The 72,089-nt window shown below is 41.3% G+C and overlaps 2 long non-coding RNA genes and 1 other non-coding gene across 5 annotated transcripts; 1 reads left to right on the top strand and 2 right to left on the bottom strand.

The window, feature by feature from the left end:
- Nucleotides 1-20,327: 20,327 nt before the first annotated feature.
- TRNAT-UGU (transfer RNA threonine (anticodon UGU)) lies at nucleotides 20,328-20,400 on the top strand. Its single transcript has one exon. It is a non-coding gene; the product is annotated as a tRNA-Thr (tRNA).
- Nucleotides 20,401-46,513: 26,113 nt separating this feature from the next.
- On the bottom strand, nucleotides 46,514-53,525 carry LOC130153098 (uncharacterized). The gene is made up of 2 exons (XR_008823220.1): nucleotides 51,238-53,525; nucleotides 46,514-48,092 (listed from the first exon to the last, which is right to left on the bottom strand). It is a non-coding gene; the product is annotated as an uncharacterized LOC130153098 (long non-coding RNA).
- An 18-nt stretch (nucleotides 53,526-53,543) lies between these two features.
- LOC130153097 (uncharacterized) lies at nucleotides 53,544-61,986 on the bottom strand. Of its 3 annotated transcripts, none has more exons than XR_008823219.1 (4): nucleotides 61,783-61,986; nucleotides 57,713-57,777; nucleotides 55,958-57,535; nucleotides 53,544-53,706 (listed from the first exon to the last, which is right to left on the bottom strand). It is a non-coding gene; the product is annotated as an uncharacterized LOC130153097 (long non-coding RNA). The 3 variants fall into 3 exon arrangements; XR_008823218.1 differs by having other exon boundaries at nucleotides 53,544-56,120; nucleotides 56,961-57,535; nucleotides 61,783-61,983; XR_008823217.1 differs by having other exon boundaries at nucleotides 53,544-57,535; nucleotides 61,783-61,941.
- Between the last annotated feature and the right edge of the window lie 10,103 nt (nucleotides 61,987-72,089).

Below are 72,089 nucleotides of genomic sequence, written 5' to 3'. Positions count from 1 at the left end.
ACCAGGTTAAATAAGATCCAGTCACAGCAACTAAATGTCTGTACATTGTTGAAGTCCTGGGATTGGTTTCAAATAATTTTTGGAAACCGAATGATTTGCAAAACAAACAAACAAAAACCAGAAAGGGGGTAAAATATTTTACAGTTGTTTAAGAGAAAATGGGACATTATAATAGGGTTTTTGTTGCAGAACAACTGTGCATGTTCTTTGGAACATTTACTCTTGACATACTCTTATAGCAACTATTCATATAAACAAATACTTTTTTGCCAAGAGACCATTACAGATGATACCTTAGAGAGTGAAGAGCTGACCCCTTAAGTCCCCGAGAACATTGGTTTCACTATGCCCAGGATCTAACTCTCATTTCTTAGTCTCTGACATACTCTGGTAAAATTGTTAATTATTGTATCTGATCACCCTGTGCTAAACTGACATACAATTTTCTAGTTCATAGGCAGTTGTCACAGTAGTACAAAGGACTGACTATTTTTAAGCAAAACAGAGTCAAAAGATTTTAATGGCACTTGGATACTGCAGTAGTCTTTAAAAAGCTTAGTGATGATACAGTTGGAATTAAGGCACAAGTCTCAGGTAATGCTCTATAGCACTTGATACTTGCTGTTATTAGCACATTGGGTTGCCTTCCTTCTTAGTGAGTCTGTAAGTCATTTGTACAAATCACTAAAGTCCTTAGCATAGCATTGGAGCATCTCTGCCTAAATCAATATGTAAATCCCAGTCCTTAAAACCAACAAAATTAAAGTGAGAGATCTCAGTTTAAAAACTATTTAGAAGAGTGTCAGCCACCTGCATTTTGCTGTCACATACCTGGAAAGTAATGAAGAGAATGGCTGCAAGTGATTACAAATCATAGGAATAAACACAGGCAGAATGTCAGGCTGGTTTTTTCCTCATGAGCATGGGCTAGTGTCCATCAGGCAAGGCTGTTGAGTACTGGCTGTACTCATTACTATGCCCTCTTGCCACGCTTAGCCCCTGCTACCAACAGCAGCAGATCCCTGTCCTTGCCAGGCCACGTCCCTTTGTGAAGCAAATTTTGTAGCGGTAGTATTATACATACCACAAAAGGAACATCTGTTCCATGCTATTCCTTCCTCATCCAAGCCACCTCTCTTACTTCCTCCTGTTCCCAATCTTTTTCCCTTGCAATTTAAATACTCCTCCTACATAAAATTTCCACCACTCACATTTGCATGCTTTTGCTGAGCTGCTGCTTCTTAGCACGCAGAAACATTTTTCTTTCTTCTGCATGAGAGGTCAGCAGCAGCTTTTGGGTTCTTGGTAGCAGCTATTGAGCGCTATTGTAGTCAAATGAGCTAAGAGATATCACCTGCTCCTCCTTTTCATCCTTTCTAAAAGGATATAGATCACCTGAGCCATATTGGCCATCACCTTGTGAAATCCTAAAAGATTTTAAAGTGGTACTAGACATGTTTAAACACCTAAATGGCTCCCCAGCTGTAGTCAGCCAGCTTCTATTTCCAAAATTTCATTAACATTTGTTATCAGATCTCATAACTTGGCTGTACCCAGTACTGTTCACAAACATGCAATGGACAGTATCTGTGTGGCAGAAGTGCTCATTGCTCGCATGAAGTCATGAAAGCCTCATGGAAGCTACCAAAGTCAAAGGTACCGTGTCATTTATTATGCCAGCTCATTATATGACCTGCTGTTGTAATGTGTACATCTTCTTATGCCTACAGATTTCTTGTGCATGTCTTAAGACCAAAATCCTTGGAATAAGGATGGTTTTCTCAGCACAAAGCTGTACTTCAAGGTATGAGTAACAGAAAATCTGAAGTATGTCCTCCAAAGAACTCTCCATATATAGTAGTCAATTTTCAGATCACCTGTTTGTCTCTTGTCACTTGCTTAACCGGTCTGTAATATTCTGTCTGGAGGTTATATTACCCATTTTGAACTCGATAGTGTTCACATTGCCTTGAATGGAAGGTGGCCTGGATTTCAAGTGGATATGTAAATTACACAGAACAAGAACCTTTTGAGGGTCTTCCAAATTCTTCTATTTTTTCCAGAGAGGGATATGATGTACCTTGGCAAGAGGAAAGTATCAAATTGCATCAGATTTGGCCAATCTTTTAAAATAAAATGTTAAAGTTGAGATAAAGTATTATATCCTTACTTTAACTAGTCAATGCAGATGTTATGCAGATAGGTTTTTTCATAACTCTTGCATAAATTATCATATCCTAGTAAGAATTTATATTAAAAGAATGAGTCGTACTCAAACAGCTGTTCGTACATTGTCTATTCAGTCCTGTACCTCTCTACATGTCATGTATTTACCAGCAGGAGTTTGGGGACTAAATTGTTGATAAGTTTTAAAGAAAGGCAAGAGGCAAATAAGTTATCCTGAATGAAGGCAAGTAAAACTGTTATCCCAAATCTGGGTTCTTCAACCAGTATGCAAGAGCTGATCCACACAGGAGCAGATATATTTGTTTATTGCATGTCTGCACAGAGGTGGGTGCTAGGTGGTAAATCCACAAAGCTAGGAGCCCTTTTAACACATAGCAAAACTTTTTACACAGTTTGAACAATTGTTTACAATTACATTCAGCCACACCTAATTCTCACTAGTTCTTACAAGCCTCGTCTGCATTTAAAGGTACAGGATCTTTTTTTTCACCGTGCATGTTCTGTGGGGAGAGGGCTTTGTTAGCAGGGGCTTTTTGCTCGAGGGTGGATCTCTTAGTATGCTAATTTAGGATAGTTCACACACAGCTCCAGTCATTTTCTGTTTAGTCTTTAACCATTTGGTTCTACTTGGGTTTATCTTGTCCCCCAGCTTGACATATTTATGGTGTCTGTTCCTTCTCCCAAGGCCATGTTTTGTTAACTGTTTGTAAGTATTTAACTAACATCCTCTGTTTTTCAAATTCTTTCTTGTTTTTCACTATATTTACTTGGCCTTCTATTTTTCTTTTTAAAAGTAAATAATTCTTAAATCAAAACCATACCACTGAACCACAGAGGTTTGTACTCTGCATGCACCACAGGAAGATTGCTTTTGGACATTTCCAGATTCTTCCAGGCTCTCCACTACATCCTTCCCATCTTTTGTGAAGGCAGACCTCTTTCTTCAGCCTCCACCTACAGCATCAGAAAACATGTCCTCCTCCCACCCCCCCAAGCCTATCTGTGTCTACAACTGTCATGGAAACTAAATGTGCTGTTCATCCGTTGTCTTTGATTAGTAGGAATCTTTTGTCTCTAGCTTGTAAGGTCTTTGAGAAATGGCCTGTCACTCATAATACGTGTATGGCATTTAGCACAGGGGGTTGCCCCACTGGAGGCCTGGGGGTGGTATTGCAGTACAAATGTTAGCAGTGCAAGTTTGTGGTAAAATGATAAACTGCACAGTCATGCAGCATCATTTATCACACAGCCTTCACTTCAACAAACAAAGCATGGAATATAATAATTTATAAAGATGTATATTACTTATTCTTCTCCCCTTTTTGTCTTCTTTAGGGGTGAAATTTATACAACACCATGGTAAATTGTGACTAAAGGAGTTGGTATCACTAGAAAACAGGGTTGCACAAAAAGTATTGTTTCAAAATACTGAAATGCTTGAGAAAGCTTTGTTAGAGGATAATCTGTCCTCAGTCTAGGAAGAGTAAGATGATGTTGATAAAGTAAAATTTGAAACTTGAGCATTTGTCTGTGGCATTAGGATTTTTTAATTAATCAGCTTTCCAAGTGCACTACAATTTATATCTGTGTTTGGCATTTAGTCATTGACTATAGTAAACTCTGTTTAGTAATCTTGCGTATTCCTCATGCATCTTCTTGACAGACAGACAGGAGCTGCACATTTGCCTGAAGCCAAAGAGGTCCTCTCACACATGGAAAAACCTATCATTAAAACCAGACCAACAAAAATTATCCCCGAAATGAGTGGTCCTATGATAGCAATGCACAGGAGAGCAGGAAAGGGTGGGAAAGGGAGTGGGACAGCTTGATGGGAAGGAGTCTGCAGGGTGGACCAGGACTTGCAAAGGGATGGGGAAGGCATGTCTGAGACTGCTGGGAAGGCACAGGGATAAATGAGGCAGTTTCCCACAGACCTGAATGTGCAAATGGCCTTTGTCTATCGCTACATCTGTCTCCCACAGGGAAAAGTCTGGCATCTCATCTCCTGGGTCACAGGGAAGGATGGGGCTTGCCAGTACGTGTGTGACTGGGAGCTCCCAGCTCCTCCCCACACCCACCACTTACTCCACTGCTAAATGTAATACACTGCCGTTACCTAGCTGTAATTTGTTAAATCATTATAAAGAACTTTATCACTATAAAGAAAAGCTTCAGCTGTGGAGTTGAAAGGCTTGCTCCAAATATGAATATTCCACATGAAAGAATTTCTCTTGTTTCAAACCATTTGCATTTTCCTTACACATTATTGATCTGATTGAACAGTTCTCAGATCAAAGGCATGCTGGTAAATGAGCAGCCAAGGTGGCAATATGAGAAGTGGACAGCTGTTAAAAGAGCAGCTTAAATAATTGCTCAAGGATTTATTGGGTAACATGATTAATGATTGTGGAAATATGATGACATGATACCGAAGAGTAGTGTGCACTGATTGATGGGGAAGTTGGATAGGGCCAAGCTTCGACACCAGAGTATGGAAACAGTAATAATAGCTTGTAATCATGGTATATGCAGTGCTTAGTTGTTAGGAAATTTCAGCATTAATTTTTGCCTTCTGATAGGAACTCAAACTGCAAACTATGTCGTGTGTAATATTTCTCTTATAACGAGGTAAGGAAAAAACCTCCTGTTAACGATGCATTGTAATAGCAGCACTGACTCAAAGAGACATCCTCATCTTTTTTTAAAAAAACTTTTAAATACCCACAAAACTTACTGGAAGCTCATGCTGCTGTTTTAATTAACACCTGAGAGAACTATACATAACACATTAAAGGAGAAAAATATTGCTTTGTGGAACTGATAGTAGTTTGCATACAGACAGCTTTTTCCTGTGGGGGTTTTTTTTAACCTCAAATTCCAGCAGCCAGCAGTAACATAACAGAGGGGATCGGAAACCAGAGGACCAAACTGCAGGCCAGAGCTACTCCATGGCAAAAATACTGCAGACTCTTGGAGGTGATTCTCTGTTGGAAATTGCATGAGATTCCTATTCACTCTGCACTGGTGAGTGATGCAAACCCTCCTCCTTCTTCAGAAATTTTTGTTTAAGAGCTCATGAAACAGAAGGTAATATTTGCAAAATTAATAAAAAGCTATTATAAAATGTGAAACATTAGCAGTCAGTTTTAGAGATGAAAGTAGGCAGAAAAATCCTCAGTGTGAAACCCCAGTCCAGGAAAATGCAGTGCAAAATCGTTACTGACTTCAGCGTGGGCAGGATTCCATGCTAGTGTTTTGTTTTGATTTTTTTTTTATTTCCTATATTTAATTTACTTCCATATGAATAGAAATAGGATCCTACACTAGATTTGAGACACACAGTTTCTCTGTGCCAGAGACTTGACTGCTGTAAGTGAGGGGACCTCATTAAAATTTTCAGTCAGGTCGCAGTAGATGACAGCTATTAGGCCCAGCACTCTAGATCCTACCATTAGACGGTTGTGGTATGAAAACAATTGTCATAGCTTTAAAAACAGAGTGATGTGGGTAGAGCTATTTAAATGAAAACAATATTGCTCATGTTAGGCAAAGCAGACAGCTCTGGAAAGAAATATCTATATTTGAAACCTTGGAAATGTTGCTAATCTCTTCAGGGATGTGAGACAACACAGAGATTGTGTAGGATTTTAGAAGCTTGGTATTTTAAAGCCATAATCTAGTTTGCAAGCCTTAAAAAGTGAGTATTAGTGAGATTACAGTTTTGGTGAAGAGTTTTCATAACAGTAGGCAAGAGGTGGAGTTTGAGCATCTGTTGGCATTTAGGGACAGATTCATTTGTAGCCTTAGGTGACTTCCCTGGCATTATTGAAGGTGCAGGGTTATGTGATTGGTCAAAACCCCAATGTTTACTTACAGTCATGCTCAAACACCCTGAAATACTGTCTCTTTAGTTAATCCATCACAAATACCATCTACTCCATCACTCTTCACCACTGGGAAGCTCACATCTCAATTTCTAGCACACACAGGCTTCGCCATGAGAGAAAACTGGGATCTCTCTGCAGCCCTTTCACACCAGCCAGACATGCCAACTCTGCCTGGCCCTTCTGAGAGCTGTTTTGAGGCAGTTACAAATAAGGGTTTGCTATAGAATTCACATATCATTTCAATCATTTCAGTATTTTCGAAGTGTAACCTGTAAGTACTACTTGGCAAGGACTCTGTCTACCCAAGTGCCTCTCTATGCTGCAGTCATGGTGTTACTATACATAATATACAGTGAACTAAAATTTATACCCTTGTGCACACCTGAAAAAAAAAATTCTTCTGCTGTGTTTTTGTCTTGTTCCAGAGATTTGTTTTTATAGAGTTTCTCATGAATATCAGACTGCTGGCATTGGCTTTTTTTCCTAATTATATTTATAACCAGCATCAAATCTGGGCTAGCCCCACCTGACTTCTGCAGTGCACCACGACAGTTCTGTGGTATGATGGATTTCTACAGCGGCATTCTTTTAAAACAAAAACAAAAAAAAAAGGAAAAAATATTATTGGTTTAAATGTGATCGGGACAATCTTGTTTATCTACTTTGCTATGGCATTTTTTTTTTAAATACTGACTGTTCTGATCATTTCAGTTCTCATCATTTTTCCAATTGCAGGTTGTGCAAACCTGTACTGTGGAAGTCTGCAAAGCATGATAATACCACTGAAACTGCATATGGGTCAGCTGAGGTTTTCTGCATCAAGCTAGGGTGGAAATGCTTATGATGTTCTTGTTTCAAGAAGGTCTGACTGGCAGGTGCTCTGTTCTTTCTCATCCTCTGCCAAGACCATAGCTCATTTATGGCCAGCCCAGCTTTCACACCACCCTGGCAACCCCACGGGTGTTCCAGGTTCCTGGGGACCCCCCACATACCCCTAACAGGCAGTCCTGCTTCCAGGTCCCCCTCAACACCCAGAGACGTGGGGAGATGGCTCCGTTGTTGCCTGGCCCCTGGACTGCTCCCTCTGGTACCTGACTGCTTGGTGACTGGGCAGTCACTTTTCAGCCTGCCCATCTCTCCCGGCTGTAGTTCTCCCATGAGGAGTCCTTTACGCTTGTAATGGGAAATTCTGTGGTTCCACTGCATTTTATATTCCTCCTAGAGAATTTAATTCTTTCATTTCATTCATCTGAAAGTAGTTATTTAGCTGCAGGACAGGAATTCAGGTAAGAATGAGTGATCAAACCTTTCATCTGTGAATCCAGCTTTAAGCTCAGGTTAAACTGCTCTTGCTGTGTCTGGTTGTTGCAATGAAATTATTAGTAAAAATCTTAACTGGGCTAATTTGAATCAATGTAAATGACTGATTAATACTGTAGGCATTATAAGAACCCAGTAGTTCATGCAAAAAATGAGGTGGGTTTTTTTTCCATGAAGTACACTGGAAAGTTACATAGATTATTAATGAAACGGGGAGCATTTGACACCTGGAGGGCAGTGAGGTTGGTAACGAAGCTCCTTTCACAGAATATGATAGTGATTCGCATCACAGGAATCACTAAATCATTCTCAGAACCTGTACCAAAGGACTGAGGACTGAAGAAGTAAGTGAGTCTGAAGACAAAGGCTCAGATCCAGAGAGGAACAAGAGTCGCCTGCATGATAGGTTCAGTTCTCTGACACAGTTGTGTCCAGTTCTGAACTACCTTGTACAAGAGAGGTGTGGTCTTACCAGAGTGAGTCCAGCCAAGGGCCATGAAGATGATTAAAAGATTAGAGTGCTTTTCCTGTGAGGAGAGGCTGAGTCAGCTGAGACTGTTAAGCCTGGAGAAGGCTGGGGCATGGGGGACCTTACCAATGTGTACAAATACCTGAAGGGAAGGAATGAAAACAAGGGAGCCAGAATCTTCTCAGTAGTGGCCAGTGATAGGACAAAAGACAATGGGCACAAGTTAAACTACATGAAGTTCAGACTGAACAGGGAAGACTTTTTTCACTGTGAGGATGGTCAAACACTGGCACAGGTTGCCCAGAGAGGTTATGAGTCTCCATTTATGGAGATATCAAAAACAGTCCTGGGAAACTGGCTCCAGGTGACCCTGCTTGAGAAAAAGGGGTTGACTAGGTAATCTAAAGAGGTCCATTTAAAATTCAACCATTCTGTGATTCCATGATTCAAAAACCTTATTCAGCTGCTGCTCAAATTTAGCTGGCACATGCCCTGTCTTCCTGTGTATGTCTGCACCTGACAACTTGAGAGTCCCTTTGCTTCCTGGTCTAGTTGCAATGCTGCCAGTGGAGTGCTAGGAACCCAAAGCACCTTGCTCCACCCTGTGCACAGCATTTCAAAGGCACTTAATTTCTGCTTCTGTGTGGGCACAGAAGTGCTTCAGTACCGAGGAGCTTCAGAAGCCAGTACATAAGATCATGAACACAGGGCGTTACACTCAGGTTTCAGAAACAGGGATTCCTTTGTTAGTCTGTCCTGGTTAAACCTGGTAAATGACCTGAAGACCAACTATAGGGATCAGCTATGTGGGTCCAACAGCAGCTGCTGCTGTTTGCTATAAAATGTAGGTAGAGGAAGAGCAAGCAGTGGCATGTTATCTCTGCAGTAGCTTAGTGGTTCTTTCTGTTAGAGAATCCACAAAGATGCAAGTTAAATCATTTCCTCAGCCTGAGATAGTTAAACCCAAACCTTTCACTGCTCCCAAGTACCAGCTACAAAACTAGTCTATTGCAAAGTAGAAGCATTCTTCAATTTTTCTGTTGAAATTACTCAACTGTACTTAAAGTAATTCATACTTACTGCACCAGACTTCAAGGATGACAAGCTGGCCTAAAATCTGAAATTTTTGCCTGGGTGTACAGCCCTTATTTAAGCTCAGTTTGTCTTGTAAAGCATGTACCTCAAAGTAGCCTACAGCCATGTTAGTGGGGTATTCCTGCAGGAGGCAGGAGCTGTGGGTATAAATCCTAACTAGAAAGACAATATTTAAGACCTTGCAGAGCCAGGCATTAAACCACACTGCTCTGATAAGTATTCCCTATTGTGGTAACTGTGCACCCTGCATGCTAGGTGCGAATGTTGCTGCAGATACTGAATTCTGCAGGTGTGTGGACTCCATTTTGGAAGGTTCACACTTAAAAGATAGGGGTTCAACAGCAAATGACAAGTGCTTAAGTATCCTTCTGGACCTTGGCTTTGATGGCTTAATCCCCAGTATGTTTCCCCAGATCAGAGCTGAAGTGCTTCATCAGAGGTGCCCATGTGGGAAGGAGGGAGGAGATGGCATTGCAGTGCAGTATTGCCATGCTTGCTTTTTGAATAGGCTCTGGTCATTTGTGTTGCCACATCCCTGGAAATTCCCTCAGAGAAGACATTTGAAGAACCTCCTTCTTCCTGCACACACAAACATACACAAGCAAAGTTTTTTAGTGATGCTTTCAGATAAACAGCCACAGCAAAGCCTCATTTTCATTTTATCTCCATAGATAGCTCCAGGAAAAAAACCCACACTGTTTCTGTCTGCAGCCTAAACAACTCACTTTGCTGCATAGTGCCATCTCAAAAAGATGAACAATATAAACTAATTTCATACCTATTCAGTTCAATAATAGGTATTGTTCTAACTATACCTCTAGTGATAAGAGACAGAACTGCTTATTTGCCATTGCTAAGCAACTGTTAAAACAGTGCACAGAATTCAGCCAGCTCTAATGGGCTGATAGGAATCAGTGTCTGAAGTTCTTGTTTGCATTCTGAAGTCAACAATAATTGTCCTTCTCTATTAACATTCATTTAAGATGGTTTATGGCTGCACCAGATTCAGTTGGGTTTCTGTCTTAATGGTGTTCTGAATGGTCTGCTCTCCCTTAGAAAGAAATATTTAACCATAATGCATTAAACTGCTTTAATCCACTTGTTTTGTTTTGATTTAGTGATGAAGTGGCATAGAAGGTGACACAGGAAAAAGAAGGTAATATGAAACACTCCATAGTAATAAAAGCTGATGGTATGAATGGTATCAAGTTGCAGGCAGAGTGTTTGAGGTATTTAGGTGGGGTTCCATAAATCACAAGATGGCATTTGTGTCTGAAATGCAAAGACATCTGCAAAACCCCTATACATTTTGAAAAACAAAATCTAGGCAAGCCAGATGTAAAAGCCGAAGTGCATTAAACCATGGGATTTTTTCCAACCTTAATTTATGAGTTCAGATTTTGCTCATTTGTGTACATGATTTAGGAGAAGGGACTTTCTGGCTTCAATCATGCCTTACCAAGAGATAGAACGGGCAAATGAATAAATGCAAAGGAAGAAATGTTGCACAAGATGATCCTGCATTCATAAGCATTTCTTTGTAGCTGCAGAATGATTTCTGTGACCTAAATGGAGAATGCATTGTCATGAGAGGATGATATCTCTTTAGATGCTCTGTTCGTTATCTGTAAATAAAGATGCATAAGTAACTAATGATGCATAAGCAGAGGGACTGAAGGCTTACTGCTGCTGGAGCTGGAATTCTGTGCTTGTACCCAACACCGCTCCATTGCTTTTACAGGTGCGGAAACATATGATTAACGCTTATGCATGTGAACAGTCCTGTCACATTCAGCAGAACCACCACCATTCCCTGTTAAGTAAGTGCTTAAATGCTGTATTGGCACAAGCTGAGAAAATCAACACTTTGTCAGATGGAGCCCATGCAGGCGAAACAACATTGCCTTTCTTAGCCCACTGCGCTTCACACCATGACTTGCAAGAGCCAGGTCTTAATGTTACAACAGCAGAGTAAGTGCTTTGAAATAAGGACTTCAGCCAATGCCTGAGTCAGAAGACTAGCTTGTCACACAATGATATGAAAATGTGGGGGTAAAAAGTTGAGACTGTCCCTTCGCAAAGCTTACAGCAATGTCTGAGTCACCACAGGACATGAGAAAGCTTCAGGCAATGGCATGAAAAGTAGGCTCAGTCTGACCTCTTATGTAACTCCTACGTTAGTATCTTCTCTGCTCCATATACAAACTCAGAAAACATCAAAAAGCTGTTACTGAAAGCAGTGTTCTTATTTATTCATTTGTATAAGCCAAACGTGACTTAAGAAATTTGGTATTTTCCATGCAAGCTTTAGTACAGGACCTAGTACTTTCCTTGCTGGTACTGGTAAGACCATAGATTTCTGGACTCATTAAAAGGATGTTTGCACCCCCTAGTGTGTAAGAATTTGCAGGGAACCCGGTTCTTTAGCCTTACGAATGTGGATGTTTAACATTAAACCATAATAAAATCTCCCTGTCACAATCTTAACAACTTCAAGAGAAAGGATTGTCAACTTGAAGATCATCCATCATGTTCCTGTACCCAACAATATTGGGACTGACCTGAAAATGGGTTCTACTGAGTTGGATTTTTATCCCACTGGAAGATATGAGGGGTTACAGTAAAAAAAGAGACTGTACCAAAACCAGACAATTCAAATCCAGACTTTCCTGAAAGTCAGGGATGTCAGATCCAGCTTCAGCCCATTAATGAGATAAAGTCTGTAGCTGTGTTTCACTGAAGGACAGGGATCTTTGGATCTGGACTTCACTCCAGTTAACTAAAACTGTAAAAATGAGACTCGTGCTTAACTGCCTTCCAAAAACTATCACCAAGATTGTCACACATAAGTACACTTCTGACTTCTGACAGTGGCCTGCATTCCACTATTTGAAGTTAGGTCTTGAAACTCTGAAAAACTTCTCCTTACAGCTGTGGATCACATCCTCATTCTTCAGATGTGACTTCCTCTATGCCAAGTTCTGCTCATTGTGTTAAACGGGGTAGAACCAGTCACTGAGATGAATCAATTAAGCCTATTGGGACCCAAAGTGGCAGTTCAGCTCTGAGCTCTCTGAGCAAAACCCAGGAACCGAACCAAACCAAAGTGCTGGCTCCTGGCTTTGAACATGGGAAGGTGTCATAGTTTAACCCCAGCCAGCAACTAAGTACCACACAGCTGCTTGCTCATTCCCACCCCCACCCCAATGAGACGGGGAGGACAACTTGGGAGAAGGTAAAACTCAAGGGCTGAGATAAGAACAATTAAACAACTGAAAGAAATAATAATAATAACAACAATTGTAATGAGAAGGAGAGAGAAGTAAAAAGGAATAAAACCAAAAGGAAAAAAAACCCCTCCAAACAAGTGATGCATGACACAACTGCTCATGACCTGGTGACTGATGCCCAGCCAGTCCCCAAGCAGTGACTGACAGGCTTCAGCCAGCTCCCCTCAGTTTCTATACTGAGCATGATGTTCTATCACATAGACTACTCCTCTGGCTAGTTCAGATCAGCTGTCCTGGCTCTGCTCCCTCCTACCTTAGGTCCCACCAGGCTTCTTGCTGGCAGGGCCTGAGAAGCTGGAAAGTCCTTGACTTAGTATAAACGTTACTTAGCAACAACTAAAACATCAGTGTGTTATCAACATCATTCTCTTGCTAAATCCAAGACAGCACTGTACCAGCTATTGAGAAGAAAATTAACACTATCCGAGCCAAACCAGGACAGAAGGGAATGACTTATGGGTACATCTTCTAGTGGGTCTTGCACTGAATTTTGAGGGTCAGATTGTGTGACGCAAACCTTCACAGCACGGTCTGGTATGTGCTGTTTGGCTGACTGTCACCAATGCAGTCATGGGCAGGATCTGATTCACCAAATTACATACACATGTTTTCAAGAATTCCCCCGCTCACTCCTTCACTGAAAGCAAGATTTAACCATTTCCCTTGAGGTGTCTGAAACCAAATCACTGTAGCCTTGGCAAGTGGCTGACAACCAAAAAAATGATATTGCCAAGAGAAAGAAGTGGACTGTTTTCATTATCCAAGCAAAATTAAATGAAAAAGCAAACAAACTACACAAATGATGAAAATTAAATTAGATTTTCTTTACTTTCATTATCTAAGTAGTTTCTTATAATAAATGTATTTTAAAATATGACTTTCAGCCAATAGTATTTACTATACTAAAACTAGACTGATTTTATTTACTGTACAATGCTTAATAGCTCCTCCAAGCCACTTTATTCTGTAATTTAAAATGAATTCTTTGAGCTTTTTTTCAAAATAAGAAACTTGGCTTTTTTACAGAATCGGCCTTAATAACTCACACTGAAGATACTGCCAGGAGCTATGATGATGACTTTTGTCAGGTATTCTTTTTTTCCAGAAGAATGGAGTCATCTTGATATTAATGCAGACTTCTTTTTTTCATTTGTGTAAATTAATAATAATAACATATTAAAAGCACCAGCATATCGCTGCTAAGTGTCCCCAAAGAGTAACATTTCAAGGCTCAGTAATACCACTGTGATATAAACTAGGCAAATGGTATAATGAGAACATGTTTTTTAAAAGTATGTTAACAGTAAGAAAATGATAGTGGCATGTGCAGGTGCCAATTCTAAAAGCATCTCTCCACTTATGTTTAGAAAATTGAATCTATGTACTTTAGGAGCTGGACTAGTTATTTGAAAATTCCTTTTTTTTTTTTTTTTTTATTAAAAAGCCAGATCTTTGCATATCAATTAATTTCTGGTTTAAAGCCTTTATTTTTCACTATCATAACTAGGTATCTGAAACTGTGATTTCTGTTAGACAAAATATTGATGTTTACAAACGCTTCATTGTACTTCAGAAAGTGCTGGGACCATGTGTCTCATTTCTAAGAACAGAGAGAAAAAACACTGCCATGAACTTCAGACCACTGAGGTTGGGCTGTCATGATACTGCTTAGCCCTGGCCTCCCAATCTCTCAATGGCTCTTGTACATAGGACTGGGGTTCCTGGTCACAGGGTGCAGAAATATTGACTATCAGGTTGAGGTTCAGATGCAGCTTGACTTGGTGCTGATGAAGGCATCACTCCCACAGCTCATTTGAAGTGAGTTGGCGGAGACTTAATATACAGCAGGTTTTGCTATTGACAGTAAGCAAGCAGGAGCAGCAGACTGCTTGAAATTTCAACAAAAGGCCCAAGTGAACACCTGAATTCTTTTCCCAACCAAAACTCAGATGTTTTAGCAGGCAGATACATGATACATGCTCTTGAAACAGAGCATGTTACTGGGGCTAGAGCTCCTAGGTTTCAACTAGAATAGCCCCAGGTCTCTAAACTAGCCACCTAAGAACAGTGTAGATAGGAAGCAAGAAAAAAAATTATTACACTATAAAAAGAAGTCTTGCGTAAGCAAGCAAAATCTGCTCATCACACCTGTCATTTTTCACAGGAGGGTGTCAATATAAAAGTAGGTAGAGTGATATATTCAGCTGAAATCAAAAGCAGGAGTGAAGATGTGATAATGCCCATGCCTAAATAGTGAAAATAACTGAGGAATTTGGAGATATGATATGGCTTGCGATGAAATATACTGGCTACATTGAAATTCCATATAAACTGATATGGGCCTTTGCTTTCAGGGCTCTCAAAGAGACTGTCGTACTTTTCTGGTCTTCTAATAATGCCCAATAATGTTTCCATAGGAATGGCAGAGTGAGATGGTTCTACTCCTTACAGTATTGCACTGTGCAAAATAGAAGTTATAGATGAGACAGATCCCCACATTGATTTTACAGTCAGGATTGTCTGAAATCATATTAAAGGTTTTGATTGTTTCTTTCTTTTTTAGGGAAAACCAGTCCTGCTCTGTTGTTGATGAGGTGCTGTATTTCATTTAATAACCGATTCTTGTCCCTTTTGAATGTCTAATATGGTATTTTATATGAATATTAGGGTCCTTGTTCACATGGAGATTTTTCTTCCTGCTTCAAGGCTGAAGGATTCCAGCCTTTGCAAAGATGCTAATACTCGGTCAGATTTCCCAGCAGCCTCATGCAGCTATTATTCCAAAAGGCATCACCTTAAAGTCTTGGAGAGAAAGCATTACGGTTAATGCAGTTTGGCAAGTCAGTGTAACATTCACTGCATTACCTTGATGTGGTTTAATGGCATGAGCAGCATGCACTCTGTGTCAGAAAAAATTACCTGTTGACCCTTGCTGTAGCTTGATGCCTGTTCCTAACCAGATAGCTAAGAAATGGTGTGGAAAATCTCATGAACTCCACTCCCCCCCAGCTCTTTCCTATAGGGAACTCGTTTCCTATCAGCTTGCCTACTAAAAAAAACCACTTGCTTTGGTGTTTTCGTTGCTACAGTATTATTTCATACACACGACGGAGCTGCCCAGTGAGCCTTCTTCCTGGCCTACCCTCCTAATGAAAAGATAAACCAATAATGGAAGTGAATATAGAAAGAAACAAGGAAAGGGAAATATAAAAGGATGTGTTTTTTATTGAGATGGGAAACAAAGAGACTGTGGCAGTCCTTTTGCAGGAAGCAGTCTTGGTCCACTCCTGGGAAATTCCTTCTTTGCTCAGGAAACAGACTGGCACAGTGAATACACAGGTGATCTTCATAGCTGTGTACCGTGAGAGAACAAAATATTACCCCTCTGCATGAATAGATTGATTGTGAGTGACAGCTGGAAAATTAATTTCATGTTCTTGAAGGATACTGGATGATGTCAAAATCCTTTGTTGATTCATAGAAGAGGCATGTCCCCTTTCCAGGACCTCACCCCTGACCAAGGGACCAAAACGGTAAGCAATGTTGTAAATGTGTAGGGCAAATCAATTTATTCCTTGGCTTATCTCCTCAGATTTCCAGGAAGTTTCCTAGTCAGTGTCAGCCCCACTGATGGCTCCTGAAGTGCACACAGCTTCAGAGATATGACCATGCAACTTCATCTCTTACGAGCTGGTTCTTCCCTTATGTTGGTGGGAATTTAGGCACCTGGCTGGAGCGGATCTTTGGAGCCTCACATGCTGACCCTGCAAACTCATCCCTTTGGACTTTGTCTCCTTCTTGTTGCCAGGAGACTTGCTGGTCAGACATTTGCATCATGGCTCCAGCAGGAACCTTCTGCTTTGGCACCTCACTTGCCCAGCGCAGGAGGTTTTGCTGTGGGATAGAGGCAGCTGGGTGCAATGTAATGGAGGAATATGCTGTCAGGCACTGCCGCACCCACTCACAGCCTTGTGTTGTGGGTCCTAACCCATGCCATGACCCGGTGAGCTCAGGAGCAGGACCAGTCCGTGGTCCAAGGCACGGACAGGTATGTCTACCACATGGCTAGATGTGACTAGACTGAGGCTCAAAGCTTCTAAGAGCTTGAAAGCTGTAAGCTGGAGCTTCTGACACAATAAAGGCTAGGATGCCACTCATGGGCAGGGATGCTATTTTTTGCAGTATGTTGGACTCATTAGTTGTGAATGTCAGTGCTTGAAAAAGGTGAAAAACGGTGAAAAGGCAGGTCCTCAGTACCTCCCTTTGATGTCTCAGGTAACATGAAAGGCAGCCTATGGCACCATTCTGCTATAATGACATTTAAAAAAATCCAAAAAGAAAGAGAAATCATCAACCATGGAGGAGATCCCTGCAATTTGGCAGTGTTCCTGATCCACAAAGCTACTTTTCTGGTTTCTTCCATTAGCCCAACTGCAATATGAGCAGAACCAGATTACTTATCAGGCCAGAATATTAATGTTCACAGCATTAATGTTCTGGGGCCCTTAAAATGAAGAGCACTAACAGAAAAATCTTTTCAGTCCTTTCACATGAAATCCCACCATTCTGAACTGACAAAAATAAATGCAGTGAACTTTCAGTGATATTGCACCATATAAAAAGGTTATTAAAAATGTATTTGAAGGACTAGCTTTGTCAATACTAATGCACTGAAGAAATGGAGGGTTTCCCAGCTCAGGCACTGATGTACAGACTTAGTGAGGAAGTGATTACTGCAATAATAGATTCTGGTAGCTTAAGTTAGACAAGCATTTTTAGATTTCATATGCAAAGAATCGCCCTCTATTATAAAAAGATGACATATTCAGTAATATTGGGGTGAAATAAGAATATGTGTTTAAAGGAATATTGTCAAGTAGATATTGGTTCATCTCTGAAAATGTCTTTGAAAGATGCGGGGGAGAGATAAAATAGAGCAGTGTAGAGAAAGAGAAGAGTACTGGTAGGAATGTAAATAATTTATTGGTTTATTTGTTGATTCTTATTTCCATAGTAATCAGAGGGGTTTTTAGAGGTGATCTGTACATTCCCTGAAGTGATGTGAACATAGCAACAAAGTGCCAGCACATGAAAACTTTAAAACACAATTAACTGCGCTTTGAGAACTGAGTCCATTCTCTTATCTTGAATTCAGACACCTCTGACCTTACCATTCATTTTCAGACTAAACAACTGCTCGATCAAGATTCAGTATCCCTACTATCAGGGTTTTGTGCAGGTCTTCCAGGACCAAACGAAAACTAGTCAGTGTTGGTTTATTGCTGTAAATAAGCTTAGAATAAAGAGATAGAAAGGAGAGAAAAAGCCAAGCTTTCAAATCCTTACAGTCAGTCATTTAAGATGATGATAAGAGAGGTAAGAATTTATTTTTAATTATCATTGTGGGGTTTTTTGATAATGCTCCCTTTGAAGAATGCAGAAAATACTTCACTCCTCCCATTGATAAGTGCTGTCACTTTCAGTTTTGTCCTCCTCATGTATCACAGCTGATTATTTCTTTTGGTGTTTGAGGGAAGGCAAATATCTTTCACTCCAGCAGTCAGTCCCTGTTGAAGTGAGAAGGTAAGTGCCAACTGCCACAGCTGTGCTGCCAGCCCTCACACAGGTTTTGTACAATCCTGTCTTTGTGAGTTTCAGCTCCTAAAGAATCAGCTGTGTTCTGTATCATGTTTCTTTCAGTGGACAATTGTCTGCTTTTCCCAGGTTAATTTAATCAGTGGAAGTGCCCATTAGTTCTTGAGGACTGTACTTCTTAAGGGTGTAAGGGTTTTAAATACTAATCCCAGTAGAATTATTCTTGTTCAACGAGGGTCCCTTTGTCCTATAGCTGGAATCTGGGGCAGCTCTTGCCCTAGGAGTGACAGGTCCATCCCCTTGAGGACTTAAAAAACCTTGCTGAAATATTTTCTGGTTGTTCTGCCTTAGCAGTGATGTGCAGTAGCAGAAGAACACAACAGAGTTTTAAGAGAACAGTATGGTAACAAATAATAACTTTTCATAAAATTTGGGGGTTTTTTTTGTTGGGCTTTTTGGGAGTTTTTCTGGGGTTTTTTAAGTAATGCTTAAATATGTTCTGGACTGCTTGTGCATTGATGAACCTGCATGACAGTCTGCAGTGGGGATTTCACTGACTTTCCCAAGTTCAAATGGGCATGTGGCAACTCAGGCTGACTGTGAAAAGAGGCATGCATGAGAAAATTGCAAGGTCTTTTACAAGGTAATAAGATTTTTTGTTTCCCAAGGTGTAACAACTAATCATGTCAACATTATCTTGATAGTGAATAACATGCACACCTTTCGTTTTCTGCAACATTGCTTTCTTAAACTTCCATTGCATTAGACACATGCACGTAGACACACACATGCACAAACACATCTATTATAAAGTTTTCTGCTGTGATTCCTCAATGCCATCTAGAAAAGCATCAAAGCTGCCACTGGCAGTTATCACAGCTTTGAAGACTGAAGCAACCTGCTTATTATCAAGTATAGTATCTCAAAGGAAACATGTCCTTAGCAAGAAACAACACAGCGAATAATGTCTAATTAATAGATGTACCTGTAATTTTAAGAAGACTGTCTTTGTCATGATGACGAGAAATACATCTTAGACTTTCTTGTTATTTCCAGAGTTAATACAGAATTAAGAGGACACTCTTAATGGATTTAAACTTATCTTCACTGAATATTTTCACAATAATTTGAATTCATACCCATGTAATGAATATCATTCAGTGAAGAAAATGGACCTCCCCCCTGTTGCTCAGTATCTACTATCTAGCTGCCCCATGGAGCTTTGTTTTCCAAGAGTCAGCAATAATTGTTCAGAGTTTAATTTCAAATTTTACTGCTGTCATTTATTACAAACTATCAGGGGGTTAATGTGAGAAAATCCTTTGATAGGAAAACTCTTTGGGCAGAAATCACATATTTATACATCTAGCACCCAGACTATTGCAGACCCTGATCCCGCTGTGGACTTTGGGATTTATTTCTATTGAATAACATTCTTTATAAGACTTCTCTAAGCCAAGGCAGGTTTATGAGCTATCCCATTGCATCCGTTTCCCACCCACTGATCCAAGTCTGAATTCTATAGAAATAGGTGTTGCTACAGAATCAAGACAGGGCCCTGAATACTGCTTTCTGAAAGGCATACGTCTGGAATTTAAATAATTTTACCTGCAAACAAAACCTCAGGCCAGCCATAAGCAATTGAAGCTCTTCTTAAGGCATCTGCTTTAATGTGTGCCACTAGGGGTGATGATATCCAGCACCAGCACTGGATGCAGTACACTTAAAACGGGTCCTACAGCACTGCTGCCATCCACCTTTTAGCTATTAGCTGAAGCTTCCACCTTCTGGCTCTGAACTCCATAACCCCTGCGATGATGGCCTGCAGGTACCCGGTGAGAGAGTAAGTTAGAGATCTTCTCTAAGGCTAATGTTTAGCGCTGCCCAGGGGAGTCACGCAGCAAGTGGTGCTTAGAGAGCCCCGCGGGGCGCAGCACCTCTGTCCTTCAGCAGCGTTTCTCTAACTTCCCAAGACTACCCAGCCTCTTCCGAGAAAAGCACCCCGCACCGGCTTACACAGCTTTGTCACGGCAAGTTTTCACCTAACCTGTAAGAATCAGACTGCATTTCAAACATTCACCTGCTCCTGATTTCTCCTCTTGTGGTCTTTTTTGCCTTGGCTGGATGTGTGCATTTCCGACCAGCTTTATTTCTTGGTTTTGCAAACGCCCCAGGGACCCCCCCCGCGCGGGCCGGCCTCGCCCCACGCAGCCGCGGCTTGGAAGCGCCGCGAGCGCCCGCCCGCTGCAGGGCAGCCGCCAGCCTCCCGCCGCGCCGGGAGCGGCTGCCGGCGGGCCGCGGGCTCCTCCCGGCGGCGGCCGCTGCGCCGCTCCGCAGGGCGGGCCCTTCCCGCCGGGGCCGGCGCAGCGGCGGCGGGCGGCGGGCGGGCGGGGTAAGGGCGGGGCGGCGGGGGGGCGCGGGGCGCCCGGCAGGGGGAGGCGCGCGACCGCGGGTTAGGGGCAGACGTAAAGCATGTTGAGCGGAGGCTCCATAGCTCAGTGGTTAGAGCACTGGTCTTGTAAACCAGGGGTCGCGAGTTCGATCCTCGCTGGGGCCTTGGGGTTTTTTTTTTTTCCCCTTTATTTTTTTGTTGTTGTTTCTTTTTTCTTTTTCTTTCCCCACGTCGCGCTGCCCCCCGCCGCATACACGAGCCTGGTTTTGGGGTGTTGTGGTGGCGGCGGACCAGAGCGCGCGTGCGGGCTCCGTCGCCTTGTAGTAGGGGGACCACTTCGGAAACAAACACGGTAAAATCTGAGCATTAACCAGATTAACTCATGGCTGTGGTTCGTGCCGGCAGGGGAGTGGGGGGGACAGCAATAAGCTCTTTGGGAAGCAGCGTGGGGATGGTTGAGTAAATATTTGTACAGCTCACAGCACAATCTTCCTGATGGGAGCTTTGGCAAAAGGCTGCTGAGGGGTTTAAAAGGAACAAATTGCCCCTGAGTGGAGAATAAGCTGGACAGGATTATCTGACTCTTCACAGCTTGTCAGGCAAGCCGGAGCTGTTGGTTTTATTCCTGTGCTGGAGGCTGGACAGAGGAGGTGTAATAATTCTTTGCCTTTTTTTTTTTTAGGTTGTAGAAAGAGCTAGAAACATCCACACAAGTCCTATTGAGCACCACACTTTAAAAATACACATTTGGGTGTTTTGTTTTTTTGTTTTGGTTTGGTTTTTTTTGTTTCAGAAATGTTATGAGCAAGGCTTTTAGGTTCTAGCACCACAAACACCACAGCAATCGTTACCAACATCAAGCAGGGAAATTAATACATACGCTTTGGTGAGGGGAAAGGACATCTGCAGCACACATGTTGCAAGGTGCTCAAACCATGGCAGAGCTGTTGAACACAGGCCGGTGCTAGGGGCTGTTGCTCCGCATGCAGGAGGCTGCAGAACGATGCGTGGGCTGTGGCATAGTACTGCAGCCCCTGTTACACCCTCCTGGCTCCTATCACAGCTTCTCACCAGCCTCCGTTCTGTTGAGAGTAGATCAAAGCTGTGGTGGTGTACAGCCATTGCCATGGTGAGAGGAGCAGGGGGCTGACAGGCTGTTTCCCCCTTATGTCATGCTATACCACGACATCCAAAAAACATTTGAATTTGCTGTGCTTTGGGGTTCTTGTACATAGGAATTTGCTTGGAATGACTCCTTCTTTGCAGCGTTGCCTCCCCATCCCATCTGGGAACACAGTGCTTGGTCCTGATCTCAGTTACCAGTTGACTATCATTGTAGCCAGTTCCTCAGCTCAGCAGTCCTCACAGTGTCCTTGCAGCAGGTTCACGGAGGTGGTGATAAAACCCATCCTTTGAGAGGATCTGTTCTCTCAGGAGGGGTCTGGACGAAGGCTGGATACAGTGCTTCTCCGTTGACAGGGCGCTGGGTTTCACCATGGCCAACCAGAGCATTATCAGCCCCCTAGAATGCTACAGGCAGTCTTGAGAAGCCATCAGTCAGGCCTCTGCTTGTAAGGGCTGTGTAGTTTGTTTAGTCTCTTGCAGGATCACCCAGAACGAACCTGCAGGAACTGCCCCTGCAGTTAGGTCTGGCACAGCCCAGCGTCATTGACATCTGCGGTCAGAGGACAGGGCTACGGCGCTTCAGCCGTTGAAGGGAAGCACAAGCGTGCAATGCTTGGCTGCTGTGTTCCCCACATCCACGACATATCACCGGAATAGGGTTCAGCTATTCCCTTTTGTCACAGCCATATATATATATATGAGCTGTCACAGAGGCTTTTCCAAAAGCTGACAGGCTGCTGCGTGTGCTGTTACCGCCGCGTAGCAGCGCGCGTGAGACCCGCGCCGCCTCACCTCAGCTTTCCTGCCGCGCCGCCACCCCCGCACCCCGCCCGCGGCGCGCGCCCTTCCCGCCCGCGGCGCGCGCCCTTCCCGCCCGCGGCGCGCGCCCTTCCCGCCCGCGGCGCGCGCCCTTCCCGCCCGCGGCGCGCGGCGGTTGCGTAAGCGGCGGAGCGCGGGCGATGCTGCCGCAGGCCTCCAGAGGGAGAGCCTGCCTCTCGCCGCCGCGCGCCCGCCCGGCGCTTCCCGCGCGCGGGAGCAGCGCTCGGGGGCTGCGGAGGCCGCCGGGGCACCTGCAAACTGCGCCCAGAGCGCGCGGCGTCGGTGCTAACAAGCAGAAAGGAGGGGGAGCCGCGGCGAGCGAAGGGGCAAGGGGCCGCGCTGCGCCCTCGCTTCCCAGAGGCCTGTATCTGCGACGCCCTCGCCGGCACGTGCGCTGAGGGGCTCGGGGTGCAGCCCGCCTCAATGCCGGGCGGGCGGAGGACGGGGCGCGCTGCTGCGTGCTGCCTGAAGTGCCGAGTTTTCTCCTGATGTGACTGAATTTTTATTTTCCAAAGACATTCATTACAGTTAAATGTGGCCTGTTGTAAAATAGCAGAATTGTAAGAAGAGTCTTACACACTGGTTCGGCTGTCCTGCTGTCCCTGGCGGCCGGGGTGACTGGTGGCTCCAGCAGGTGCCGCAGCAGGGGACAGGGTTGGGGGCAGCGCCGTGTGCGGTCCCCTCGGCGAGCGCGGCCGTACGGCCCCGGGCTCGGGCTAGTTGGCTGGCGGCGCCGCTCCGCGCCTGCCCGTGGGACCCGGCTTAGCGCTGCCGTGCGGCCCGAGCAGCCGGTAGCAGCTCCCCCGCCGCCGGGGCGTGCAGACACATGCCTGAGTGGAACGCAGGAGGTGTGGCCAGGCCGCACCTGAGCGCTTTTTCCCCTGCCTTCTCCATCCCCCGTGGGACACCAATACACCATTGCCTGATCCCAGCCAAGGAGTGACCCCAAAATTTCTTCCATCCTCTACATGCGATGTCATCTGCACTCCATTTCTTGCTATAAAGGAAGCTTCATTAGTCGCTGTAGTTACAGAAGGTGAGAAACATGTCAAAGCTTTGCTCAAAAAGGCTGGGCTAACCTTCATTAGGTCCAGTGGTACAGTCATTGGTGATATCACTAGAAAATGCCTTTACGGTTTGTTTCTCCAAAGTGGTGAGGGGCCTGGATGGTACTAACTGTGTTTTCATTTTGGACTGCTAGCAGAGCCCCTGAGAATTACCCCAGCGTCTGAAAAGACACAAACCTTGCCATCCCTGCAAGGCATTCTGAGCTCATCTCAGAAATATTTCTCCTTATTATGTTTTTTCCAGGAAATTTATATCCATCTCGCTCAGTTCAACAGCAGGAGGCCTTGCACAAGAAGAGGCTGTTATCTTCACGAGTCCACTATTTTTCTTTCCAGATATGTAACAAAAATTGACATATCTAAGCATAAGTTACTGCAGTGTGATATCATTTTTGACAACGGGAATAGGGAATGAAAGTCAATGACTGTGAAACTGGTTTAGCCAGCAGAGAAAAAATGAAACGTAAACCCTTTCAATATTCCACATGCTTTAGTATTGTACAGATGCTGCCAAAACATTATACATTTCTAAAAACCCCAACCAACCTCTCTCCCACCAAACTCCAAGCACTTTCAAAATCTAAGATTAATAAAGAATGTTTCTGTTTGTTTAGTCAGAAAAGAATGAAGAAATTCTGACTTGTGTTTCTGGACTTTCTGCAAGTACTTAAAGTTTGATGATTTTGTATTTGTGCCAGTGAGGTAAAGCCAAAAAGTGAAATCTGAGACTTTTTTTTTTTCCCATCACCTGATGCAAATACAGCCATCAAGACAGTCTTCAATGAAGGGTGAAAATGTTTACTTGTAATAGGCTAAGGTGTTAACAGTAACACCAAACCAAAAAATGTGTTTGTCTTCTAAAGATACTATTTTTAGTCAGACATTGCTCTTTTACTTTATGTTCTTCTGGTTGCTAAAACAAGACAAAATTCCTTGTGCATGACAAGTTTATTACTTATTTTATTATTAATTAATAAACTAATAATTTAATATCAACAAATTAAATAACAATTAATAATTAATTAAATAATAAATAAATAAAAAAACAAAAAAATATTATACTTATTACTTATTACTTGTGCATGACAAGCTTATTATTATGCTCCTAGTCAGGCTTTTCCAGGATGTTCCACACTTTGATGCCTGATCACTTATTTTTACAAGTTTAATGGTGCTGTTACTTTGTGTGGAGTTTCTTTCATAGGGTGCCATTAAAGAGTCCTTTAAAGGTGGGTAGAAGGAACTCTGAACACCACAATCACCAGCTATAATATTGATCCAGTCTAGTATATTCTGACCTCCAAACCAAGCTGTCTCCTTGTGACTTTTCCTCATCCTCTATCAATAAATCTCTCCCTTTTAAAAGAAAATAATTTAAATACAGCTGTTCAAGACCAGACGCAGGCCAAATGCATTCCCAGACAAAGTGAGAACTCAATGCTTTAGGACTTTGAATGATGATGCAGTGCAATCTTCACAGGGGAGTAACAGTAGATAAATCTGTGCTTACTGGTATTCTTGGCAAAAGACTGTGTTTCTGAGCTGGTTAGCTATGGACGGAGGGACAACTAATGAACCCATTTGGCTTCTTGTCTGGATGTTGTTTACTGTGATGTTAGCATATGAATAAGGATGCTTAAAAAGAACAGGGACATCTTTGGTAATGAGAAAGTGCAGATGAATGAAATCCTTCAGTGCTCACCACAAGAGTGACTCTTGGGTTTTAAAGAAAAATAATGTTTCCTATATTTTCAGGGAATCTTTCCTAACACTTGAAAAATAGAAGAAAAGTAAACAAATTTATCATTGCAGCTTCCCAAGATATTTAACTAACAATGCAATAAGTGATACTAATCTTGCTTATATTTTAATATCGACATCTGTCTATAGGTTTTGATGTGCACTTCAGTAGAGAGATGTTGCCTATGATAAAAAAATGGCCTTTTTTCCATGCAGTTTATAATCTAATGACGGGAAGACCAGGTTCTGACAGTATAGAATCTAGGCACAATACAATAGGTTTGAATACAATGAAATGCACAGAGCAGTAAAAGGGAGGGTCCTTTTAAAATCTTGTGTGTGTGTGTGTAATTTATTATGATTTGAGAATGGATGAAAAACAGCAAGAGAGCTTGAGTTCAGAAAGGATGAAGCACTGTTAATTTAGAATCTATGTATCTTACGTATAGGCAAAAAAGCCCTGCTGACATCACTAAACTTGATGGACTTTTCAGATTATTCTGGCTTTCAGGTGACCAAAAATTAGTCTGTAAGTAGAACTAGTCTTAGGGAAAAGGTGAAGCTTAAATCAAATTTAGAAATGTGACCCTGAAGTATTAAGAAAAATTAAAAGTAAGTTCAGCTTTCCTGCCTACTTCTCTAGGACAGGTTCTCTAAATGTATCTAGTTGCATAATTTCATATGAACATGAACATAAATTCATATGTAGACTGTAAATGGAGAACTTTTACTGTAAAATAAGGTTGGTACCAACTGGGTCAACCTCTAGTCAAAGCAGAGAAACTGCTCTGCTGACAACAGTGCAGGCAGAACACTAACTAATGCTGCAGGTATCTGACTGCCCATCCACATACATCTGGTTACCTCACAGACCCTGTGCATAGGCTTCTCACAAGTAAAGCACATTCATTCCTTCTGAAGATAAACAGAGGAGCTGTTCATTTTGCTCACCAAGTTACAGACTATTTTTGGACAAGGATGCTGTTGCTTGCAATCCCTCTGCTGCATCTGTGAGACTTGCTAATGACCATGGTGCCTGTACATGTAAACAGTCTCAAATCAAGATACGTTCCCTCCTGAAAAGAGGCTATGAATGTCTGCTCATTCCCTTCAGAGGACTGGTACTGCTGATCACATCACCACAGCAAGAACTTTAATCCATACCAAAAGCCTTTTGTAATAGAAATTAATGAGAAACAAACCCACAAGGATGAGTATTTATCACTGCATGTAGCAGCTGTATAGAGACAGCAGTCTCTACCAACATGCTAGTATTTTTTTAGATTGGTAAAACACAGCACTGAAAACCCATACAGTTGAACTATGCAATAAAGATACTATAATTTAAACGTGACCACATCCTTCTGTAGAGGCTTCCTCAAGACAGTGATGTAGAGCAGGGGTCCTCAAAGTTTTTAACCAGCGGGCCAGCGCGCGGATGAAGCGGCAGGCAGTCATCTGCGGCTGCTTGGTTCCAACCCCGGGCATGGGGGGAGGGGGGGGGGGGGGCGGGGCAGGGCAGGGCATTTCTGTGAATACCGGGGGCCGGATTGAGGACCCTGGGGGGCCGTATCCAGCCCGCGGGCCATAGTTTGAGGACCCCTGATGTAGAGTCTATATGCTTAATTTACACTGAAAGCACTGAGTGTTTTTTAAAACAAAGTAAATAACATGAGAAAGCTTAACTTTAAGACACTGAAGTGTAATCCATGAGAGACTTTCCTTGTCATTAGAAATTCCTTAGCTATTTATAACTTTTAAAGCATTGAGTAATGTGTGTATCACATTGGGCTCATCGTTTTAGAGTTATCTGTATAAGAACTTGGGATGTGCATGTTTATTTTACTACTTGTAACTTGTTTTGTTGTAGAAGCAAGGTGAAAATAATCCCAGGAACTGGCTACATTAAAGAGTACCTACTCTACTTGCAGAAGTGGGCTTCCATGGAGACTACTAATAGTTGGAAGAGTAAAACCAGATGATCTTCAGTACGTAAGTTTTTTTTTTAAATCTTGGATTTGCAAGAAAGCAATACTATTTGCATCCAGCTATCATTCTGGCTGTTATCTGTATTATAAACTGTTCACTGCTTTTTGATCGTTACTCAGTTAAACGGTAAATATTTTTTGTGAATTAGAAAGAGTTTTGCTTTCTGGTGCAGAGAGCCCTGCGTTTGGTAATGTACCCTTCCCGTCAGCAGGCTACTAAGGAGCAGTATATGAGAAAGCTCTCCCTGCTTCTTTCATGTTTTGAACAAAAGGGGGTTTTCTTCCTAAGATTTTTATATTTTTCCTTATATTAAAGAGTTTCCTGGGCTCTGCAGATCTATTCTCCCATGAGGCTGATGGAAATGCTGGTATATTTGGGTCCTCTTTCAATGAATAATAGCAGCCATTACTCAGTCTAAAACTTTAAAAATTAAAATCACAGTGCATGTGCAGCAGATCTCCACGGCAATCAGATGTGTGTGTTCACTTCACCTTGCAAAGAAGGGCCTTTTGAGTCTACTAGATTTTTTTAACTTGCGAGGCTGGATTTATTGGGCAAAAAAAGCTTGTTCAGGTGTTATAATTAACTGCTTCATAACTGCAGGATCCTTACCAGCAGAATAGCAGGAACAAAAGGGTTCCTGTCCTGACATCAGTGGTTGACAGAGTCCCTTGTGAGATAGTTCTGAAGGACCAAGGGGTCCAGGAAGGCTGGGCATTCTTCAGGAAGGTAGTCTTAAAGGCACAGGAGCAGGCTGTCCCCATACGCCAAAAGACAAGCCGGTGGGGAAGAAGACCACCCTGGCTGAACAGACAGCTTTGGCTGGAACTCAGGGCAAAAAGGAGAGTTTACCACCTTTGGAAGAAGGGGAAGGAAACTCTGAAGGACTATAAGGATGCTGTGAGGTTGTGCAGGGCAAAGATTAGAGAGGTGAAAGCCCAGCTAGAACTCAGGCTGGCCATTGCCATAAAAGATAACAAAAGATATTTTTACCAATACATAGAAACAAAAGGAGGGCCAAGGATAACCCGGATAACCCCCATCCATGACTGGATGCAGCGGGAAACGTTGCCACAAAGAATAAGGAAAAGGCTGAGGTAATTAATGCCTCCTTTGCCTCAGTCTTTAATAGCAAGACCAACTTCCCTCTGGGTACCCAGCCCCCTGAGCTGGAAGGTGTGGATGAGGAGGAGCAGAATGAAGTCCCCACAGTCCAGGAGGAAATGGTTAGTGACCTGCTGCTCCACTTAGATGTGCACAAGTCTGTGGGGCTGGATGGGATCCAGCCAAGGGTGCTGAGGGGGCTGGTGGAGGAGCTCACCAAGCTGTTCTCCATCATCAACAGTCCCAGCAAACTGGAGGTTAGTCAAAGTGATGCTCATCAACAAGAAGGGCAGAAAGGAGGATCTGGGGAACTACAGGCTTGTCAGCCTGACCTTGGTGCCGGGGAAGGTTATGGAGCAGATCAGCCCGAGTGCCATCACGTGGCACATGCAGGACAATCGGGGTTCAGGCCCAGCCAGCATGGGGTTATGAAAGGCAGGTCCTGCTTGACTAACCTGATCTCCTTCTATGACAAGATGATGTGCCTAGTGGATGAGGGAAAGGCTGTGGACGTTGTCTACCTGGACCTTAGTAAAGCCTTTGACACCATCTCCCACAGCATTCCCCTGGAGAAACTGGCTGCTCACGGCTTGGGCAGGTGTGCTCTATGCGGGGTTAAAAGCTGCCTGGTCAGCCGAGCCCAGCAAGTGCTAGTAAATGGAGTTACATCTGGCTGATGGCCAGTCACAAGTGGTGCTCCCCAGGGCTCAGTATTGGGGCCAGTCCTGTTTAATATCTTTATTGATGATCTGGACAAGGAGATTGAGTGCACCCTCATTAAGTTTGCAGGTGACACCAGGTTGGTGGGGAGTGTTGATCTGCTTGAAGATAGGAAGGCTCTGGAGAGGGATCTGGACAGGTGGGTTGATGGGCTGATACTGATTGTATGAGGTTCAACAAGGCTATGTGCCAGGTCACAACAACCCCACGCAATGCCACAGGCTTGGGCAGAGTGGCTGGAGATCTGCCTGGTGGAAAAGGACCTAGGGGTGCTGGTTGATGGCTGGCTGAACATGAGCCAGCAGTGTGCCCAGGTGGCCACAAAGACCAAGAGCATCCTGGCTTGTACCAGAAACAGTGTGGACAGCAGGACTAGGGCAGTGATTGCCCCACTGTACTTATTACTGCTTGGGCCTCACCTTGACTGCTGTGTTCATTTTGGGCCCCTCACTTCAAGAGGGACATAGAGATGCTGAAATGTGTCCAGAGAAGGGCAACAAGGCTGGTGAAGGGTCTAAAGAACAATTCTTACAAGGATCAGCTGAGGGAACTGAGGATGATTAGCCTTGAGAAGAGAGAAGGTTTGGATTGGATATTAGGAAAAAATTCTTCACTGGAAGGGTGGTGAAGCATTGGAACAGGCTTCCCGGGGAGGTGGTAGAATCACCATCCTTGGAGGTATTTAAAAAACACATCAATGTGGTGCTTAGAGACACAGTTTAGTGATGGACTTGGCAGTCCTGGGCTAACAGTTGAACTTGATCTTAAACATCTTTTCCAACCTAAATGATTCTATGATTCTTTGAAAATTGGGAAGCACTGCCATGACTATTCTAACATCACCTGGTTGCCCCTTGAAAACATTTCTGCTGGGTGCTGGCCTGAGCAGTGTGTCTTTGCTGCCTGCTCTGTGTACTCACAGGGGAAACATGTCTGCTTTTCTTCAAAAATCAAGCCATATTTCAAAGGCTGTGTGACAACTTTTGTCTTGCCATCAATGTGATTCTCAGAAGTGGTGAAATACCTGAGCAAGCTGTAACTTGTCCATGTTATGTACCAATGTCCGGGAAAATATAGCAATTTAGATTTCAGGAGCCTGACATCCAAGTCAGTGTCCAGCACCATGGGCTGGCTTTTTCAGTGTAAACTAAGCCTCTCATGCTTTGCTCCAAGTGTATCTTTTGGCTGGTTTTTGGAAGCTTGAGCTCACTGAGTCCAATGCACAACCTGTGAGTCTGAGCTCGTTCTTCTGGGCTCATGCTTCCCACTTGGTGAAGCGGTTTACCTGTTCCAGATCTGAGCCAGGGAGAAACCCAAAATGTGGGCCCTGTGGATGATAAAGGAGTTAGTGTTTGACAGAGAGCTTCAGTCCTGAGCAAGCACAGCAACAGAAATGTAACGGGAGACAGTGAGCTAGCTGTGACATGCTGCAATACCACTGCTGCTTGTTTAACTTAAAAATGTCAGTCAGCCAATTAGTTCAGTGAAGCTTTTCAAAACATTGCCTGTGAGGTTATTATAATTAAAGTGCTAACACAAATAGCCCACATTCCAAGTTCTGAGCAGCAGAGAAGAAATCTCAACACGGAGCTGGACCTGATAGAAACTGTGCCGATAACCCCTTGATATTAGACAGAATCAGGGATTTTCAATGCCTGGTTTTCACTGTGATTTTTGTCTCTCTGCCCCACTGCATAGCTTGTTTAGCATGACAGCATGTTTACTCAATTCCCTTCCAGCCAGCTGATGAAAAAGAAGACTGCTGAAGTATTATACGTGTCCCTTATGAGCTGGGGCTTTTACAGTATATTGCTCCATATAGTGCAGACAGGCTGTGTTCCAGCTGTGCTTCAGGGATGTAGGGAACTTGCTGTGCAGCTGTGCAGAGGAATTAGTGACTGCATCAAGCACAGCAACATCAATCAGGAAGAATCAATTCTTGCTCCTCCCCTCAAAGCTGCAAAGTGCCAGGGGCCAGCTGCCTCGGAGTTGATGATAAACACATCTAAGGAAATGTCAGCCTGGTTCAGGCAAACCTAATACTCCTAAACCACCACTGACAGGAGCCCGTATCTCATCCAGCCCTCCGTGATGCTGCTGTAACAGCTCAAGCCTCTGATACAGCATGTCTTTTATCCATTCCTCCATCCTCCCGTGGGCTTTCCACACATCCTTGCTCTCTTGGCTTCATGCTGCTTTGACCCTTCATTTGCATTTATCTCTTACTGTTCTAATCTGCTTTTTAAAAGCTGGTCTTTAATTTATATCTCTTTGTTGCTTTATCCCATCCCAAAAGCCCTTAGATATGCTTTTTCAATACACTCCCACAGACAAGTTCAATCTTCTTTTAAAAAAATGCCCCCCCTAAAAATAGATAGGTTTTCCTGTGATGATTTTTCAGTTTCTTTTTTTTTGCAAGACATTTATATCCTACTATTCCAGCATTTCTAATGTCATTGAATATTCAGCTTGGTTTTTTCTGCTTCCTCAGGGGTTCAATTTCCTTTTGGCTAAGAAAGAGAATCTAGGTGAAGATGTAATGCAGCTGGACAATTAGCCACTAAAAATAGTTCACTAAAGGTCTGGGCAATACAGAGACCTCTACAAACATCAGATTTGCAAATGATGTGGATTCAGGCTGAGTAGTTTGCTTAATCCTCAGTGCTCTGCTAAACGATTTACCAAGGCTGCTTTTTAATAAACCTTCCTGAACCAACTGTATTCTCTTGCTATCAGCAGTCCCCAAACTTCTAAATACAGCTGCCCACCATGGCCTACAGAGTTTAAGTTAGAAATAAAATCGTAAAATAAAATTATAGTGAGATCTATATTGTTTTGTCTCATAAAATTTATGCCATATTTCCTTAAGTCAAAAGGACATCAGCAGTTACCTAATGCAATTGAATTAAAGTCATGTAACTGAACAGGTAAAATTGAAGTCCAGTGGGACTGAGTTACTAGAATTTGAGACCTACTTCGTTCAGCTGTGCTTCATTGGCTCAGTGTATTTCATTCAAATGAAACCGTTGTCAATTCACTTATACTTTGTGCTCTGTGGCAGCATCCTCAGCCAGCATTTTACTCATACCTACCTCAAAACTCCCACTGACTTTATCCTGAGAAAACGCTGGCTAGATGCAAAGTAAGGACTTCAGCATTTGGCTCTCAGTGTTGACAAGTCCATCAGTCCATATGTAAAAAGTGTATGGATAGAAGGAACTATTGACACTGAATGTCAGTGAAGTGCAAGACTAAGAGCATGATTTACACTGTAAGTCTGCACAAGCTTGATTTTTAAAGGTAAGGTAAAAGGCACTGCTTTTTAGCCTGGAACATCAGAGTGGAAAGTTACTAAGTACTATTCTAGACACAGTGCTCATCTTTGGTTATCACATGCCTTGAATTTCTGAGATGTGGTTTTGTTAAAGCTGCAGACAAGTTCTAAAATTGTTCAGACTCCTAAAGATCTCAACTAATCAGTTAAACTGTTGTTTTGTGGGTGAATCGAGGTTATTATATAAATCTTAATTCATTACCTTCCCATGCACAATCATTCCTGTTTCACTTAATATTGCCTCAACTTTCTTTAATCTTCAGGTGTGTCAGTCCCCCTCCCCCCCCCCCCCAATCCATCAGAACATCCCCCCATTTCTGATCCTACAATGTGAAACTGTGTTTTCTAATGCTAGCTAGTAGGTATTGTCCTGAAAGAAGCATGAGAGGGTTTCTGACATATTTGAGTTAGCACCGAAGAGTTATGTGATAGCAAAGAGTGGTGGTGAGAAAACAGGGGAAAGGAAACCTTGCAGACAATGATAGGTTTTGTTCTTTCCTGAGGCTTCCAAAGCACAATAACTATGCAACATGCCAACTAATGCAAAGGATGATCAGACCTGTTATCTTGATAATGCTTACCTATTAAAAAATGAGTGAAGGATATAATTACACTGATTGTTAGCTGCATTCCAAATTACTATCTGTGACAATAACATTATTAACAGTTAAGCTTTAAAAAGCCAATCAACTAATTATCTCATGAGAACTATTCAAAACACTGTCCTTGTGATTATTATAATTAAATTTCTAATATATATAGCCTGTTTTTCAAACTTAAATTCTAGTATAGCTTGCTTCATGCAAATTGGCAAATGCCAGGACCTTGCAATATTGTAAAGAGTAGACCTGAGGCCCTCTTGTCCTAAAGTGGATGAAAGTATTCATTGAAATTTTAGTCAGTCACAAGCGCAGCTGAGTCTGGGTGGACAAAGAGAAAGAAGGGCTACAGAGGAATGATAGATGAGTCTGCTGAATCCAGAGATCAGGCGCACATTCACACGAGCAAATTTCTGAGCTGCAGGTCATCCCTAATGAGGTCTCAGCAGTGGTATCAACAACAGTGAACTCTGTAGCACCTCAAGGGCTGCATCTCTCTAGTGCCTTGACATTCAGCCAGTATACAGCACAGTGGAAAAAAACCCTACTCATCCCATTAACCTCTAGTACAAACTGTGGTACAACCCGGTCAACATAACCTGTAGTACAAACCCTCACAAACTCTTTTAACATTAACATTTATGTCATTGCTACCAATAATTGAGGGAGGAGACACTGAAGACGATTTCTTCAGAATGCTGGAAGTGAGCAAAACCAGAGGCTTCTTTTTCCCTTTCCCCTTGACCTCTTGACTGCTTTCTAATATCTTTCTGCTGAGCTGCTGCCTCTTCTACTGCAGTTCCTTTCCAGCTAAGTATGGCTTTGGCTGAATGATAACTTGGCATGGCAATTTTAGACTCCTGTCATTACTCTTCTTCCCCTCCAAAGCCCACAGAACAAATGATATTTTATGTAAAGTTGTTTTGCTAATGTAGGTAGTACTACTGTGATGGGAGATGCAGAAGCAAATTTGGTAAAACACCTTGCTGTTGAATCAAACATAACGAATATGGGCTGTCGTTTGGACTTACAATGAAGATTCCTTCCTTCCCTGCCCTCCACCCTTATCAAGCTGAGAACAGGAATCTAAGAAGCCAAAGATGTCATAACACTTGCTGTTTGACATAGGGCAGTCACCTGCCATTACACCTTTGTCTTAAATCATTGTTAATTACAGGCGTTCTGCCTTTGTACTGTTTGCCTTTGGATGAAGTCTTACCCTTTTTTTGAGTGTCCCTTTAGACAAGCCCTTAGGTGACTCTTGCTAATAACCTCATTTCTGTGACAGCAGGCTACAAGCAGAATCTATAGATCAGTTTCTACTTGAACCTAAATCAGACATAAAACCCTCCTGAGAGACAGATTAATCTTGCATGGTCTAGTAGCTGTCCCTGACCTTGATTATTGAAAGAAAATGACCCATAGGAAAGCTGATACAAAAAGAAGCATTTTAGTCACAGAATATTTATTATTAAAGATGTATTTTTACTTCATGGTAAGAATAGAACCTGTTACCTGATCTCCTATTTTTAACAGTCTGAACTGCTTTTATTAGTAAAGGACTATTATTATATTTTAATAAAGAAGCCTAGAAAAGTTCAGGAAAGTTGTATAAAAATATAGTGAATTACATCCTGATGTGATACAGGGCTTAGGCACATGTGATCCATTCCAATGTAATCCATTTAACTATGGCAGACTGTCAGCTAATGTTACTATAGGGCACTACATGTATGCCTCAATTGCTCAGATAATTACTCAGTTCATGTTTCTCAACTGATGAAGATCAGTAACTTAGGGATATAATAAGTACTCCTTGTAAAAAAGAGGTACATCTCTTTGCAAACAAACCTACATATGCAAAATAATGCATGTTGTGTATTCGATAAATACCTTCATTCTTCCCATTTTATCTATTTTTCAGGAATTTCACATAGATCAAAATTTGGGACTTGTCATTAATAACCTGAGAGTATCAGTTCTGTCACTGTGAATTAGTATATAATTGTGCAATCTGTGGATCGGTGACTATTTTGACATAGTTGTAGATGCTTCAAGTTATAAATAGTAAAGACCAGCTGGATGAATTTATATGGGCATGTGCCTTTCCCATCTGGGATTGTGTTACCAGACATTCATCAGGGGGCTGGTACAACCAGATTGAATTTGTTTGCTGTACCTCAAGGGTATGAGACAGGTATTTGTCTCCTTCCTTTCTATTGACATGCTGAACAAGGTGCTTTTTGAGGTGCCTTCTGAGAGAGGTGTTTCTGTCACCTGCCAAAGTCATAGGATCTTCAGGCCAAAGGGTACCAGGGAAAAGAAAATCAAGCATAGGTAGATGCCAAGTGATGTAGCACAATACTAACCACTGTTTCCTAGGAATATTTTGGTTTTATAGATGGAGGTGAAACTGCTAATTGTGTTGACAGTTGCTGACAATTAGGGTCACTGGAACTCACTCATGGCTACTTCCCTTTGCCCTGACAGCGCCGGTCACCCTGCATAGGCAAAGAACTGGCTTAGCAGTGGCCCTCCTGCAGAGATGTTTTAGTGCTTCCAGACTAACCATCTACCTTGAGCTCCATCAGTTTGTCCCATGATGAGCACAGGTAGGGTCTGGCACTCTTCCTCTGCATAGGGCTGCTCTCGCTGCTGGCTAGCAGTCACCCCTTCCCATTACAGGTGTGCTGAGAACAGAAGCTCCATGCTGTGAAGGATTTCAGTATTTCAGAAGCTGGTGCAATTTTAAACTGGAATGACAATACTATTGACTGTTGTTCTTTGCACAGACCTTTTCCACAGCTGACAGGCTTATTTTATGGTGATATAATAGAGGCCACATTCCCTGAGTTTTCTTGTGGAGGTTGTCTGAGACTGTACCTTCACTAAATTGAACATCCATTTCCTCTGCTACCTTCTTCCACTCAAAAAGGCAATTTACTCTGAAAAGCCAGGTTATTCACGTGGAAAGAAGTTAGCTTGGTTTAACACTTTTATTTTGATAAATACAAGCTGGCTGCTTCTTATCACATTTATGTCTATAGATGCTTACACACAGATTGTTTCACATTTTGTTGTGGTATCTTTCCAGGTATTAAACTTAAGCTGACTAACTTACAATTTTCCAGCTTCTCCTTTTCCCTTTCTGCAGAAGAACACTATAGTTGTTCTCATCAGTCTTCTGTGTGTCATCAAAGTATTTCAGGTTTCAATTATTTCTTTAATCTTCTAAGGTGAATTTCAACAAGCTCCATTATCATGCATGTCTCAACTAAATGTTTGCTATCTGTTCTCTTCTAATTCTAGCCGGTGTTCCAGACCACTGACGTGTTTCAAGAATCTGGTCACAACTACTCTATTTATGAAAGCTCAGGCACTGAACACTTTGTCCTTTCACATTCCTTCATACATTTTCCACTATTGCTGCTTAAGACCAGTGCAATGCTCTCCATCTTTTATCCTAAATGTATTTATAAAAGCTTTTCTCACTGCCTTTTATGTCCTTTGCTGGTTGCAGCTCATTTTATGCCTCAAATTTTCTGATGTTATCAGTAAATCATTTTAAGTTATGTTCAGTGAGTGTCTGTGTTTCCATTTTTAAACAATTAGTTTCTGATTTTATGTCATTAGCAAGCTTTTGATGTTCTCAATATTGAGCATTTACAATACTTCTTATCTCTCCTCTGCAGCTATTATTTTTTATCTCTCCTTCTCTGTTATTGTTTCAATATAGAACACTGCTGTATTCTATTCCAAAAACGTCAAAAGGATATTTCAACACTGGCTGAACTTTTTTCCAGTTTTGTTCTGTAAAATAGAAATCATAGTAAATCAATCCCATTTCAGAAGAATGTGGATTTTGACAGACTGCATATACGATGAAAATAAGATTTCATTAAACTTTTTGCAGCCAACTGCTATTTTAATAATTGTTTTTAAAAAATGGACAACATCTGCAGGAACAGGAGAAAAGAAAGGGGAAATAAAAAATGGTCTGAATATATCTAACATGGCAAGAACATCAGATAATGCTCCATTACAGCAATGCTATTGAAGACCTACTGGCAATAGAAATCTGGCAAAGAAAGATCTTAGTGCCTTCTGCAGGATACAAGTGGTTGTGGGAGATCCATATCAAGGAACAAGCATGTTGCCCTAAGGCCATTTCTATGGGGAATGCAGATCATTAGGACTGTGGTAACAGATGGCAGAACTGGAAAACTTTTTCTATATGCACTAGTTATCCCTGCTAGTCTGCCAGGCCTCAATTATAGCTGAACTGTGTACCCTTTTCTTGGACAACTCAGGTTTTCTGTTTCTAAGTGATGAATTTTCTTAGGTGAAGAAAGCCCAACTAAGAACAAATCAGTCAGTGAGAACTGTCAAAATAGTGGAAAATGCTTTGTTGGAAAAAGTAGAGCTTAGGCCAAATAGATGTATGTCTGACTTTTACCTATGAATTAACTTTGGAAATCTGTCCTGCTATTTATTTCTTAACTTGAATAGACTGTAACTATAACTTGTAATCCATGTTAGATCCCTGTTCTGGAAGTATACTCTGCTGCTGAACTCAGCCACAGTGATGAAGCAGTCACAGGATCTGACCCATAAAACTCTGTGTCTTAATTGGGCATTGGCACAGCGTTTGCTCATTTGCTTTCCTCTGGGTATGTGGAGCCCCATGGTCCAGCTGTCCTCAGCCCCAAGACCTGTGCTGACTCCTCAACTTGGTTAAGGGCATCCTCCTGTAGACCACCTCCATCCCCACCTGCATAGAGACTCTGATTAATAATTGCATCCTTCAAAGACTAGAAAAGTTTAATTAAGTTTTTCACATCTTTGTAAAAGCCCTTTTAAATTCACACCATTTTGCTGCTAGATATAGTGCACGAGACATGGCCAAAACCTGCAAAATCACCTCTAAGAGAGAACTTCTAATTATAATAAGAGTCTTCCACAAATTAGAGCCTTCCTACTCCTTTGGCCAAATCCAGAAGTTTGTTTCAAACTGAATTCCCTGAGGTTTTTTTCTCTCCACTCTGCCACTTCCAATTCTCTGTGATTGTTACAGCAGATAAGCATCATTAGCAAATCAGTAGTGTTTGGCAGGCTGTCTTCATTCTCCTGCTAGGGCAGAGTTGTGCTGCTGTCAATAGCCCACCAGTTTTCCCAGATTTCCCAGCAGACACTGAGGCAAAGCATTCTGCTCTTCTAAACGAATTCTGTGACCCGGCTGGATCCAGTCTTCTTGAAAGAGCAGACTCTATAGCTCATTCTGGTGGCTGGGGAGAGGTGAATGCCACTGACTCACTGTTGATGTTATCTCAGTCCTGAAGGTGACAGAAGAAACATGAAATATATACATGTACATGTGCTGTACAGCTTCCAGTACAGTATAGTGCCAAGGGCCCAGGGCAGGGTGCTCTGGAGAGCTATGACACCAGAGAGCAGACTACCCTGAGCAGGCTCGGTTGGGTTAGTTCTCCTTACAGGCTGTACATAGTCTGTGAGTCGAAGGCTGAGCTCTTCTGATGTAATCATAAGTACAGAATAACAAACTGGAGTAAGGTTATAGACATATGCAGAGTTGATAAAGCCAGACTGAGTATATTGGTTTATACAGATAGTTCACGCTGTCAGGGGAACACTGTATGACTGACACAAATCAAAGTATATTTTTTTTGTGGAGAACCATCTGTTTGATAAAAAATAAATGCTTCCAAATGGTACAATGCACCTCACAAGGAATGTATTATATTTTTAGCATTAGTTAGAATGAACATTTCTTAACAACTGAAAATACTTGTATGAATGAGATGTAAGAAGTAAGTGTTAATTATGTCCAATTCTGCTAATTCTCAGATGAGTTCATGTATTGTGGCTTGTATCTCTGAAAATGCAGAAGTAGTACAGAAGAGTTGTTCTCAGCCAGCCCAGTGTGGTGATCAGTACATAGTAAGTTGCAATTATAACATGATGTTCCAGGACTCTTGAGAGATATTGTCACTTCTGAGTGCATTTGTTTTTTATTTAGACACTCAGGTTTGCCTTATGCTTTGCAAACGAACTTGGGGCAGACTGACATTTGACACAGCTTATGATCTGGTGTGTCTTAGCTCTGAATTTCAAACCAGCTGTGTCTTAGCTCACTGCTTAAAGCAGCTGATAATATCAGGCTGCCTTATAGTTTAGGCCAGATGGGACTCAGCTGACTTTCTTAGAACAGCTGGCATCTCAGTTGAAATAATTCTTGCAGCTAATCAGAAAAAGCTTGAAAGATCATATTAAAAAATAAATACATGAAGAAATCTGAAGCCTTTTGCATTTCTCTGACTGGAGTGTATTTGCTTTTCTGAGCTACCTCAGACTGTTTGGCCTTTTTTTATTACACTGCATCCCAACCCCACTATAAGTTAAACTATTTAGCTAGTGCAAAAGATATAAAAGTTGTTACACTGTAAGTGCTTAAGACAAATACCAAGGCTGCATGCTGAAAGATTGTGTCTGATTGCCAGGGTTATGCATTGTGGAAGCAAAGCTTAGTTGAGGATTAACATGAGAGAAGCGTGGGCATAAAGAGTAATGTGTTGAAGGAAAGGAAAAGGTTGTTTACATGAACCTTGAAAACAGTACATTAACGAAAACAGTCATGTGGCTGAGTTTTGTTTTAGCTCAGTATCTAGAACTTATGCTGAAGCTGGTCAGAGTCATCTGGTTCTGTGAGTAATGCTGAGTGATTTAAGTAACATAAGGTCTCAGTGCTCTTGTTAAATTTCTGCTTTTGTAGATTGTTGACATTGCTTGTATTATGCTTACTTTTCTAGGAGAGTTTAGCTATGGCTGCTAATACTGTTTAGCGAAATGCTGTTATTTGTGTGCCTCTGTCAAAAATTGCCTTGTGCTGACACTGAAATGCGCTTCCCAGCCTCCAAACACTCTCCATTTTACCATGGCTGGGTACTTTCAGCTAATTGTGATGGTACTCTGATATCCTTGGCCTGTGACAGGAGGTTTGCAAAATGAAGGCAAGGGTTTTGGACACAGTTGGGTTAAATACAATGAGCAGAATATGCCATGAAATAGTATTTCTAATAAAAACATGGGAGTATGGGTCTCCAGTGACTGTTGAAAATGGGCTGCGGAAAACATGAACAGTGTGTGTTCTGTCTCTTCCTAACTGGACCCTACCAGTTTTCCACAGATCTATACTGTTCATCATGGAGAGAGCTCCTCAAAGTAAGTGTCCCGGACTGTGCAAGTGGTATGTAATGAAACCATAACAGTTCAAATAAGCATACAGATATTTGATTTTGTGACTGAAATGTACTACATCCTTGCTTACAAATTTCAAAGTCTACTTGCACTTAAAAAGGTGCATATAATGAGTTTTAAAACTGATGCCATTACTGCCACTCAAGTTGCTAGATTCATTGCTCTCATGTGCTAAGAGAAGGGAACAAGAAATAGTGACTGACCTCCAAAACATCCTTCCTGATTTGTATATATGCACTGTATCCCCTTAGTTATTACTAAATTTCCTGGGGGGGGGTGGGGGGGGGTGGGGTGTGTGTGTGTGTGAAGCTTCAAATGGACTTTGTTAGTTGAAAAAAAGCCAGCCTCTTAGGATTATCTGACTTGGCTGTTCTTCCCTCACTTTCAAACTTTGAGAGCTCTTTTTTAAAAAATTTGTAGCTGTTTCTAGCTGATTAGCCTTGCTTACATTGGAAAGCAGTGTGAGATTTTTCACCACAGAGCACATCTTCAAGTTTTTGGTTCTTTTTGATGTATAACACAGGTTGATAAGAACTGCTGTTGAAAGGAAAGAAAATTATGAGTGAAGAATAAAAATCTGCTGGTTAGATTTTCTTTGCAACACAAGCTGAAATAATTTTGACAGAACATTTAAAGAGACATGAAATAGGAATGTGGAAAATATTTTGTCCTCAAATTCTTTTTGACACAAAAATGAGGAAGAAAACTTGTTTATAGGTTAGAAATTCAGGATTTTTTTCTACTATGCTTATCCTGTTTTTTAATAAAAAATATCAAGGAAATAATGCTGAACAACTGAAAGGGGAGGACTTGCTTGTCCTGTTTTAAAACACTTTGGCATTTTGTGTTGCCTGTCGTTGCAACATATCCTCTCAAACACATAAACAGGTAGTTGGGGGAAAAAGGTCTAATTTTTTTTTCCTGTTAAAGGTCCAACGTTCCTTCCTCCCATGAAGGAAATGATGAAAAATCTCCTCCAGTGGGGACAATTAGTGCCTGACATCTCAATATATTCAAGGTGGTAAATAATATCTAATACCTTATTTTTATTTGTTGTCAGAAGATATTACTCCCCAGTACTCTATCTTTCATGCTTTACTTACATATTTTAAAAAGGAGTCAAATAATTGTTTTTTCTTTGGAAATCAGTATAAAAAGCCTGCACTATCCATATCAAAATTGCTGTTTACCCAGCTTTTCCTGTCCTCTTTCAAAATGTGTTAAGTGGACTGAAGTATGCATGCTGGGTCTGGATTCTAGTTGGGTATCTCTACGGAAACAAGGCCAGGTATATTTAGCATTTGATTAAGATGTACTTAAAGAAAATGTAGGATACTCTAAAAGTTTACTAAGTTGTAGTTTTTACTCTAATCAGCGTAGTACCAATTTTCCAGAATACTGATAGAAGCTAGGTGAAGTCAGTAAGGGCAGGCTTCGGATGAGCGTCAGACTCTACCTCTCCTTCCCTAAGAACAGAGCCATTAGCCTGATTAACCATTTCTAATTTGTGTAATACTGTCCTTCTTATCTCTACTTCCAATGCTATTTCAATGGATCACAGTGTTGTTTTCCCTATCATTTAATGCCTTGTGAAGTGGCACTGTGGGCTGTTGCCTTCCGTCTCTGAGGGAGCAATGTGCTGGTTAGATGAAGTTACGTCTGAATCTATAAAGTGCACTGGAGTCACTTGAGAGTGTAAAGCGCTCAAGCATTATCAATATTTTTGCAACTTATTGGAGTCTGACATCTTTGATGCAGTTATGTTTATTTACAAAAGATATCTACAAAACAGTGTTTCTCAGAATTAGTCTTTGCTCTCAGTTCCAAGTTCAAGCAGTACTTTGTCCCAAAACTTAATTTCTAGACTTTCTAGGGTTTTCCCAGGGTAATATCTCATCAGTTTGTTCCTCTGCTGCATTCTCTAACACCGTTGTTGTTGTTCCTCTTGAATTCCTCTACTTCTCCAGCCTCTGCTAAAGCAGTATGCAGCTGTTCTCCTGCATGATTCCAATTATTGACCAGACTTCTTTAGGCAATGATGTGTCTGGGTTTTTTTGATTTTTTAAGATGATAATTTTTTCCTTAGATTTATCCAAATGATGGATGACTTTTGTATTTCTCATTTTTCTTGAGGCTGATTACAGTCTGTACTGTATCTCGGGGGTGGGGTGGGGGGAGAAAAACATGCTGTGAAATGCAAGTTATTAATTTTTTCTCTGCTGGTTTCTAAGATATGTCTAAACTGATGCAAACAAACCATATTCTTCCCATCCATCAACTTCCACCCCCTTTCCTCTCCCCTCCTTTACTAACACTAGGCTTCTTCCTGAGCAGTGTGTAACCTGAGTTCACTTCTCAGTGGCCATGAGCACCTTCAGGTATTCAGACCGTGAAAGCGCTGCATAGCTTTCCAAATAGCTTGCACATATACTGGCCAATCAAGCTGTGGTAGAGTTGGTATTCTCAATATTGTCAACAAATGCTGGGCAGTACTTCTTGACTGAGAGACAGTTAAATTGTTCTCCAGCTCTACAAGGTGTTGCAAAACTCAACTTCTGATCTGCCACTGCTCTGAATGAGGAAGTCGTACCAATGTGAATGAAGGTTGGAGTATATAAGCCTAGGAAACAGTACTAAACCTTCTAAGGGAGCTTGTGTATCTCTAAAGTAAATGAAAGTAGCCTAAAACACTTTCTGAAGGCCTATCTGTAACCTAACGTCTCTGTATTAATACTTGTCAGGAGCTGAAGTCATTTTCCTGGGGACTTTGTGCAGCATGTTAGGGAAGCTTAGCCTGTGCAAGCAGCTAGGCTGTAGTGAACTACTGGCTATCAAAAAGATTTAAGTTGCTTTAAATAGACTTGTAGGAATCTGAAATACTTTAATCGCTTAGCTTGCAGCAATGGCCTAGCATTTGCAGTGTCTGGATTTATTTATATTCTCCTAACATCGTCTGGAGCAGGAGATAATGGCTGATAACGTTTCCTTCTACCCCACTAACTTTCCACAATTATTGTACAAAGGTTTCTGCACGTCCTCCCAGACTTAAAGCACGGTGACAGGGCTGCCTGTGCAGAACAGGGATCTATTTACTGGCATAAATAGGAAGTGAAGAGTCAGGATTAGATACATATTTTATGATAAGCAATATGTGCAAAACAATTATGGTTGTGAAAGAGTAGGTGGTTCATTAAATTTTAAAGTCAAAGAATTTGAAGCTGTCTGCTAGCTACAGCACAATAGGTTTGTCCTGGCCTTGGACAAGGGTAATGGTGTGGTGGAAACTTTGCCGTGAGGAAGAAAGCAATGTATATGATAGACATTACATCATAAGTACATATTTAATGTCCACTCTTTAAATCTTGTTTTGGATATTTCAGTGGCCTTCTTGACATCCCAACTCAGTTGTTTTCATCATTGCCGTGATTTGAACTTGAACTGCATGTTTGCCTGATGCAGGAGCTGGTTGGATGAAGCTCTGAATGACCCAGATTCAGGGTCCTGACGTCTGAACCCCTCAATGAGACACGCAGGGCCTTGCGTCTCCTGCTCCCAGCTGGGTTCAGCTACAAGCAGACGCAGACGAGGAGCTCGTTGTTGGGGCACTGATAGGCCTTACAGGCTCCAACTTGCCCAATTTGGGGTCTCCCCCATCCCACCCACAGCCCATGTCAGACTCCCAGAGCTGTCAGCCCATTGCCCCAGTGACACTGCAGCAGAGCTGGCCTCCAGCTCCCCACAGCCCGGCCCTACCGGGCCATGAGCCCCGCCAGGCTGGGCCTGCCCACAAGCCCAGCCAGCCTTGGCCTGTCCCCATCCCCAGGGCAGTGCCTGGTGCCCGGGACTGGGGCTGTCCCTGGTGCCTGGTGTCCTGCTCTGGGCTGGGGTGGTGGGACAGCCTGGGCTGCCAGGCCCTGCACTGCTACCCTGGGGCACCCAGGCCACAGGGAGCTGCTGGCCATGGCTGCACCCTGCTGCCTCCTGTCAGTCCCGTTTCCAGCTCATGCCAGATGGGGTTTTCTTAATGAAATGTGAAATGCAACCTGGTATTTCTTTTTACCAGAATGGTCAACATAAAGCTCATTTGGGAATGCTCTTTCATGCCTTATATGCAGAGAGATCTCCCTGTAAGGTGGAAAACTCATTCATCCTGCAGGGCTGGGCCCAGTCTGAAATCAACATATCTGCATGAGACGTATCAATGGCTCATTTCAAACTTCACTCTCAGTTCATCCACATGCTGACACCCCAGCCCTGCTGGTTCCTCCACATACTTTTCACTTCAGTGTTCTTTAATTTATGCTAAGTTTTTCCTTAATTTATACCATCCACAAAAGTTTGAGCTTATAATGCCCAAGAAGCATCCTGGAGTGAGACACAAGGGGTGGGCTGCTGCTGACAGGAAGGGAATAGCTGGAGTTACTGACTGTCTTGATCTCTGTCTTGATCTTTGGCTGGTCATTTGGGAGGCTATCCATGCCTGCTACATAGCTGCCAAGTTGACAGAAGAGAGCAGGTTTTGCTGCATAGAAAATTTCTAATGAGATCTTTCTGTTTCTCTGGAGTCAGAAAGCTAGGAGCTGTAATTGCTGCTCTCCTGCTAGGAAGATTTAAGCCTCTTGCAGAGGTGAATTCCCGATATCTGAGTCTTGGTTTTGAACACCCCAAAGTCTTGTGGACTGAAATACAGCAGTGATATATCAGTTTGGATTCTGTATTTTGATGGTATTCATCTCTAAGTGTAAAAAAAATCAGTAGTCAGAAGACACCTCCTACTCAAATAGTCATATTCCTGTAATCACAAGGACACAGAGGAAAAAATGTCACCCGATTTGGCTGAATGTTCTCTGCTAATTCTCAGTGATGCTTATGCAGAAACAATGGTGGGTATTTTTATATATATACATACGTAATCTAACATCCTACCACCTATGTAAAATACTTAAGGTAGCGTGTGTGTGTGTGTGTGTGTGTGTGTGTGTGTAAAACTAGCTAGAAATAGTACTAAACGTAAGATGAGGAGCAAACAGCTTAAACACAGGGTCATATCACTGATGCTATTCGTGGACCAGCTACAGCCTTTTTTCTTTCTGCCTTTCTGCAAGGAACAATAGGTTCAACCAAGAGCTTTGTCAATGACAGGAGTTACTCGGAGTTAGCAGGAAAGTATTTTTTTTCATAAGGGACAGTGAAGAAAAGACTGGATTTGACTGACATGCACTTAAAGTTGTACATCATATTTCTGATCAAGGCAGAGGTGGAGATGAAACTTGTGTGGATTTCCTAGGTTCTTTCACTCTTCCCAAGATGGTCTGGATGGTTCATGCAGCTAAGCTGGTACCCCAGATGACTGCCTTGCTTTACACAGTGTGTGTTGCTCCCAGCTCTATCCCAAGTCATACTAAACCTTGTTGATACAAGTGTAATGGCCCAGGATCTCCCTCCACGGGGTCTTCCTGTCACATCTTGAATAAGCATGACTATTATGTCATGGTAATTGGGTATAAAGGAGATCAGCAATATTCAAGTTAAAAAAAAAAAACAAACTTGCTTCTAATTTGCATCTTTGGACTGAAAGCCATTAATTTCCAGCTATTTCTGTTATGGCTTCAGATTTCATTATTTTATTTTGGAAGACCTCTTGTCCCAAAACTGAGATTTTTTTTTTTTGACATTTTTTTTGGTGACACTTTATCACATATTATTATCAGTTGCAATTTTTCTTTTTCCTAGAATTTGTTACAATGTTCCAGAGATGTGTTATGTTAACAGAATTTTTAAAATACAGCAGTTAAATGCTTTTCATACATACACATAAAAAAACTTGTGTTAGAAAGGATGAATAGGACCTACATTCAGCTGCTGTTTGCATAGAATTGTAGAATTGTAGATTATCTTAAGTTGGAAGGAACCTGTCCATCCTCCTCACTGAGTCCATCCTCCTACTCCTCACTGGACTACCTAAAACTAAACTATATGCCTAAGCGTGTCATAATAAAAATTAATTGGCCATAAAGAAATAAAATTTTATATACACTTGTAACAACTGGCAGGCTTGAAAAAGGACTTCTTAGATTTCCTATATTTATTAACATTTGGCCAAGATTTTAAGAATATGTAGTTCCTATGTGCAAGATATCATAAGTGGGTTTTGTGTTTATCATCAATCCATATGAAACATGGACATTTATAGTGTCTGTGATTAAAATCTCTCAATACTGACTTGTATATCATGTTCTGTTTCTCAAAATGGCAGAGGTTCACAGAATTAATAAAAAGAAAGCAATCAAACAGCAGACATCCATTGGCCTGATACAAAGTGGGACCAATAAGCCCATCACGCACGGAAGCAGCCATCCGCGTTTCTCACAGTCCTTGCATGAAGTCCAGATAGCTGGGTCTTTCAATGACAAGCAAAGCTAGAATCAGCAGCAGTCACTTGCCTGAACCATCTGTTCTGTTCTCCATTCAGTGGGAAAGGAAAAATAAAATGGCATTGTAAAAGACTTGGTTAACGTATTTATTGAACTCAGGTATCTGGAAGCATCCAAGGCACGTGAAGATTTTGTACTGGCATGAGTCTTCTTTGAACTGATAGTCTTTCATCTGGAAACTGGCATGGTTCTCAGTTTTGCATGTGTGTGTGTGCACGCGCGTGTGTATGCATTGAATCTGCAATGTGTTGTACATGCAGATGATTAAGCATTTAGCAATGTTTCTCTATACTAAGATTATTAATTTGGGACCATGAAGAAAAATGAGGTAAAGCATGGTTTAAAAGCTTTGAGGCAGAGCGTGCGCTGCTTAAAATGGTCCTCTTACTTTTTGTTCATTTGGCATAATACAGACATAAATTCTCAAATGTGATCTGTAATAGAAAGCAGTATTAGCTCTATCAGTATAGAAGGTGGCTTTTGATATGCTACTTGTTTATTCAAATTTATTAAAAAGGACTGAAAATTTTAAATGCTTCTGCATATGCATAAGCATTTAAGAGCCAGATCAGAATTCAGTCTGGCTGTTCTGATTTAGTGCATTGAATGACTAATGGGATGAAAATCAAGAAAAGTGGGCTTTCTTCCACACTTTGCTGCTTGTTTGTCTAATTTTTTTAATCAGTTTGTGCTTTTGTTTCCCTATCTCTAAAAAGAGAAACATTTCACGTGTCCATATTTGTAAAGTGTTTTAAGACATCAACTAAATTTGGTCCATCAATGGAAAGTTTTATTTATCATCTCTTGTTCGGTGCTTGCTGCTTATGGACATTTTGGGAATGGATTCATCAGATGCAGATGCACTGATGTATTTGTGAGATCATTTAAGTTCAAGAACTAATTAGAAAACCTCAAAATATTTCTGAAGATGTTGAAAGAAAAATAATGCGAGATTTAACACAGGACTAAATTCTCAAGAGTGTAATGAATGAACGAATCTTGAGAAATTTAACAAACTAAATAACATGATAATGTTGACCAGTTTCATGCCTCATTTCTCTGTTAGCAGAATGGGATCAAGGAACTTAATGGCTTCCCAACAAAGCAGTGAGAACTCAATTCAGTCATTGCTACCCAGTGAGTCAAAGACGTAAATTGCTAATCTTTGCTTTGTTCGTTTTTTTTTAAGTCAAAATAAGGTAGAACTAAATAACTGAGACTTCCTTAAAAAAAAGAGGTGGCTTCAAGTGCATGTTACAAAAAGGTTATTGGCTTCTTCAGGCGATCAGTTCCTTTTGACATCCACAACAGAAATTAGGTAGACTTTTCTGGAAATAGGATCAGATTCTTCTTCTGATACATCTAAATCTAATGTCGTGTTTTGGAATCATATGGGTAACAGTTGGCAGTACTCAGACAGATATATGGACCCTGACAACACCCAGATGTATACCAGGAGCAGCAGACAAGCAGTAAAGGCTGCAAGTGAATATATAATGAAAGGCAGAGGATACGGTTCATGAAAGCAGTTGAAGAAATTTGGATGAAAATCCAGTGACCTTCCTGCTATTGGTTCCTGTCGACAAGTGGCAGACATCTGCCCTATCCCTCCTGCTATCTTGCTGGGTGTCTCACAATCACACAGGTTGAGCTGTGGAAATGGAAGAGTAAGGGAAATTGAGCCCTGTCCATTTAGAAGTGAACTTATGGTGCATGTGCTTTTATTTTTTTTATAGCTAGTTTCATGTAGCGATAATGAGCAGCCATGTGGCATTGCAACCTTCTCTTTACTTATAGCATAAAACAGCTTTATTCCTGCAAGGGCAGAGCCAAATGTTTTGCAAGCAAGAAAGCAGTCATTTCAAATAAGATGTTTCTATAATTCTAGCACTTGGTAGTAAGAACTGAATAGCATAATTATAGGTAAGGAAGTGGTGGTTGGGAGGAGATGATGGAAAGGTTTTTCAGCAAACAAGCAGAGCTGGGTACTTGTATCCTGCCACTGCTGAAGCACCATAGTGTCTCCAGAAGTCACCAAAGAAAATCTTCAAAACATAAGAACATACAATGAGCATGTCCTAAACAAAAGCATGTAGCATAAAATGGAGTTCAAGTGTGTCTGGGCCATAATTAGCTTAGGAGATATGGAGAAGAGTCCTCTGATCTGAGGTCAAGGCTGGCAGATGGCTGCGGCCATAGAATCATAGAATATCTCAAGCTGGAAAGGACCCACAGGATCACATGTAAGTAGTTCTGAACAGACTACTTTTGAAAAGGAAATAAAAATCAGTAAGAAGTAGGGAGTAACAGGGTTTTTCTGTTTTGCTGCAGCAGCTCAAGTTTAAATTAATGATAGCTATACTAGGCTATTGTTTTCTTTTCCCACAACAGAAAATTTGAGAAAGGATGCTCTGTGCACCTTCCCAGGTGCTATGGGGTCGTGTATCCAATAAGAAAATATTTTAACAATTGCTTACTCCTGCACTATTTATAGGTGGGAATTTTATTTATTTGGTAATACATATTTATACAGAGAGCGTGAAATTAGAAACAATATTTGGGCGTGTCTCAAGATATGCTATGTAGATAGACAATGTCATATGTTGAACCAATTGTACTGCAACCCACTGTACTCCTCTCTAAAATAACTTTCTCTGTGTCACTATCTTCTGTCTCCCAAGTAGGGAGTCAATATGAATGTTTATAATATGCAGAAGGGGTTTTTCACTGGTGTGAAACAATTACGTATAATCCACATTGCACTGGGCGTTTAGCCAGCCAGGGTTGTAGGCAAGTGCCATATGTCATTTCTCAAGTACATGATACATCATTGCTTGAGACCCAAGCATATTTTACCACACACATTGCCCATCCATTTCTTGTTTTTATCTGTGGATTCTGCATGTTTTTCATTGCAAGCTCTCTGCCTTCTGTTCTCTTTGGAAATCACTTTGCTGATTATGGATATTATCAGCACAGCCAAGAGCAGAAATGATGCCATATCCTCATTTCATGTAAAATTGAAGGTTGTATTTGTGAAATTGATCTGTAATTATGATGCCCAGAGGAATTCTGCAAAACTAAGGAACAGTACAGATCCTTCATTAGCAGATTAAAAAGAGTAACGCTCAAAGCAGTTACTGAAAAAGGTAAAATTTTTCTCTGGAGTCTACTTGCAGGTGTCTGGTATCTTCCATAAGTTATAAGGAGATCACAGTTTCCTTTTATCTGCCTGTCTATTCCTCTTGCAGGCTTCCTCTTCAAGAAACCTTTTTGGTTTAGTTGTAGGTTTATTACAGTATGAACGACCAAGTTCTTATTTACTTCTCAAATGGACCGAATAGGACTATCCGAATAGTGATGAGGACAAAGACATTTTAAAGTTAAACTGTTTCACATTGAAATCACAGTTGTATTTCTGCATGAGGTCCACTGGATCTGCAATAAAATACACTTTGCAGGTATGTGAGACTTAAAAAGGTGGTGAGTTAGAGTTGCAGTCTTGGAGGCAGAAGCCCTTAAGCCAGTAACTGTGTGATGATGATTTTCCCCCAGGACACAGGAAACTCAGATTCAGTTCTGTCCTTCTCATCAGGATTAATCTCATGTTTTCTGGTTTTCCTCCTGTCTGTGCAGGTAGACTTCTGGCCGATCTGTTTCATTTTGCATAAATCACAGAATGTCTGGGGTTGGAAGGGACCTCTGGAGATCATCTAGTCCAGCCCCCTGCTAAAGCAGGTTCTTCTAGAGCAGGTTGCACAGAGTTGCATGCAGGTGGGTTTTGAACGCCTCCAGAGAAGGAGGCTCCACAGCCTCTCTGGGCAGCCTGTTCCAGTGCTCTGGCACCCTCAGAATAAAGAAGTTCTTCCTCACATTTGGATGGAACTTCTTGTGTTGCAGTTTGTGCCTGTTGCCCCTTATCCTGTCACTGGGCACCACTCAAAAGAGCCTGGCCCCATCCTCTTGACACTTGCTTTTAAGATATTTGTAGACATTGATAAGATCTCCTCTCAATTTTCTCTTCTCTAGACTAAACAGGCCCATCTCTCTCAGCCTTTCCTCACAAGGGAGATGCTCCGGTCCCCTCATGATCTAATTAATTAATTAATGAGTTTCCAGAACTGGGATTTGAGGTGTTTTCTCCAGGCTAGAATGTGATTCTCACAGTCTGGCTCCATGGTCAGAAAATGTTGTATCATCACTGGTGTTGCCCTGACAGCAGTGCTGTGGGTCTAGCCATGGAAATCTGGCCAAATCTAGCAAATGCACTGTGAATGTACAGATAGTCTGGGGAATGACTAAACTAGTGTAATTCATTTATCTTTGTAGTGAACAGTTTCTACTTTAAAAGACACTAATAAAACTAAAGTGTCCAGAAGACTCCAAACTATCATTAATATGGTTGCATACTTTCTGTGTGGTATTTTCTCTTGTTTCTCACTGTGAAGGAGTTGATTGTTTGATTCTGTGAATAATTGCTAACAGATATAGTGGAGGAAGAGGGCTGAAGAAGGACATGAATAAGAAGTTAGAGATGCCAGTTATCATGAGACTACTTAGCTGCTTCATGCTTTAAGAATAGCAGAGGCACAGTGGCAAGACTGACAAAAATAATCCAGTTTGGCTCTTCTCCCATATTCTGTAGTGCCCTGCCATGAGCACAGCACCCTGTACCAGTTCCCCTCACTCACCAGCCTTCCCATCCTTGGTTACAGCTTCAGGTCCCTGGTCAGCTGTAAGCGAATGCCATTGCCAAGGGCTGGCGGTCACCCATGGAAATACACAGCATTTATTACCTGATGAGCATGTGTAGCCCTCGCAGAAACCAGCACTGCTTCTGGTATCGTTTGCCGATTAGTTTGAGATTATTAGTAGAAGTTCCCAAGCCATAAAACCCTAAAGAAAAGTGATTATTACAGTTACTTTATTATGTTCTCTTTTTTTTTGAGAAGACTATTAATGGAATCCTAGGGAGAAACAGTCCCTGGATATGTGGGGTTTTTTAGCATTTGAGTATCTTAATTCACAATGAACTCTCCTTGTTAGGTAATTTGTACAGATTTGGTTAGTGTGGGGAGGTACCCGTGTTTGAGATTGTTAGTGATGCTGCAGATGATGCCAGTTTGCATGGTACAAGCTACTGAATGGATGAAAGAAATGTTAATAGGGTCTTACTTTGCAGTTTTGAATGGACTTTATATTAATAAAAATACTGACTTTCTAATCCTCGTCTGTTAAAACTCTCTTGTATGGTTTTCAAATGAGGTTCAAGGGAAATGCAGATATACTTGCAGAAAGAGTACTATAATTAAAAATACATTTTCAAAGCAATTAAAAGTGGCTAGGTTTCTGGATCATCTTTACTTTGATCCTGAAATCCCATATAATCTGAGTACAACTCACTTTTAATAGGATGATAATAGAATAGACCTCTGCTTCTCTTTTCTTTTTAAGCCACTGTGCTATGCTTTGGAATAGTCATGGTGTATTTGCTAAAGCTTTGAAACTGGGAATTCTCACAACTGCCCCTCACTGCTGGTTTTGTCAGAGGCTAAATATGTGCATTATAGGACACACTTTAGAACAGCACTTTTCCTTGTCACGTTGTCCTTATTTGTAGTCTGAAGATGATAACATTCCTGTACTTCAGTATTACAAAGATAAATTCATTAACATTTATTGCACCTGGGCTGAAGGCGCTATAGAAATGCAACCCTTGCCACAGTGCTGGTACTTGGATGGCACTTGGTAGTGTACATGATGGGTTTTGTGCACCCTTCAGCAGGTCATGGTTCAAGACCTGTCCTTTTAGCTGGGCTTGGCTGTTCTTCCTCCTTATCCTTTCTTTTCAAGAGTGTTTGGTTGTGAATCCCAGCTGTTAGTCCCAGTCGGTATCCCCATTTGCAGCAGAGGATATGTAGCATCGTGAACTTCATTCCTGCAGTCATGTGTCTAAACTACTTCACTGAGCGGGCCTTTACATTCCCTGCTAATGTAGTGTTTATCATCAGCTCCTTTTTTGGTATATTGTTCCACTGTCATGAAAGGAGTGGTTTAGATTGGATTGCTTAAAGAATCACCACCAAAGAGTTTGAGTGAAATAGGTTTAATACGAATATGTGGAAATGCCTCTGCACAAGATTCGATGTCAAGGTTCAACTATTACTTATTGCATGGAGTAAATGCACAGAGATAAATCAAGTTGAAATTGAGTCAAATAGAGTTGGAAATAGCTTATATAGCTTATAAAGATCAAAGGTGTAAGAGGGTAAAGGAGATTGTCATGTCGAGTCACAAGGTTTAGAGTGGACCACCTTGCTTTCTAAATTCTCACAGAGTTTAGGTGCATCTGGATCTTTTCCTAGTCTCAGACCTGGACAAAAGTTTAGATCTACAGAAATATAAAGAGTAAGGGGAATTCTGCCGTTGACTCATGAGGTTCAGAATAGACCCCCTTGCTTTCTAAACCCTTATAGAATATAGGTGCAGCTAGGTCCAATCTTAGTCTCAGACTTGGACAACGGTTTGTATGTGAAGGAAGGGGAGAGAGAGAGAGAATCTGTGCACAATTCAAGATTATCCATAGGACTTTAGCACCAAAGCAAATCAATAATACTTTTTTAAAATCACAAAAATAACCTAACGCTTCAAGCTTGCAATGCATATTATAATAAAGTATACCTGTTATAAGCCCCCCTTGAGTTCAGTGAAATGCTCATGTCCAATGCCTTTTGCATTCCTCAGTAGGTGAAGGGTTGAGCCTTGAGGAACAGGGGTGTCAACCCAGGCCCCATCGTCAACTTTCCACGACAGCCCCTCTAGTACCACAGACTTGGTGGTTTGCAAGCTCTGAGTGGCATCCCACTGAGAGGGAGATGCTGGTCGCAGCCCGCTGCAGGCCAGGAGAGCTCAAAAGGGTCTCACTTTAGGACCACTGTTCATAAGGCTGTGAGATGACTGGCTTTAGTCATCAGCAAATTCCCATCCTGGCTACAACCTGAGTTGGGCATTTTGGCAAGAGTTCCAAGAACTGTGGTCTCCTTGCACTCAGGTTACCCCTTGCGCTACAAGCCGAGCAGGAGCGTGCCAGGGTTGTCTCCGTTCTCATTCCCTGCTTTGGCCAGTCAACGGGGGTTCCAGCACAGGCAGTGCCACTCTGCCTCAGTCGAGTAGGAGTTACTGGTATGGTCAAGGGGTGCTCAACTGCCTAACTCCTTACTCCAGGCACTGAGGCCTAGTCAGCAACTCCCGGGGTGTAGAACAGCCTGGAAAGGGAGAGAAATGCACCACCACAACCACTAATGGGGATGGAAGTAGCAAATGCATGAGACAGTATCAGTCAAAGACTCTGAAGTTCTTTTTCTTTGCTACTTGACTGCACAGGAACAAGACACAGTCTTGTTTTAGTCAGTAACAGTATCTTTACTTACAAGATGGAAATTCAGTGCTGATGATAATGTTGGGTTCTTACCCTTAGCTGAATTTTAATACATAAGCTGACATGTCAAAATGTAAGTATAAGCAAGATCTGAGATCTCTATTATTAGTTTTTTAAGTCTATCTCCCAACTTTAAGTTCAATGCAGGACAAAAGATATCTGAATTTAAATATATTACTGTTTTACTTGTCATCAATATAAATGTTAGACGTTTTCTTTTCAGAATATGGGACTGCACATCAGCACAAGTTATTAGCTGCAAACCCCTTTATGCAGCGTCATTTGCTGCTGGATTTGCATACATTTTTCTAATGACTCCACCTGTCAGCTGTCATGGTTTCTGCAGTATTTTAATATTTCACTGTTCAGAGTTAAGAAGGCTTATGAGATCTTGGTTCATTTATTGGTATTCAGTGTGGAGTTTCTTTATTGTGGGATGGATTATGGAGGCACAAACTGTTATTCTAATGGCTTCTTTGCAAGTGACTAACAATGTCTTATCAGGGGCATTTTATGTAGCTGTACAGTATGTTTAAAATAATACGATGTGGGGTGTGCAGTGGACAAGATTCCAACATTTGTTTTATTTGTATTCTAGGACACAAGGGTATTAAGGAAAAATGAAATGGCAGCTGCAGCTGTTGTAGGCATTCCCCAAAGGGATAGCACTAATAGGATATATATCTTCATCCACAGCTGAGTTAATTTTGAAAGCAGAGAATGAAAAATGAAACTAACCACATATAACACAATCTTGGATAACAGGGGTCGGTAGGAAGTAGCTACCCTCACTAATCTGTGACATCATTGTCATAAAAAAGGAAATCTTTCAACTAGAAATCCTAAATGAGGAGGTTTTGTGAGGCAGCTGAAGTATTGGTCTGTCTGAAATAAAGAACACGCTGGGGAACGGTATGTCTAAAGGACAGTGTTTAAAGTCTGCCAATACTGTAGATCTACACTGCTGGAAAAGCATTGTTCAGAAAAGGAATAACTTTAAGTCTTTTTTAGGCCTGGTATTAAAGGCTGTATTTTCAATGTTTATGCTGTAGATGAAATATAGTGATAGAAATACAAAGCCACAAAAATTACAAGAGAAATTTAGTTTTTAGTAAGGTCCTAACTTCATTCTGACTGGATTTATATTCTTCATTTCTTCTAAAATGGTGTAATTTTTTTAAATGGACCCAAATGTAGCTTTTCATTTTGTCTTTGAGAAGCTTTCAGTCTGTCTCCTACATCCCAGTTTATTTCTCTCTGGAAATTTGCCAGGTGCAATATTGTGGGGGAAAATGCCTCAAACCTTTATTTAATCTTTACTTGAGTCTCCCACCCAAAAAGCATGATTCACAGTAAAATTTCCTCATGCCCAGTGATTTCTCCCCTGCACACTGATGGACTTGAATGTCTTAAAGCTGCATCTTTGCTGGCAATTCTAAAAAAAAAAATGCTCCCAGAGGGGCAGATTCACAAGCAGTGATGATGGCACGGGTGTTACATAGGCAAGACTAATTTACCACTTGGTAAGCTAATAGTACACAGAGCAGGTTTAGAAAAAGCACATCCATGTACAGGCTGGCTCTCTGAGGCACAGTCAACCTAACACACCATTCTGTTTCTTGAGTTCTGTTTTTTAAACAGACTGATACTTAAGGAGCACAGCAACCTTGTCCTCTAAGGTTTCTGGCTGAAGGATTTCCTTTTTATCTCCAGTCTGTCTCTATAAACCTACAGAAATGCCATGCTCTGGAATACTTGAGCCTTTATATAGAGCTGTCAAAATAGTCTTTGGCAGAGTCTAAGCAACAGATGTGTTTCCATGATCAAATGTTAGTTGATTTTGTGAAGTATCATCCTGCCAGTGCTCAGTCATTATAGACTTGTGCAGGTGCCTCCAAACCTGTTTTAGGCTTTTTGAGGAGCTCATGCAGGAGCAACACAAAACGTGTGGCTGAACTCTCTCCAACTGTAGGTATGTTTGAGCAGAAAACATTCACTGTTGGTATTAGACTATGGGAAAATCTTATGTTACAATGTGGATATGCCATATTATACATACTAAGACAATAGACAAGCACCTTACAGGAATGTCCTTTCATAGTGTGTGTCCTGTTACTTCTGAGTATGTCACAGCAGTGTAGGGTCCTTTGGAAAAGAGGTTGCCAAGCCTTGGTGGTAGGACTCTCAAAATCTGTAGATACTTTCTTATTGCTTTTCCCTTTTTTTTACATTTTTTAGTTCCTAAGATATGTTTAGAAAATGAAATGACAGAGGGCAAATTATTAGTACTGAATTTCGTCAAAGGTTCTAGCTGCTCTTTCTGCTATACTTTGTGTGCCTTTTGTTTCAGTTCCTGTCATTCCAGGATTTTCTTCCCAGCTTGTGTGTCATTAAAGATGACTGTCACTAGCCCTTTCTCTAGTGTTGCATCTGGGCAGGTGCATGGGTAGATCTACATGTGTTCACAGTTCTACTGTGTTCACAATTCAAGGCTAGGCTATGTTCCCTGGGTTGAGCATGGTGAGTAAATAGGCCTGCATCATTTATATTAAAATTGCAGATTGGGTCAAACTACAAAGGTCAAATCTGGGGTTTCAAACACCCATTAGCTGCTAAGATTCCAAAACTTCTCTTTATCCATTATCAACACTGAGGTTATTTTGTAAAATTTGAGTCTTTAGGGTCTACTTTTTCTGGGGTTGCTGGTCCAGAATACCGTAACAATTTGGGAAACTGCTGATTTAAGTTGGTTGTGTGCTAATTTTGGCTCAAACTGGAAGGAAAATATCTGCCCATTTAAATCAATTATAACTAATAAAATCTTGATTGGGCATAATGGAACATACTAAATTAGGTTATGTTAATACATAGAGCATTTGAAAGAGATAAAAAGCCTTTGTTCAATACAACATATAATCTTGGTAGGATATAAGAGTAAAGAAATCCTCTTTATAATGTTTAAAGGTATTCAAAGCAACAATTTTTTACATCTTCTATGAGAAGTAGAGTGAAAATATGATAAGCTTTCATTTCTGAAGATTCATTTGCTATGGTGAAGAAAAAATGTTTGGTTTTGCTCACTTGATCAAACTGTTTTCTGGGTTTTAATTTCCTTTTCCTGAAATGTCCAGAATGGGTTGCATTGATTCAGTGGCCCTTTGCATTGGTTTTCTTTTTCTGTTTAGTCCCTGTAGAAACAGTGTAGAAGCTGTTGCTAAGAGCTTGTGGAAACAGAAGTGATGGTGGATTCTTTCCTACCATCCAGGAAGTTCATATTTTCCTTTGGTTCCCTTCAAATTTTGGGAACCTATCATATTTGCTAATAGGAAAGTTTTCCATGGATATAACCATTTCTCATTTATTTTTTCTCATCACTGTTGCTTTCTCCGTCAGCATAATTAGTTATACTAATTACAATATAATTACTTAGACTAAGTTCCATATTAAACCCATGTATATTACCAACTGTTCTGCAGGGGAAAAAAAAGAGATACATGTTAAAAGCAATTTCTGAAGATCTGAAACAATATTCTAATGGATCGGCAGCTACAGCTGCATAGTGGGACTTTCCCAATAGAGAGAAGAGGGGTTTGTTTCTGATTTCACTAAGGCATGCGCAGTGCTGTTCTGCACCATGGAAACGCTTGTCTCAGTCCCTGCAGTGGAAGCAGTGAAAGATGAGGTTGTTTAAGTGACACAAATTATCTCTCCATCGGAGTGTGAGGTTGAGTTTTTCAAGCCCAGTGCTCAGAGGTTGCAGTAGCTCGGTGTCAGCACTGGCTCCTGCAGTAATACTTAGCATTGCATGGACAAAACCTTCCCCATGTACATACTTTCCAAGGTAACCACTTGTATTTCCGCAGGTCAATCAAAGCTCTTTGCAGGGCAAGAAGGAAAACTGAAAGAAACAACAAAGTAAAGAGAGAGAAAGCAATCAGCTATTCTGTAATCCTTGTCTTAGACTCTGTGGCAAATTGCCTCTTGAATTTAATGGGGCCAAGTCTGGTTTCTGGGTAGTAAGGGAATTGTGCCCAGATATTTGAATGTAAAACTCATTGTACATGTGATACTAATTTGGGGGCAACATTTCTCATCATGCTGCAGTCCCTTTTCTGAAGCCTGCCTGTAACCTGGACTGTCACATTCCTATTAAAGAGTGTATCAAGGCCAATTACTGATATAATACCCTGCTTGGCTCAAGTTATTGTTTTATTAATTCATTGTAATGAGATAATGTCATATCTCACACCTCAAGTGCTTTTGCTTATCCTGGTGGTCCTTCACAGGTAATTGATAGTGACACAGCAGTGTCTTTGAACAGGGAGCTGCTCGTTCAGGTTACAAAGCACTTTCTAGAGAAGGAGTCCTTTGATAAAACCTACTAGAAATAATTCTTTTCCCCTTTGGGAGAATGGAGTAACTCTCCTCCTACACCTGCCTTGCTTCACGCCCGGTGCCACACTGCCTGTGCTGTGGAGGCAGGGAACTCTGTCAAGCAATACACACTGCAAGACTGGAGCCAGAGCAACCATCTGGCTCATTAAGGTGTAGTGCTGGCAGAGATGAAGGTGAATCCTGCTAAATACTCATATGACTCTGTAGGGTATAGGAAGAAAACTAATGGGGCAAAGAGTCATTTGGACCTGAATGTGATCTGCTTTCCCCTGCTAATTGCTGAATAATTTGAGTAAAGGTTTTAAAGCATGAGGTTTCGGGTTTTTTTTATTTTGTCATTAGCCAGCAGCTTTATAAAGTAACATTTATGGTTAAGGCAGTCAAGACCCACTGTAGTCAAAATTCCTCTGTTCTGCTTCTGACTTAGCCACTCACTTCATACATGATGGCAAACCACACACCCACTGAATACTTCAGGTTATTCATAATCATTACCATCCTGTGATTCAGACAGAATATGGTATAGCTTCTTGGAAATCATTAAGAACAGGCTTTGCTCAAAACAAGAACTGGTTCTTTGCTCAAACAACATGCCTGATGAAGTAATTATATGAACTTTGGTGTTTTGAAATAGCCTTCATATTATGTTCTCTTTAATGTTCTAATTATTCTTTAAGGGAAAATATTTTGAAATCCTGTAACTGAGCAGATCTTCTCCCTTTAATTTATTTGATGATAGCATGATGACTTCTATCTATATCTTCTGTAGCTATAGTTTGTCTTCAAGCTCATGGGAGGGAGAAACAAGAGTAGGTAAGTACATCAGCTACCAGATATATCTAGTGCTTTTTCTGTGAAAACTTTTTCAAATGACAGTAACCTAGCAATTTAGAAAATGATTGTGTTACCAAATAGTGCAACATGATGAGAATGGGTATCTAGAACAAAACTGCTGATGCTGTGGATCCGTTGTCCATACTACACACCTTCCAGGGGATTTCACTCCAGTCTGTTTCTAGATCAGTCTTGAGAACTGAGTTCCTATTAGTGGTTCATGTAATGATCTTCCAGTTCATTTTAATTTGCAAAGAAACCAGGTTGTGTGTGCCAAGATAGCTTTCTGGTGTGACTCAAAGCACAGTGAAGTGAGCATTACTAGGAGTTCATTTCCCAAGTGCCCTCCGGATCTGAACTTAAACACTAGTGTAGATAAACCCGTCAGCTGATGCTGAATTAGCAGTAAGTATTTGAGGCATGTACCCATTAGAGGACTGTGCCTTGTTTGCTAAATGCAGAGGAAGCATCTCCAAAAACAACCTCTGTACTTTAAACCTCCCTAAGGCCTATGAAGTAGAGGAAATCTGTATTTATCTGTGATCTTAGTTAATTCAAACAGCAGCTATTTGGAAGAAATCGTAATCACTCCTTCTTGTAATGAATGCAAATGTTCAGATTGCCAGATGGATTTGAATGAGCGACAGCCTAATTTTGGCTTACAAAAATAACAATAAAAAACTTAAATTGAAATATTTCTGGCCATCATCTACAGTTAGAGTTAAAAATGAACCACATGTGGAAATGTTTTGAGGAATAAGAGACCTCAGACCACTATGTAGCATTTGGGCCATGGATTCCACCATGTGGAGCCTTAATACGGTGTGGCAGAAAAATGTGATATTGCATAGAAAGTGTATGATTATCAGTCATGTCCATGTGTGTTCAGTGTTTATACAGTTTCCCCAAAAGGCCTTTGACTTCAGTAGCCTTAATCAAAAGTACCGGCCTGTTGACTAATGTCTAGTATTTATATTCAAAACTCATCAATTCTCAGAGTGACAAATAACCAAGGGTGTTGATCTTGGAGTATGAAATATGACTCTTTCCTAATAAGTGGAGCTACAGTTGCAATAAACCAAATGTCTTGGGATTAGCTAGAAATCTGCACAAAATCCATTATTACTAGTGTCTTTGCACCTTCTGCTACATTTGTCTGATTTGACAGTTTATTTTCATTGCAAAGTTGCTATTTCTTCACTGCTTCTATTGCTGTGTCTGCTTTAGATGGAGAATGTCTAGTTTTGCTGGAAACTATTTTCTGTGAGAATTACTGTACTCTGAGACACACCAAGAACAAGGGAAACATTCGTATTCACTGTGGGACCTCTTTTCTGGCGAAGTACCTATGTCAGAAGATAAGAGGTGGGGAAAACCACTACAAACAATAGGCCATTGAATATGTACTGTGTGTTGCTGCACTGCACAGGAGCCAATGAGGACTTCAGAGAACCACCACTTTTTTTTTTTTTTTTTACTAGGTTGGTAAAAATACTTCTCTGAGATCAAACTTTCAGACTGATCCAGCCAAGTAGGACAGGAGAATGCATGGAGCAATAGGCAGTGAGACAGGCAAAATAAGAAAAGGGTTTTGGTTTGGTTTTTTTTTTTGCAAATTAAGTATCTTTATCTTGAATCAAAGACAGTAAGTGCATCTTCAACATGCTATTCCATAAGAAGGCTGTATCTATATGCAATACTGATGTCTATAGGATGTAGCTGTGCATAAATAATAAAATAATCTCTCCAATTTGTTAAGTGGTGCATGTATTGCTCTTGGCCATAATAACAATGCAGAAGGTGTAGGCTAGAGGCTAGAGGAAACTGCTGTTTCTGGATAACCCTGATGTGCATCTGACCAGGGCGAGCTTTCTTTGGTGGAGATATTATCACATGCTCATATCAGCAGACTGTCTTTCAAGCCTCAGTGAGCCCTAAGGCTCCTCAACATGAAGGTGGCTGATAATAAAGCACTGGTTCTAAGGAGAGCTCTTTTTCTGTCTTGCTATCTTAGCTACACACATTAATTGTCCTGCCATTAGAGGAATAATTCACATTGTATAATTCAGTTCCAGGTACTGTCTAGGTATGGAAGGTGGCTGGTGTATATGTAAGGAAATCAAAGTGCCTTCTCTGTTCTAAGACAGTAGAAAGCAATAATGACCCATTTGCCTTTTCTGCTAAACAGAAATTATGAAACCCCTCTGTGCCAATGGACTTCTGATTGCAGGGGGACACAGAGTCAAAAGCCGTAGCTTTTTTTTTTTTCTCTCTTTTTTAAAATTTATTTCTGACTTGTTCTTTTTATCTTAATTGCATGACATCCCCTTTGTGTCTCGGGTTCCTTCAAGTCTCTGTAAAACAGTTATAAGAGGATTGCAGTATAACTTTTCTCATCAACAAAAATGCTCCTCATCAGATAAATTGCTACCTTGAACAATCATCTGAATGACAGCCAGAATCCTTGGAGCATGGGCAGGTGGTGAGAAAGGTAAGACTGTGTCCAGGCCCGGAATGGTCGGGTCTGGGGAGATTCTTTGTGATTCCCAGAGTGAGATTAAGACACAAACGAGGTCAAATGCCATAAAGAAAAGAAGTTTAATGGTACTCGCATAAAGGCAGGAAATGGAGAGAAAGAGAGGAAAAATAAAGTAAAGAGAGGTGCAATAGCTACCACCGCATGGAGCTGGGGCTCCCGTCAGCCCGGATCGACTTCACGTCAGATGGGGAATTCCATTTGGTGCTGGTTGTCATGGTTCTTTTATAGATATTCGAGAGTTGTTCACCCAAAAGTCTCTGCTCCTTCCAAGAGCTTCTTTGCATAGCCTCACCCCTCACTCGGTGGTGGTGCAAGCACCCATACCATCTTATCAGAGAATTTTTCATCCTCTGGGGTCTGGGCGTACTTGCTGGGATGAGGGTACAAAACAGGAGATGTGTGGTTTTTGTGGTCAAGCAGATGCAGCGGTGTTTGGGTAAACGTCCGTGGTCCGCTGAAGCCAGATATAGACAAGTTCTCTACAGGGCCTCTGAGTCGGTTTGCGGTCAGCCAGCAATGTTGAGACAGATAGCACAGTTCTAATAACGTCCTTCACAGACTGCCAGGACATTTGCAGAGATAGGGAAGAGTTCATATCATCTACTATCCACCCTACCTTGCTGACATTGCCCTCTCCATACTGCAGTGGCAGGCTCTACTGACGTTTACCCAACATGGGATATGCTATCTTGAGAGCCCCATGTCCCGAGGTCACAGAAGTGACAGACAGAAACCAAGAGCTTGTGTATGCCTCTGCTGTGCTTCTCAGGGATGGAAACTTTTGCTACTAGAACTTTTCTGTGACATACTAATGATTCAGCATCCTCAGGACTGTGCAAAGAAAAGTAAAAATGCATTGCCTATGACGGTAACCAAAACCCAGGTCTCAGTGGAATTGTCAAAAATGACACATTTCACCAAATGATACACTTCAATCTAAGAATGCCTTCAAGTAAGGAGATTATCATGTTCCTCTTGCAGCTCTCCCCAGTTTGCTAGCCCTTAAGCATAGCTGCTCACACACACCCTTCTGCTTGTAAGCCCTCTTCCCTGCTGCTCTGCACCTCAAACCTAGAAAAAGAGCAAAGAGGTCAAATGGGCTCAGCAGCTCTGCTTCTCAGACTGTTTCTTAGTTTCACTTTGGGAGGTAATAGAAGGCCAGAGAAAGGGGAGCTTTTGTAAATGGATTGTAGTTGGCACTGCTTGTACTGCTGCACAGAGAAGGTTCTGTCAACTCTTCCTCTTTACCTCAGTGGTGAAAAACTGCTAGATGTTGAAATATGTCATTGGAAAGCTAAGCCTGAAAGGGCAGAGTTTTAGTTGTGAGGTGCAAAGTGGTATTTGTCTGTCTGTACCTTGAGGATTTTGTTTTAAAAGCCCCTTAATTTTAAAAAGCTATAGGTGTAATTCCTTCTGATGCTGGACACCCCCACCTTGGAGGAGAAGTGAAGCAATACCTTATGACTCATTCTCCAAGTTTAGGGAAATTTGAACCTAACTAATAATTTTCATATTTAACATCATTTGCAATGTTTACTGTTGCCAGTTCAGGTTATCCAGGTTTTTCCCACCCAAGGAACTGTAAGTTTCCTGATGTGGAAACATTTATACTCTAATAGAAGTCATCTAACAGGCAAGGCACACTCTTGGGAAGGCACTTGAAGAAGCCCGTCCTAGCAGTTGGGGGAATACTGAGAAAAGCAGTTAAGACTTATTAGTTTCAAAGTCTTTAATGATAAGGAATTTCTATCCCCTGCATCCCTCGACAAACCCATCATAAATTGACAATAAGGATGCAGTAACTGTTATTGACTATTTCACTGCTTAAAGTAACTAAAAAAAAATATACTTCAGAAACTTGGGATAATAGAAAATGAATGCCATTTATTAGTTATTCTAATGAATCATGTTGCTATGAGACTTCTGGAAAGGCATAAAATGTCTTCTGATTTAAAATTAAGTATATTATCATATATGAGGGCCTGTTAGTATCAGTCAGCACAAGATTTCAAATTGCTTTGTGAAAAAGAAATGTTGATTCTTCATAAAAGATCTGCAAGGTAGGCTGGTATTGTCGGTTACTCCAAAAGGAGAGAAACTGAGGAGAAAGGGGGGCATGCCACTTGCTCATTTGCTAAAGCCTGAAGAGAAAGCCAGCACTTCTGCTTGCCAGTCTTCTGCTTTGGCCACAAGCAATTCCAACAACTTTAAAGAATTCCTGTTTGTGGTATGCCCCACTAGCATTAAAACTTTGACATATTTCAAGGTCCAGGAGGTATAAGTTATATATTATACCAGCAGGTATAAGTTAGGTCATGGGTCAGATCATGGTGTCTTATCTGTTATTTAATCTTTACATCATTAAATACTCACCAGAAATTTGCTAGAGTAAATAACAACTCAAGATGAGGCTGAAATTCTGTTACTCTTTCTCATTTGATGGGCTCGTGAGTGTTTCCAAGCTACTATGTCTGGGTATGCACCCTGACTGTGTCTTAGCACCATCTCAGGGTGATCTTTCCTGGTCGTCTGCCAGCAAGCTTCCTCAGGATTTCCAGGCAGCACTGGCTGCAATCAAGCCTCACCACCCTGGGCTAGAGGCCAAGCACAGATTCCCCTGATTGCACCTACTGCTCTTTTTACTCTTTCCTCTTAATTATCCAGATTTCCTACTAACGTAAGTGTAAAGTGTGAAGGATCAAGCCATCTGTACTTCAAGCTTTAGAGCTGGAGCCTATGTAAAGAATTATGTGCTTGACATTTGGGTTTTACTTCAAACAAATAAAACTGCAGCTCAGATGATGCTGATAAGGTCATCAGTGCTCCAGAAGGAATCCTGCAGAGATGGTTCCATTGAGATGGGTTGCCTATGGAGACTTGCTATGACTGTACTGTAATTAAGAGGACACCTGCCGATCCAATGAGTCTGAAATACAGAAGCCTTCCATGAAAAAATTCAACAGTCCCAGGCAGGTGATTTTCCCACTCACTGTATTGCTGGCAATAGATATGTTTTTTCCAAGTTTTGCTGCACTGCAGAGTGTGTCTGGGCCAAGATTTCTTTTTCTATAGATAACTGGAAATTAATGGCAGTTACATTCATAGGATTGAAGATAAAATTAGAACTTGAGAATATTTCACATGAATTGATCCAGATCAAGGGCCAAATTATCAACTAATTCACCTAAGGTTAACTTTGAGATTAGTCTTGTCAATGACTGTTCATCTCAATTATCACTTAAACCAAAGTATATCGTTATCCTATTATTTAAAAAAAACCACTTTATTGAATTTATGTATCATGCCTCGTCTTTGAGCAGCATCACACCTGAGACAGGCTTGTCTCACACACAGACTCACACTATATCCACTTGATCCCACCTTCAGCTTTCTTCCGTGATTCTGCTGTTTAACAAAATATTTTTTTCCATTTATTTTTTTGGTTTTAGAAATAAAAAGCCAACTCCCAACAGAAAAAATGAAACTCCACCATTTGGATTTAGGAAATATTTTGCTTGTTTAAAAACAGGTATAAAGAAATCTCAGCATTTTATAATGAAGAGCATTCCTGTGGTGATTTCAGTCTCATTATTCAATTATGTGTTCCTATAGCAGCCACAATATGGATAAGACATACGCATAAATGGAAATAAATTGGGTAGAACTGTCAGGGCATCCATTTCATCTATAAATTTCAAATCTGTTCAAAGACTCTTTCCCATTGGGTTCTTGTCTTTTCAAGCTTTAACTGCTGCCAAAGAGATGGTGCAGCTTAACTGTCATAGATAAATAGAGGAAGTTTTACAGCAAATACCTTGTTGGAATGTACGTGTTTGTGGGTAGGATTCAGTTCTCTAAACTTAGATTCCTAATACCATTTTACATTTCCTGGGACATGCTGCCTGGCCTCCATTTGACACTGCAGACATGGTGCATGTTTCCCAGGGTCTGTAGATGTTTAGGCAATGGAATCCAATGCTGCAGATACAGTGCATGGAGAAGTGTTATTCATGCTAGAGACTATGAAAGATGGGCGCTGGTGAAGGTATGGTAAAAAAAAATAATAATAAAAGGACCTTTGTAGGGGCATCTTTTGAAATTATTCTGAAATATCAAGGACAAGGAAAGCACTACTGGAAGCACACCTGAAACTGTAGGTGTAAGTCAAGGAGGGGTACAGGTCAGGTAACCCCAGATGAAACTGTTCCAGTTAGCAAAATCATCTTGTGTGCTGTTCCTGCCCATGATTTTGAAGGACTTGCTTTCCTGCCATGTGATTGTCCAGTGATAGCAAAAATGTTGACCTCTCAGTCAAACAGAACTGATAGCTTTTCCCTTGTTTCCTACAGGGAGCACATTTTTCTAAGGTACCAGGGAGGAGAAAGGAAATTTGATAACACCCTTTATAATTTTCACTCTTTGAAATTAAAGGCAGTAAACAAGGTCTGAATTGACTTAATCCCTGCTCTGGATGTAGATGTTATTTGATTTGGGAGAAATACAAACTCTGATTATAAACCCAAACTGCTAACTTTGTTTCATGAACAGGTATGTGCTCTCTGGTGCCTGGACCAAAGCTTTGTCTCTCAGAAAGTGTTTATTCCATGCTGTCATCACAACCAGAACTGCAGACCTTGAAAATCACATTTCCTGGTGTGTTTGTCATGCTGAGGTGTCATGAAAGGGACCTATGGAACCATGAATAGTTACTGAATGACAGGTCAGGAAATGAGTAATATAAAACACTCTTTTTCCTTAAACACAGGACACATTGAGACTGTCATTCAGGTTCTTGTGAGGGACACTCAGACATACTATGAACTGCTTATGACATCTCTAGCTCTTCCCTATACCTGAGTGATCCTACTTAAGCATAATGGTTCATATGCCAGTTAGTTGTTATGCTTTACTTACCTGTCTTGAAGCAGTGTCAACTGATGTCATGGATGAATAATGGAACAAACTTAAAACCATGTCCTCTGGCAAAAAAACCCCAACTTTCCAAGGCAAGTAGGATGAATCATAGATAACATTGTTTAAAATATTTAAAAGTATGCCTGAAACCACCCCTGCATAAGCTTCCTTTAGCAAATCAGAACCTATGGTAGGATTATGAAAGCTAGACCATGTGTCTAGGTTCTTCACAGTCAGTTATTACTGCTATTTGTGTAGATGACATCAAAATGACTTGTCAGAAAGGTAGGGAAAGAAGCTAGCAAAAAATTGTCATTAACTTAGGTCTTCATGACTACACCATTGTATAAAGATAGGGCACTAAACAGCATGGAAACTTGGTGGCTAGTGCTTTTTGGTGGTATTTTGATGGCTGTGGGCATTGCCTAAGAATCCTAATGCCCCAATAAGCCTCTATTTCATATGCACATTTCTAAATGTGACTCCTGATGGTAAGGGATCAATTCTGTCAGGTATCAGACTTCCCCTGAAAATGGCAAGTGCTGAATCAATTTCTTTGCTCTTGCCTTGCCTGCTATCCTTGCAACACTAAATAAGCTGGTATGTTGTGGTTATCTGTAGGAGAAGAAAAATGAGAGTACATGAGTGGATAGGTTTTTTTGAGCACTAGATTTCTGAAGGCCAAGAAGAGCAGCAAATACCTTCTTCTCTCTGTACTGTGCACACTCCTGCCTTTGGGGAAAGGAAGAAAGAAGAGTCAACACAGCACCCACTTTAATAGCTAAGCTTAATTCACTGTCAAAAATATTAAAGTCATGACAATGTTATACAATCACATTAAGAAAAATATTGTTCCTATTTCAAAGACTGTCTCATGAGGATGATAAATTGTAAAATCCTGCTTGTCTCTTTTAAGTGAAACTATCCCTGAAAGAAGGAAGAAGCAAGTTGTTAGCTGCACAGTAGCTGGCTGCACTCATCTTTCAGCCCTGTTCCTCTCTAGGGGGAGGAGGAATTGGCAGTGAGTTGGCTTTGCTCTGCTCTGCAGGGATGGTGAGCAGGATATGCCAATCTGGAGAAGCCATACCAGCTTGCATGTATACTCCAGACAGGTTTTCGTTTTCACCAGGAAATTTTGATCAGGTTGCCTGATGTCTAGAAGTCATGGAGAAAGTATCTTATGAAACATGAACAGTAATGTGCATGTGTTGGGCAATTCTATGGGTGCTACACAAAAGCTTCCTCTTCCCTTTGCAACCCAGATGAAGTATGATGCTATTTAGCATGGGTAAAGGAATCAGAAAATGATTGTCTGAAAATGATTTGTCTCCTCCCTGCAGGCCAATGCTTAACATGGCTGTACCTGCTTCCACCAGCATGTAGAGCTGTCTGCAAAAGTTGATACCAAAAATACGCTGAGTAATTGCATTTGTCTTTCTGTTGTGTATTACAGAAACTGATGTTTAAGAGAGATGTAGTTTGAATGCACTTCTGGCAGTAAATATGATGTTGGGTATGTGCCAGGCAGTAGTATTACTGCAATTTTCTAGACATGATGTGATTTTTGAGAGTCTTGATTTTAAGTCAGCAACTGAAGCTGTTGTCAGGTTCCTTAGTGTGTCTCTGACACAGTGAAAGGAATTAACAGTATTAATTGTTGGCTCTGCCACCTAAAAGATCAAGGCTTTTCATATGTTTTGACAGCCTCTTTGTAGCTCTTTGGTGATGGTAGAAAAAAGTGCTGATGTAGATGGAAGTTCAAGCAATAAATATTGAATGTTCTTCACAACTTGCCCAGAAAAGAAGGTGAGTTTTAAAGTATTTCTTGAAGCATGCGGAAAACACTTCTGTACATCACCAGGACTCATCATCATAAAGCTGCAGCTTTAGGCAGTACTTTATTCCTGATGATAATAATTCAAAGCTACAAAGAGTTTTTTTAGGCTCTCTGAGAACAGTAGCAAAAGCTCAGCAGGATCAGGAGCTCTAGATACCCTAGAGCTTTTTTTTGAGCAGGAAATCAAGAAAGGTGTCATGTCCTGAGCTCTTTGCATTTGGTGATTTCCCTGACCTTACGACACAGTCCAAGGGAAGAAATATCAGTGGTGTCCCTCTGCAAGACAGCATTTAGGAAATACCAGGGATAACTTTTTTACCAAAGACATATCTGAGGTGCAATTTTTTCTGATACTTATCAGTAGTAATGCTGTATCCCAGTGATTCCACAATCATTCTTCTGCCTAAGTAAATAGGCATAATTTCTGGAAGTATCTGCAGACAGTGACTGATCCTCAGAATGTGGGATGGGCCTTGCACCTTCTTTGAAAAGATACGCATTTTGCTTGAGTTAATTTGATGGCATTTGCATCAGGGTGAGGCACAGTGCTTGTGCTGTTAGGTCAGTACTGAAGCAGCACTATCCACTTTGATGCCTTCTCACTCTGGCCTCTGGGGATTCATAACAAATTAATGCATCTAGTCAGTTAGGAGAGATGTTGGGCCATAGTCTTCTCAGGTTTCCACCCAGCTGCTCTGGAGTTGATTTCTTGTGAAATTTGCTGAGTCTCTGAACTGTTTAAAGTGCTAAGAATGTCTTAGCAGTTGAGGGACAGCCCCCTACACCCTCCCAGGGTTACTGTGCCAGAAGCAATGAGTTCAACACTTCAATGGACTTCATCTATGCAGAAGTTATTCTTTTTCTTCTGTGTGTTTGGAGATGGAAGCTGCTCCGTTTTATCTGTCTCTGTTAAAAGTGGGTCAAAGCCAAAAAGGCTGGGAACTGCACTGCATGTTGAGCATGTCAGGGTGCATGTGGTGTATTTGGTGTATTTGGAACGTGACCACATTGCATTCACGCTCTGAATACTCCCCAATGTGCTCCTCCTTCTGCCTAGAACTAGCTAGAAGTAATTTTTTTCCTCAGGTATTGGCTTTATTTATTATACTGAAGTTATGTGGGTGGTTACTGAAAATGGTTTATTAAATCCCATTGCAGCAGAGCAGTTAAGCTGCTCCATGTCAGTGAGATAATGTGTATACAGTGCAGCTGTGGTTCAGCAGTGGAACAACATCCTCAAAAAACAGAAGCCCAGGTAGTCTGTGCTCTCCAGAATTTAACTGTACTTCAGATTACTACACTGAAGAAAGTGTTACTGTACAAGCAGGATGTAAATCCACATTTTCATAATTTACCTTTTCAGGGATATTACAGTTGCCTGTTCTGTAGTCCTAGTTCAAAAGCAACATATGTGCACAGGACACAAAGACAGTGAGAGCTTCAATCTCCTGGCTGTGCTGTAGCAGATGGTGCCTTTGGGATTTTCATCCACAAAATAAAATGGAATACACAGGGATTCTTATCTCATGTCCCTGACAGATCCACAGGCTAGGGATGAGGAAAGGAGAGATTGTTATGTGATTACTCATTGCAGCTCTGACTGCCTTGTGCTGCACTTGAGGTGGTGATTCATGAGGTCTCTCCTGGTGGCACAGTTCTAATCTAGGAGTTCCAGACAAAACTATAAATACTGGCCTTTGGACAACTGCCTCTATGGATGCAGGTAATAATCTCCAGTGCTATGGCAATAGTTGCCAGCTGCTTCTCTTTTTTGGAAACAAAGCACACACATAGACAAGGCATGAATGCTTTATTTGGCCACAAAAACATTCAGAAACATACCCAACACAACAGCAGTATTCAACATGTTAAAGTAGCCTGCATGAAAAAACATATTTTCCTTCTATTCAGCAACTTGGCACAGATCCTATAACCTACTTCATTAGGCTGTATCAGTGTGTGCTACATGACATGATGTGATGTAGCTTGAGAGCATTGCTTCTCTCCACCACAAAGAGGTACATTGGATGCTTGGGCAGCAATTGTTATTAAATCCTCTGTTATCTGCATTTAGGCAAGTGATCCTTGCTCTGACATATTTGCACCTAATAGCAAATTGTTCTCTTTGTGACAGCTAGGGGAAGTGGTTTTCTTACAGGGCACCTTCACTGCCATTGCTTTTGGAACTCATGTTGTGCGCTCCCTTGATAGCTGACTCCCAGCGGAGTGCTTCAGAGACAATGCAGCAGTGAGTATGAAAAGCCTAAGCATACTACAGCATGCGCCAGGCCATTCCCACTGAACTAGGCAGTTAGATTCCTCCACGGCAACATTCAAATGGCAGGTATAAAAACAGAGGCGTCGTGGCTATCCACAGGTATTTAGAGTTCTGCACTAATTTCTTAAACCATAATGTTAAACCATTGCAGGAAATAAATTTTGTGAAAACTCTGCTAAGAGGGCACCTTGCAAAAATAAAAAAGTTTGGGAAAATGTTGCAGATAATGAGCTCGAGGTGATTAACCCAATCACCTTCAAGTATTACAGCCATACTCCCATTGATTTAGATCAGGGGTCCTCAAACTTTTTAAACAGGGGGCCGGCGCGCGGATGAAGTGGCAGGCAGCCATCTACGGCTGTTTGGTTTCCCCCTCCCAACCCTCGACGGGGGGGATGCGAGGGGGTTCTGTAAATACGGGGGGGCGGATTGAGGACCCTGGGGGGTCGTATCCAGCCCACGGGCTGTAGTTTGAGGAACCCTGATTTAGATTATTCTATAGTTTTGTAGTTCAGTAACTTTTAGGTTGTACTTCTTTTGTTATGTCTTATTCTTGTTTGGTAGTGTGGTGTGTTAGACTTTGTCAAAAATCAAGGGTAAATGTTGTTCAAATAGATTGTACCTGCCCTGATAACTTTGAAGCTATTTCCAGACTCTGTAAAATTTATTATTCTTTAATGATAATATGGGTGTTGAAGTGAAAAACATACCAGGGCCTGATCCAAGTCCTTTTTGACTTCATTGATGTTAGTGGACTTCAAGTGAAAATACTGGATTGCAAATGCTACCAATGTATTATTTTATTTAAGAACAAAAATGTGCCTCACTTCAGATATTTTATGGATGTCTGGTTTAGGTACAGAGAAAGAAAGTATGTGAAGAGTAACAAATGTCAGGAATTGTTATGAGTCTTATGTGGTCAGGCTAGTGGCCTCCCCAAACCTGTCTGCTGACTTAAACCCCCTAGTTACTTGGTTCAGACATTTTTATTCCTTGATTTTTTTCAAAAGCCTTGAAGTTGTCATCTCAACACAAACAGAGTCTGCTCAGTGTATTGCCTGACAGCTTAAATTGCAAGTCTTGCTTTATATGCTTTGAGCTGCTTGGAAGTATAATGGAGACTGTATGGCTGCCATCCACTGGGACCAGCATGATAACAGGAGAGATATTTTATGAGGCCACTTTATAAATAACTGCATTGATAATATCCTGCTATAATGAAGGCTCAGGCAATAAAAAAACAAGAGGAAGCACACTGCACGTTACAGGAGTCAAATGAAATTCAAGGTGGAAAGCACAAACACATACTGTGGCATAGGATTGCCTATTTCCTCAGCATATTTGACCCTTAGCTAGAAGGGGTCCATTTCTGTGTCCTAACTGTGACACATCCTCTGAGAAAGACCAAACATC

The sequence above is a fragment of the Falco biarmicus genome, chromosome 7 (assembly GCF_023638135.1).
Source record: "Falco biarmicus isolate bFalBia1 chromosome 7, bFalBia1.pri, whole genome shotgun sequence".
Lineage (NCBI taxonomy): Eukaryota > Metazoa > Chordata > Aves > Falconiformes > Falconidae > Falco > Falco biarmicus.
Note: the sequence above shows the minus strand (reverse complement) of the source record. Positions and strands in the feature narration are given on the sequence as shown.